The 71,712-nt window shown below is 46.1% G+C and overlaps 2 protein-coding genes and 1 long non-coding RNA gene across 8 annotated transcripts; 1 reads left to right on the top strand and 2 right to left on the bottom strand.

The window, feature by feature from the left end:
* Positions 1–37,372: 37,372 nt before the first annotated feature.
* On the bottom strand, positions 37,373–38,430 carry LOC125535645. Its single transcript, XR_007294759.1, has 3 exons — positions 38,119–38,430; positions 37,677–37,752; positions 37,373–37,600 (listed from the first exon to the last, which is right to left on the bottom strand). It is a non-coding gene; the product is annotated as an uncharacterized LOC125535645 (long non-coding RNA).
* Positions 38,431–39,022: 592 nt separating this feature from the next.
* Positions 39,023–44,334, bottom strand: LOC125519730 (DNA-binding protein EMBP-1-like). Of its 2 annotated transcripts, XM_048684477.1 has the most exons (10): positions 43,861–44,334; positions 43,605–43,728; positions 43,392–43,498; positions 43,236–43,293; positions 43,040–43,133; positions 42,622–42,857; positions 41,609–41,731; positions 41,391–41,472; positions 41,134–41,276; positions 39,023–39,473 (listed from the first exon to the last, which is right to left on the bottom strand). In XM_048684477.1, exons 1-9 carry the CDS (start codon positions 43,890–43,892, stop codon positions 41,188–41,190), a joined length of 945 nt encoding a protein of 314 aa, XP_048540434.1. In that variant the 5' UTR covers positions 43,893–44,334; the 3' UTR covers positions 39,023–39,473; positions 41,134–41,187. The 2 variants fall into 2 exon arrangements, with proteins under 2 accessions (XP_048540434.1, XP_048540442.1); XM_048684485.1 differs by lacking the exons at positions 41,134–41,276; positions 41,391–41,472; positions 41,609–41,731 and having other exon boundaries at positions 43,861–44,332.
* A 78-nt stretch (positions 44,335–44,412) lies between these two features.
* LOC125519744 lies at positions 44,413–48,517 on the top strand. 5 transcript variants are annotated; one of them, XM_048684517.1, is made up of 9 exons: positions 44,431–44,559; positions 44,633–44,704; positions 45,131–45,215; positions 45,854–45,969; positions 46,182–46,242; positions 46,856–46,980; positions 47,067–47,156; positions 47,286–47,594; positions 47,704–48,517. In XM_048684517.1, the coding sequence occupies exons 3-9, from the start codon at positions 45,137–45,139 to the stop codon at positions 48,391–48,393; spliced, it is 1,470 nt and encodes a 489-aa protein (XP_048540474.1). In that variant the 5' UTR covers positions 44,431–44,559; positions 44,633–44,704; positions 45,131–45,136; the 3' UTR covers positions 48,394–48,517. The 5 variants fall into 5 exon arrangements, with proteins under 5 accessions (XP_048540468.1, XP_048540451.1, XP_048540479.1 ...); XM_048684502.1 differs by having other exon boundaries at positions 45,851–45,969; XM_048684511.1 differs by lacking the exon at positions 44,633–44,704 and having other exon boundaries at positions 44,413–44,559.
* Positions 48,518–71,712: the final 23,195 nt, after the last annotated feature.

Below are 71,712 nucleotides of genomic sequence, written 5' to 3'. Positions count from 1 at the left end.
GAGCACGGTAGCTTAGGGGAAAACGAGGTTTCACATACCTCAGTCCATAATGGAATGCATGATAAGGGATGAGAAACTTATCTGAAGATGCAGCCCCCGGCAATCCTGGTTCGCCGTGGGTGAATCTTTGCTCTTGCAGCCCCCGGCAATGCTGGCTTGCCGGGGGATAGATGCTGGTCTGTTCATCTTCTTTTCCTCCCCAAGTGGTTCGGCACGGATATCCGTGTGTCCTGTGAACCAAAGAAGACAAAAGAAAGACAAAGGGACGCACACTCGACCTCTAAGCTAGGGGTTAGTCGCCGCTAAGCACTATCAACCCTAACCAAGGACGAGACTCGACCTAGCATGCATGCTATAACTTAGGGCGCCAGCGCTTCATTTACATGTCCTTAGGGTCTGCGCCTGGCTTTGTACAAAGGGTTAAATGCATCATCGGCAATGCTTGTACAAAAGGTGGCTTGTCGGGGGGCCCGGCAAGCCGCGCCTCACGGGTAAAACTTGCGAAGATGCACAATGTTCCAGGAGTTACTCACCGGAACGGCATCTTCGGTCTCCAGGCGGACTGCGCCGGGCCTGGTGACTCGTATTAACCGATAAGGGCCTTCCCACTTTGGCGTCAACTTGTTGGAATTCTTGACCGATTGAACGCGTCGAAGGACAAGGTCGCCTTCCTCAAGGCTTCGGGCATGAACCTTGCGGCTATGGTAGCGGCGCAAGGCTTGCTGGTAGCGTGCTGCTCTCACAGCCGCCCGAAGACGATCTTCCTCAAGGAGCATTGCGTCATCTTGCCGCAGTTTCTCTTGCTCAAGCTCATCATAAGCGAGCACTCGAGGTGACCCGTATATGAGTTCAGTGGGGAGAACTGCTTATGTCCCGTATACTAGGGCAAAGGGTGTCTGGCCGGTGGCTCGATTTGGCGTCGTCCTGATCGACCAAAGAACCATCGGCAACTCATCAATCCAGCGCCTTCCACTCTTGTGCAGCCTGTCAAAGGTCTTGGTCCTTAAGCCTCACAGTACTTCAATGTTTGCCCTCTCAGCTTGATCATTGCTTCGTGGGTGAGCAACGGAAGCGAAACAGACTTTCCTGCCGAGGTCTTGGATATATTGCATGAAGGTGCGGCTTGTGAACTGTGTGCCATTGTCGGTGATGACCCTGTTGGGTACACCAAAATGGCACACTAGTTCCTCGAATAACTTTACGGCTGACTGAGCTGTGACCTTCCTCACTGCCTCCACCTCCGGCCACTTCGTGAACTTGTTGATTGCAACGTACAAGTACTCAAAGCCCCCGACAGCGCGGGGGAAAGGGCCCAGTATGTTGAGCCCCCAGACCGAGAAGGGCCAGGAGAGAGGAATGGTTTGAAGGGCTTGAGCTGGCTGATGAAGCTTCTTTGAATGGAACTGACACGCTTCACACCTGGTGACTAGTGTCATCGCATCCTGGAGGGCGGTGGGCCAGAAGAAGCCTTGCCGAAATGCCTTGCCGGCAAGGGCCCTTTACCCGATGTGGGATCCACATATGCCTCCGTGTATCTCCGCCAACAGCTCCAGTCCTTCCTCCCGAGGGATACACTTCAATTTCACACCGTTCGGCCTCTTTCTGTACAGGACGTCATCGACGAACTGGTACATGGTAGAGTGATGGGCTACTTTTTCCGCTTCTTCCTGCTCTTCAGGAAGTTCCCCTGTTTGGAGGAATCGGACGGTATGTTGTGCCCACGCTGGAGCCTGGGGCTCGACGGCGAGGACTAAAGGCATTTCCTCCGCTATAGGAGCAGCTATCTCGACGGCAAGAGCTTGACGCTCCGCCGGAGCTAGCCGTCCCGTGGCGGGCTCAGTGTCCCCGGCAACATCCTTCCCGGTGGCTCCGGGGAGCTCGGTGGGAAAGTACTTGCCGGGTCCTGATTTCCTCCTCTTGTTCTGCTCTATTGATGGATCAACGGATGGCTGAGTTAGCTGGAGCACAAAGGTACCTGGTTCCACAGGTAGCTTGAGGGCAGCGCGTTTTGACAGGTAATCGGCGATATCCTTCTCCGCTCGGGGAACGTATTCAGCCTGTATACCGTCGAAACGCTCTTCCAGCTTTCTCACTTCATCAACGTAGGCCTTCATCAACGGGCTCTGGTAGTCCTTGTGGACTTGCTTGACGACGAGCTGCGAGTCACCCCTGACGATAAGCTTCTTGATTCCGAGGTCCGCCGCGATCCTAAGACCGGCAAGCAGCCCTTCGTACGCTGCCGTGTTGTTTGTTGACACCTCCCTGGGGAAGTGCATCTGGATCACGTACTTGAGGTGCTCTCTGGTGGGCGCGACAAGCAGTACGCCAGCCCCGGCGCCGTGTAAGGAGAAAGCTCCATCAAAGTACATGATCCAACTGCAACTTGCCTCCTTGCCGGGGAGAGCAGTCTCTTGGGCTTCTTCGTCAGGCGTTGCGGTCCATTCTGCAATGAACTCCGCCAGGACTCGGCTCTGAATCGTCGAAGTACTTTCAAACTTGAGGCCAAAGCTGGACAGCTCCAGTGCCCATTCCACAATTCTTCCCGTTGCATCTGGATTGTGCAATATCTGTTGCAGAGGGAGGCGAGTGACGACAGTGATCTCGTGTGCCTGGAAGTAGTGATGCAGCTTCCTCTAGGCCATAAGAAGGCCGAAGAGCAGTTTCTGCACGCCGGAGTACCTTGATCTAGCTCCCTGCAGGAGGGAACTAACAAAGTAGACCGGGTGCTGCATCATTTTCTTCTTCGACGGCACTTCAACTAGCTGTGTCGTCTCTACATTGGTGGTGTCGGGTTCTGTCGCTGCCATTACCTCGTCGTCAACCTCTCTCTGTGCCACTAGTGCAGCGCTGACCACCTGGTTCGTTGCCGCCAGGTATAGCAGCAACGGCTCCTGTGGCCTAGGCGCAACTAGTATTGGCGCGGAGGAGAGGTACTTCTTCAAATCTTGCAACGCTGCTTTGGCTTCTGGCGTCCACTCCATCGGGCCCGCCTTTTTCAGGATCTTGAAAAAGGGAAGGGCGCGCTCGGCAGACTTGGAAATGAATCTGCCCATGGCGGCGACGCAACCAGCAAGCCGACGCACATCCTTGATTCGCTTGGGTGCTTCAATCTGCTCTATAGCTTTGATCTTGTCCGGATTGGCCTTGATCCCACGCTGTGACACAAAGAACTCGAGAAGCTTGCCGGACGGGACGCCAAAGACGCACTTCTCAGGGTTCAGCTTGAGATTGATCTTGCGCAGGTTTGCAAATGTTTCTTGCAAATCCGGTATGAGGGTTGCCCTGTCCTTGGTTTTGACCACTATGTCATCCATATAAGCTTCCATATTTCTATGGAGCTGGGGTTCAAAACCAATCTGGACCACCCTTGCAAACATCGAACCAGCACTCTTCAGCCCGAAAGGCATCCGCATGAAACAATACATACCACATGGGGTGATGAATGTTGTTTTCTCTTCGTCTTCTCTTGTCATGAAGATCTGGTGGTAGCCGGAGTAGGCATTGAGGAATGACAACAGATCACACCCAGCTGTGGAGTCAACAATCTGGTCGATGCGCGGCAACAGGAAGGGGTCCTTAGGACAAGCCTTATTGATATCTGTGTAATCAATACACAGCCTCCACTTCCCATTAGCCTTGCGCACCACGACCGGATTGGCCAACCACGTTGGATGGAGCACTCCTCTTACCAAACCCGCTGCTTCCAGTTTCCAGATCTCCTCTGTGATGAACTCTTGTCATTCCAAAGCTTGCTTTCTGACCTTCTGCTTGACGGGCCGCGCATGAGGACAGACAGCAAGGTGGTGCTCAGTCACCTCCCTGGGAACGCCGGGGATGTCGGAAGCTTGCCATGCAAACACACCGACATTCGCCCGCAGGAAGGTGACGAGCGCGTCTTCCTATTTGTCGTCAAGGGTGGAGCTTATGGTGAAAGCCCCTCCCGTGTCGTCCTCATTGACAGAAACCTTCTTGGTTCCCGGTGGTATGGCCCTGGGCTTCTTGTTTCCGCCGATGGAGCTCTCTGGCACGTCCTCGACGGGAGCGCTACACTCCGGAGAGGTGTGCTTGCCGGAGTGGGTGTCCGAGGTCTCACCAGTCTTCTTCTTCTTCCCTCCCGGGGTCCCAGCGGCAGGAGCAAGTGCCCTAGTGGCGGCAGCTGCTGCAACTACTTGCTGGTATAGTTGGTCAGCGCAAATCAGCGCATCTTTCTTATCGGAGGGGATGGTGATGATCGTCACAGGTCTTGGCATCTTCAGGGTGTTGTAGGCGTAGTGTGACGCCGCCATGTACTTGGCCAGCGCTGGGCGGCCAAGGATCCCGTTGTAGGGCAAGGGGATCTTGGCAACATCAAACACGATCCTCTCCGTCCTGTAGTTCAGATCGCTTCCAAAAGTCACGGGCAGCGTGACCTTTACCTTAGGTTGGCTTCTTCCCAGGTTGACCCCCTGAAACATGCCCGTCTCCTCGAGGTCTCCATCAGGGATCTGCAGTTTCTTGATCACGACAGGCGAGATCAAGTTTAGACCGGCCCTGCCATCGACTAGCATCTTTGTCACCTCGAGGTTGCGTATTGTTGGTGAAACCAACAATGGCAAGCACCCGACCGCAGTAGTGCGATCAGGGTGATCCTCAGTGTCAAAAATGATAGGTGTGCTGGACCACTTCAGCAGCCTTTGGGCATCAAACGACGGCTCTGCCGCTGTAATCTCTCGCGCCCACTGTTTAAGCTGGCGGTGAGAAGTATGCAGCGAGGCGCCACCATCGATGCACATGGCCTCTGTAGCTTTCTGAAACTCTTGGTCGCCGGATTCGTCGTCCTCTTCGTGATCGTCGTCTTCTGGCTTTTTGTCACGGCCCCGGGCGGGCCTCTCCTGTTGTTTATCCTTGCCACGACGGCCCGCCTGCCCGTCACATTTCTTGCCGGACCCCTCAGCATCGTCTTGGCCCTTCTCCTTGTCCCGCCTCTCATATTCAGCCCTCTGCTTCTTAGCGAGGAGCTCAACCTGTCGGCAGTCTTGGAGAGCATGGCCTTTGGTGCGATGGATCTTGCAGTATCGCTTGTCGGAGTTTCCTGGCTTCTCGGCAACCGCCAAGGCCCGGCAGGCGACACATCCGGCAATTTCCTTGCCGGGGTCATCTGCCTTGGTTTTCTTGGTGGAGCCGGTGTCATCAGATCCCTCGACGGCAAGCACGGCTTTACCTTTGCGCTTCCTGTTGCGGCGCCGGCCCTTCTTCGCCGGGGCGGCAGTATCTTCATCTGAGGAGTCAATTTCCACTCTGGCGTCTTCGTCGGGGTACTTCCTTCCCTCTTCAGCCTGGGAACATCTGTCAACAAGAACATAGAGTTCTGCTACATCTTTCACCTTGTTCATTGCCAGCTCTTCGCGCATCTTGCGGTTACGCATGTTCTGATGGAACGCGCTGATGATGGCGGCAGGGTGAACATCAGGGATATTGTACTGTATCCGGCTGAACCTTTGTATATACTTGCGGAGACTCTCGCCTCCCTTCTGGGGAATGACGTGCAGGTCGCTCGCTTGGCCATGGGCTTGGTGGCCTCCAGTAAAGGTGCCCACAAACTCATGGCACAAATCCGACCAGGAGGAAATAGAGTCTACCGGCAAGTGCATCAACCATGACATGGCGTTGGGTTTAAGAGCCAACGGAAAGTAATTCGCAAGCACCTTATCGTCGCGGGCTCCGGCAGCTTGCATCGCAATGGTGTAGATGTTGAGGAACTCGGATGGGTGGGTCTTGCCGCTGTATTTTTCGCCCATGTCAGGTTTGAAGGTGCGGTGAGTGGGCCACTGGAACTGCCGCAGCTCACGGGTGAAAGCCGGACAGCCTACCTCGTAAGGTAGGCCTCCAGGGCTCTCCAGTGCCGGGTGGTTCACAGCAGGCCCTGCTCGCCTGTCTGACTGGTGGCGCGCTCCGCTCCGGCGCTCGATAGTGGTTCAAGCATCTTCATGTTCTCGTTCCCGAAGGACTTGGCGCTGGTCACAGTGGGTCCGCGGGTCGGACGACGCTATGGAGATTTCATCGCCCGCAACGTCGCGACAGGCTGGCGTCCGTGGTATCAGGCGAGGAGGAGGCGAGTGCACCGTGGTCGTGGCGCCACCGGCTTTCCTGCCACTGGTGCGTCGAACTCCGTCGGAGCGTCGACCCGGGGACTCCACCGGACTCGGTTCGTCTTTGTTGGCCACCGCAACAAGGCTTCGGATAGTGGCTCTCCATTCATCGAGTTTCCCCGTAGTGGGAGGAAAATTGAGGAGCAACTGCGCGTGTGCCAGGGCTTCTGCTGGCATTGGTGGCAGCGAAACCTGCACGGATCGCGACGCGCTTCGACTTCTGACCATGTCAGAAGGAGCTCTATCACGACCCCATGGTCGCATGCCATCTTCACCAACGCCTCGGCGAGCGGGCAGGTCTTCTACCTCCCGGGAGTGGCGCTCGGGGCTCTTCCCGCGGCGACGCCCGGGTCTTCGGTGTGATTGCGCCGTTCGTCGCGCGCCGCTTGAGAGGAGCACGCCGTCGGCGCCGGCGTGGGAGTCTTGGAGGCCCTCGCATCGCCTTCAGGCGGGGCGGTAGCGATCTTGGAAGGCCCCGCACCACCCGCGGAGGGCCTGGCTCCGTCTTTGGATTTGGTGGCGTGCGGCCCGTTACCAGGCGCATGAACATCGCCACCTCCCAAACTCCGGCTGCTGGGACGGTGTTGGTGTTCGCGAACGGCGCCCCGGGTCCTTTCTACAACCGGTCCGCTGCTCGCCCGCGTCGGGACGGGATGTCCGGCTTCCGACGGGCCAACCGCCACCGTCGTCTTCTTCTTGGGCGCCATGACGATGAAGAAGCGCCGAACTAACTGCTAAAGCCAATTCTCACAACTACGCCCCCTACCTAGCGCGCCAAATATGTCGGTGGGAAACGACACCTATGGGATCACAAGAATCCCTACTACGGTTGCGGGGCGCAGGGTCGTGAGAAGAGCGTATCAAACAGATAGCACACGGTTTGTTTATCCAGGTTCGGGCCGCGGGGATGCGTAAAACCCTACTCCTGCTTTGGTGGATTGTATATCTGTGTTCTTGAGCTAGCTATGGGGCGTGAGGAGCCCCAAAAAGCCGAATCCTTCCTCCTGGTCGCCTCGGGCCTCCTTTTATAGGAAAGGGGTTGCCACAGTGACACACAGGAGGTGGAAAGGGTACAGTGATGTGAGGTTATCCCTCGCATTACATGACAAGGCGCATTTAATGCGTCTTGCCCAGGTGTCCTTGCTTTATCGGGGACGGGGGAGAGCCCTGTCTCGTCCGTCGCCGCTCCCTCTCGTGTCGACACGCGCCCTGGCCAGCGGCGCCCGCGGTGCCATGTAGGCAGGCAGGCAGCTGAGGTGGCGCAGTGGTGGGTCTCCACGAAGATCCGCATGCCGCCACGCAGGTGCCTGCCCGGCTGGTTGGGTCGGCAGCTGCATGCGAACGGTGGTGGAGGTTTGACTTGCGTGGGCCTGATGGTGGCCCTATGGGTGTTCTTGGCAAGGGCCTTGTCGGGGCCCCGGCAAGGGTCTTGCCGTGGCGTCTGCTGTCATCCCCGGCAAGGCTCTTGCCGGGGGCCTTGTGGTCCTCCTTGGCTGGGATCCCGCCAAGGATCATCATCTTCTAAAGGGTGTATCTGATCTTGAATGCCTTCACAAAGATCTGCATGCCACCACGGGGATGTCTCCCGAATCCTTGCCCCATGGGGGCAGTGGACTCAAGGGTGACTCACTCCGTAGGTGTGGGGCGAGCTGCCATAGCAAGGGTCTTGCCGGGTTTGCTAAAACCGCCTCCCGGCAAGGATCTTGCCGGGGGGGTCCGCTTCATCCCCTTTGCTCTTTGTGGTCTTGGTCTTGGCGTCGTTCTGCTTCTCCTGAGTTTCGGCCTTACCTTGGCTCACCTCCCTTGCCTTGCTCAGTGTGGTGGTGCCCGTGGCTCAGACTGCCCGTGCACATTTATAGGGGTACAAAAAGTGTACCCCTCTTTTTGTACACCGACAATCACACAAGCGTGCATTATGTACCAAAGCATCTTTTGATCCCAAAATCTAGCCGGTCCTCTCACAATAGCAAATTGGGCTTGCAAAATCCCAAAAGCTCTCTCCACATCTTTTCTAGCCACCGCATGAGCATTGTGGAAATCAAGATTTTTCTTACCTTCTGGCTTTTTCAACGGCTTGACAAAGGTTTGCCACTTTGGATAGATGCCATCCGCTAGATAATAGCCATAGTTGTATGTATGGCCATTTGCTACAAACTGCACCGGTGGCAACTCCCCATTTGCAATCTTACTCATCGGTGGTGACCGGTTGACAACATTGATGTCATTCAAAGATCCAGGCATTCCAAAGAATGCATGCCAAATCCAAGTCTCTTGTTCGGCCACCGCTTCAAGGATTATAGTGGAACCCTTTTTTTGGCCGTGGAATTGCCCATGCCATGCCTTTGGACAATTCTTCCAACTCCAATGCATGCAATCTATTGAGCCAAGCATGGCAGGAAAGCCGCGAGCTTTGTTCATCGCCAAAAGCCTTGCGACGTCTTCAGCGGTGGGAGATCTCAAATACTCCTCGCCAAACACTTGCACAATTCCGACTGTGAAGCGCTTGACACACATGATAGCTTGGCTCTCACCCATAGCCAAGTGATCATCAACTAGATCAGCCGGTATACCGTATGCCAACATACGCAAAGCGGTGGTCACCTTCTGAAAGGTGCTATGCCCGAGCTCTCCGGCGGCATTCCTCCTTTGCTGAAAAAAGCGGTCATGGCTCGCTAGTTTCTCTGCAATGCGCCTGAACAACTCGGTGCTCATCCTAAACCGGCGACGAAAATACGACTCGGGGTATGTGGGATTCTCCGTAAAATAATGCATGATCAATCTGTTGTGGGCATCGATCCTATCCCTCCAAATTTTTTGCCGACCCATAACCGAACCACCGTGTTTCGGTTTTTTATTAATATGCATAGCTAGGATCATTGCAAGATCCTCCTCCTCTTCCATATCAAATTCTTCTTCGGAAGAATCATACGACGAACTCATCTACAATGTTGAATACTATGCTATAAATAAAAAACTACAATCAACATGCACGAAATTCATGACTTTTGAGCAATACATACCTTCTAGGCGTTTTGTCGAACACTTAGCGGGCGCCGAGCGGCAGCGAGCGCGCGGGCGCTGTTCGTCGGTGGAACAGCACGCGCGCGGGGCGGCGGGCCTAGAGGGGGGCCGGAGAAAGCGCGCGCGGGGCGGGGATAGGCCGGGGAAGCGCCGGAACAGTCGCCGGGTGGCGCGGTCGGCGGCGGCAGCGCGGCTGGAGGGGGGGTGGGAGGTGCGAGCGAGCGCGCGAGAGTCCAGCGCGCGGGAGCGGGCGCAGCAAATAAGCGGCGCGCGATTGCGTTTCGGCCCGCGCGCTGGACTACGTATGTCGCGCGCGCGGTTTTCGCGCGCCCGCTAGAGCAGCTCTTCCGGTTGCGTGCGCGCTAAAAAGGAAATTTTGCGGTGCGGCGCTAGTTTGACGCGCCTGTTGAAGATGCTCTTATGGACAAGAGATTCGCGTATCGACCGTCTCACACGAAACCGTACTGGACTGATATGAGAGAGAGAGAGAGAGTGGATGGTAGCCAGCCATGGAAGATTGGAAGGGAGGCAAGCATGTTTTGGACCGGCGGTCAAGACCCTAGAAAGAGCGAAACGCTGGGTAAAAAAGGTCACATCCATCGCCCCGCTCTGCTCTAAAAGAGCCCTCGTCTCCTCCAACAATCCCACCCAAACCAAGTTCCCTTCCTTTCTTCTTCCCAAGCTTCCGCTCTTCGCCTTCTGTCGACCATGGCCGCCCCTCCCGTCGTAGCTACTGTCGCCGCTGCTGTTGGTGCTCCACCTGCCGCCGCCGCCCTTGTTGCTGCTGCCGCCGCCCTTGCTGGTGCCGCCGCCTTTGCTGGTGGTGCCCATCCAGCTCTAGCTCCAGCTGCTGCCGCTGCCCTTGCTGGTGATGCTCCTCCGGCTCCACCTGCTGCCGCCATTGATGTTCCTGCTCCTCCTCGGGTTTTTCTTTTTTGGCTCATTTCATCCCAATCATATTTGTGTTCTTGGCTTTTTGGTTAACTTGCTGATCACCTTTGGTTTGTTCAACTTGTGCAACTCATCTTGCCACTGATACCACGCGACATCGGCGAAGCAAGCAACGTCCAGGTCCTCGTACGTGCATCGCTCGCTTCGTCCGCGGCGCTGTCCTTCGTCTTGGGTCTTGTCGCCATTCTCGTCACCATCGGGACTTCCTACCACTATGGGTTTGGATGCCCTACGATGTCCATCACCATGGCGTGTGCTTTGATTAGGTATGTGATCATTGCCATGGGGTCCATCGCTGCGCACTGGGCCGTCATGACTGCGGCCCTTTCTGGCCCTTAGATTGATAGATCTATGCGGCCGGCCGGTGTTGGTCTAGAGTACTGTAGCACTCGTCTCCTAGGCCGTTGTTTATGAACAAGCTATTTATCCTTTTAATTATGCGGCCGGTGTGTAGTTTCGATTTGCTTCAAGGGTATGAATGTCCATGGGCTGTGATTTATGATGTAGTACGTATGAACAAACCGATGTATATCCTCTTAATTAAGCTACTCCAGAGGTAGAACTAGAGAGCAGATTATGGACTTGAATTTGGTCAACAACCGAAATGTTGAGACCCCGCGAAACAGAACATCACGAATAGCTACTTGTTTATTATGTTTGTTCTTGCGAATCAACGAGAGAATACATACTTGTTCTATTCCCCTAGCTTAATCCAAACGCACGCACGCACGCATAAACTGGATACCAGGAAAAACTCATCCAGTTGGTAGCAGTAGCCTGCATAACATCAAAGTAAAATAGTTTTTCCATATGCAGAATACAAGCAGCTAGTACATGTCTATCTGTAACAATTCCACCGCACTATTCTCATCTACACAGACAACACACACCAAATTTCTTTGAGGCACTTACACATTGTTGAACTAGACATTGCAATTATACATGTTCAGCAGATGCAAATCTAGGCAAAGCTACAAGTAACCAACGACCGCAGATTAATTGATTGAGACTGCTGAAAGCATCAAGGTAGTAAACATCTCAACAAGTTTGTCTTATCATTCAGGCACGTCATTCTTGGGAGAGTTACGCTTTTGGCAGATCACACCTTTGTGGACATGTACTACTTTTGTGAGCTTAAAACCTGAAGATAAAACCATCCCAAACCTACAGAATCAGTTGACATCTCTCTGTCGGACAATCCCAAACCATCGAACATGGCAGCAACAGGCTCCAATGCAACTTGGACATCTCTTAAAAAAATTAGAAGGAAAGGGCTCTTGCCCCGGCTCCATTTGTATTACCAAATGAAACCCAGTACCACCAGCATCTTTGTTACAAGCACGCGGGGGATATACAGCACACACGCTGCCCCAGCAAATAAAATTGTCAAAGCCTCAAAGGCAGATCGCTGAAACCTTAACAGCTAACAGCTAAAAGAGATAAAAGCTAGTCTCAGAGGTACTATCAGCCAGCAAAGAAAGGGGATCGGGAGCCGCAACGAAGGAGTGGGTCAAGCATGAACCACCCCAGATCGTGGACAGCGTCACGGTTCGAGCAGCACCTCCGAGCACTGCATCAGGCCTAGCCAGGGTCTGGCCACATCAGGAGGGGAGGGGCTCGTGCTTCCTGTTCCAGTTTCCTCACCAAGCGCATTACTGTCCCCTAGTTTTACAATTTCCAGGTACAGTAGGTGCATAGTGTTGTGTTGCCGTGAAGAGTACTTGAGCGCACCTTGGTCCTTTTGGTAGCGCCAAAAATTCCACCGACAGTATATCATCCCTCGCATCGCTGGTCCAACATTTCAGCACATGTTTGGCTGGAACCTCCTGCAAGTTAAGCTGAATCATCCCTGCAAAAAAACAATGTTCACCACATATAGCCATGTTTGTCGCCTTTTTTCTGAAAAGGGGGTCATCCCGGCCTCTGCATCAAAACGATGCATACGGCCATCTTATTAAAACAAATAAATAAGGTTCCAACAAGGTCTCAAAGTCTCCAACTAAAAAAAGCTCACTCGGAGCCAAATAGGCTAGAAAGACAAACTAGCCAAATAAGGGACGCCACAACCGGCTGGCTAAAGAGAGATAGGTAAACTAATTGACTATCCTATTACATAACTGTCATCCAACCCAGTTGAAGATATCCCGAGCTACCATCTCCCAACAGATAGAGCCATGTTTGTCGCCTGCATCAACTAATTCAAAAGATGTGTAAGAAAAATAGGCATGGCATAATACCTTAAGTGCATGGCTGCACACGATCCCCTCCCGTGGTGTTCAAACGCCCCACAGTCACACTTGAATTCATCAGCAAATTCATTTACCTGTACCAAGAATTCAGATTTACACCACTTCTCCCCTCATTCAAAATGTCGAACCCTCCTTCATATAGCATCTCACCAAACTTTTCAAACATGGTTCTTGTGTAAATTTTAGATGCATATATCTCGATTGGCAAATTTAGCCTTAGAACTACTCTTCCCTACACAGAAACATCTCAAACTTTATCGGCTGAGACGATATAATTTACAAGCATGCTTTGCAAACGGATGTGTAAAAAGCGAATGTTCATCTCACCAATTTTGTCCTCTTCTCCTGATAACTCTACTCTGAATCCCTGTTGAACTGCATCTTCTCGTATTGTCTGACAAACAGGTGACTAGGTCCCGGGTGTATCTATCAACGTGTCGACAGGTCTCGGGTGTTTCCATCTATGTGTCGATAGATACTTTGCCTATGCTTACATATTGTTTTCCCTAGTTGTTTCACCAGGTCCCGGGTGTTTCTATCTATGTGTCGGTGCGACCTCCAATGTAACTTCTCCATACAGTTAACAGAGAATTCATGATTGTGTTTTGCTTATGCTCTGCCCTGTGTTTGCACACGTAGCATCCATTATTGTCTGATCTCAATAGCCGCATCATCATAGCAGTGTAGCCACAATGTATCGACTGAAGCGGTTTACCCTACAAATGATGTTCGAATCAGTCAGTATTATCACATTTTAAGTTTTAACACAGCCATTAAAAAATCATGTTTAGAGCAACTCCAACGGGGCTACCCATTCCGTCTGCCACCGTCTATTTGTGTCCGCGCAGACAAAAGTGATGACCCAATGCATCGACCCATTTTCGGCCCAAATTTGGGACTGAAATGTGTCGGTGCTAACGCGCCGCGCGCCTCCTCGGTGTCCACCTCGTCCACACGCGGCGCCCGTCAACCTGCTGCGGTCAACATTATTTATGACGAGCACCTACCGCAGGCCCACCCGTCAGCGAGGGCAGGCGTCCTTTTTTTAATCCGAGCATGCGGGTGGGGGCCGTCCTCATCCGCTTTCAGAAGCCCCCCATCCCCATCTCGCCACCCTCTTTGCTCCCTGTTGCCGTCAAAGATGGGCTTTTTCTCCAGCAAGGCAAAGGGCAAGGCCCCACCAACTCTCCTGATGTAGGGTGGAACCCTATTCGGCCGATCTTTCACGATTGAAGTGGATTCCTGCAAAGAACACGAGGGAAAACACGAGGAAACACATGGGAAACACTCAAGAACAAGTCCAATCACACATCCACTAGACCAACAAACACATGAGATTCACAAGGTACGAGAACAATCAAAGGTAAACAAGATACATGGTAAAGTTCATCCCAAATCCTATGAAGGAGATGGGGTCTTGATGATCTAGATAGATGCTTCCCACAAGGGGGCCTTGATATCCACTTGGGGGATCTTTTCCGAAGAGGTCTTGCATCCACACATGGATCTTATCCTAAGAGGAATCCCACAAGGGGAGATACATGAGCTAAGCTCTAATGTCTAGATCTATTCTTAGCTAAGTCTAAATGGATGAGGGGAAGGAGTATATATAGTCATAGGCAAAGAGATGGATAAGTGAGGGCGAAATGGTAATACAATGGCAAGGCCCACAGCAACACACAGGGTGCCCCATGCGCACGGGATAAGTGGAGCCCATGCACACGGGGTCTCCAACGACCTGGCGACTTAGCCCGTGCGCGCGGGGTCAAAGAGGCATGTGGGCACGGGGGTCCTGTGTGCACGGTATACGCTCGTGCGCACTGGGTCCTACAACGGTTATAGGAGAGGGGCCCGTGCGCACGAGGCCTTTTGGGGCCGTGTGCAAAGGGTATCCTGAAGCCTTGCAGTCAGCCTTCTCATGGACTCCCGTCGGTGCTTGAGGGACTTGGCCTTCTTCTTGGCGGTTCCTTCTCCGCTTCCAGGCTTCCCTCTTGGATGGTGTAGTTGTTCTCTTGAGCTTGGAATCCCCCTCGATGAATGTGTAGCTCCGCTCACACCTATATATGCACACGATAGAGGAGTCAAGTAGTATACCATCCTCGAAGGGGTACAAGTGGACAGGTGTAAAGGATATGATTCACCTTTGTATGTATGAAGTAGATGTCGCACGTGTCACTTGCCAAATGGACTCTTGACATGGTGATGTACATAGGATGCTCCGCATCATCCCCTCCCCCCTGGGAAAGATACGACCTAGGATCGAAATCCAAATCACCATGGGAAAGAGATGTCATCGCCGTGTATAAGTGGACGATCACCAAGCGTTCATCATCTTGAAGTTCGAAACGGGCACTCTCCAATGTCGCACTGTCTTGGGATTCTTTCAAAAGGAGAAAAGACAACAAGCACTTGGAAAAATAAATATGGTTAGCGTTAGTGCAAAACCAAGCACTCAAGAGGTGATTCACCCAACAAGTGTCGCCATCAAGCATAGCATAAGGTGTGACAAAAAAGTGTGGCATGGCAAGTAAGCATATAAGTTGAGCACAATCAAGTACAGCATGGAAATAAGCATGCAGGTGGGAGGTAGAGATGCAAATTTGTTTGACAAGTGAACAAGCATCTACCTCAAGGTCATAGCGAACATGCACAAAGAGCTCAACAAATGTTCTATGGTATGTATAGGAATCATTCACAACACCAAATAAAATGAAGTGTCTAAACACATGGGTCAAGTGCAAGACAATCCAAGCATAACATGCACAAGGTGTAGTGAATATAGTGTGGCACTCAAAACAATAGAAAGAGCAATTGGTCATCATGTGTGAGGCAATCAATTCAAGCATGTGACAAGCATAGGTGTCGGGGAACACAATATTTCAAAAAATTCCTACGATCACGCAAGATCTATCTAGGAGATGCATAGCAGCGAGAGGTGGAGAGCGTTTCTACGTACCCTCGTAGACCAAAAGCGGAAGTGTTTGACAACGCGGTTGATGTAGTCAAACTTCTTCTCGTTCCGACCGATCAAGCACCGAATGTACGGCACCTCCAAGTTCTGCACACGTTCAGCACGATGACGTCCCTCGAGCTCTTGATCCAGTTGAGGACGAGGGAGAGTTCCATCAGCACGACGGCGTGGCGATGATGATGATGAAGTTACCAGCGCAGGGCTTCGCTTAAGCACTACGACGAGATGACCGAGGTGGTAAATTGTGGACGGGGGCACCGCACACGGCTAAGAGATTGTCTGATGTGCTATTGGGGTGCCCCCTCCATGTATATAAAGGATGGAGGGAGAGAGGCCGGCCCCCTAGGGCCGCGCCAAGAGTATGGAGTCCTACTAGGACTTCCAAGTCCTAGTAGGAATCCCTTTCCTTTTCGGAGTAGGAGAGAAGGAAAGAGTGAAAGAGAGAGGGAGTAGGAAAAGGGAAGGGGGGCGCCGCCCCCTTCCCCTAGTCCAATTCGGACCCATGGAGGGGGGTGCGCCACCTCCCCTTGGCCTGCCTCCTCTTTTCCCGTATGGCCCAATAAGGCCCATTACTTCTCCCGGTGAATTCCTGTAACTCCCCAGTACTCCAAAAAATACCCGAATCACTCGGAACCTTTCCAATGTCCGAATATAGCCTTCCAATATATGAATATTTACCTCTCGACCATTTCGAGACTCCTCGTTATGTTCGTGATCTCATCCGGGACTTCGAACAAACTTTGGTCATCAAATCACATAACTCATAATACAAATCGTCATCGAACGTTAAGCGTGCGGACCCTACGGGTTCGAGAACTATGTAGACATGACCGAGACACATCTCCGGTCAATAACAATAGCGGAATCTGGATGCTCATATTGGCTCCTACATATTCTACGAAGATCTTTATCGGTCAAACTGCGTAACGTCATTCCCTTTGTCATCGGTATGTTACTTGCCCGAGATTCGATCGCCGGTATCATCATACCTAGTTCAATCTCGTTACCGGAAAGTCTCTTTACTCGTTCCGTAATGCATCATCCCGTAACTAACTCATTAGTCACATTGCTTACAAGGCTTATAGTGATGATCATTACCGAGAGGGCCTGGAGATACCTCTCCGATACATGGAGTGAAAAATCCTAATCTTGATCTATGCCAACTCAACAAACACCTTCGGAGACACCTGTAGAGCATCTTTATAATCACCCAGTTACGTTGTGACATTTGATAGCATACTAAGTGTTCCTCCGGTATTCGGGAGTTGCATAATCTCATAGTTAGAGGAATATGTATAAGTCATGAAGAAAGCAATAGCAATAAAACTAAACGATCATAATGTTAAGCTAACAGATGGGTATTGTCCATCACATCATTCTCTAATTATGTGATCCCGTTCATCAAATGACAACACATGTCTATGGTCAGGAAACTTAACCATCTTTAACGAGCTAGTCAAGTAGAGGCATATACTAGGGACACTCTGTTTGTCTATGTATTCACACATGTACTAATTTTCCGGTTAATACAATTCTAGCGTGAATAACAAACATTTATCATAACATAAGGAAATATAAACAACAACTTTATTATTGCCTCTAGGGCATATTTCCTTCAGTCTCCCACTTGCACTAGAGTCAATAATCTAGTTCACATCGCCATGTGATATAACACCAATAGTTCACATCACCTTGTGACCAACACCCAAAGGGTTTACTAGAGTCAATAATCTAGTTCACATCGTCATGTGATTAACACCCAAAGAGTACTAAGGTGTCACATGTTTTGCTTGTGAGAGAAGTTTAGTCAACGGGTCTGCCACATTCAGATTCGTACGTATTTTGCAAATTTCTATGTCTACAATGCACTGCATGGAGCTACTCCAGCTAATTGCTCCCACTTTCAATATGTATCCAGATTGAGACTCAGAGTCATCCAGATCGGTGTAAAAGCTTGCATCGACATAACTCTTTACGACGAACTCTTTATCACCTCCATAACCGAGAAATATCTCCTTAGTCTTCTAACGATAATTTTGACCATTGTCCAGTGATCCACTCCTGGATCAATATCGTACCCCCTTGCCAAACTCATGGCAAGGTACACAATAGGTTTGGTACACTTTCATTCTTTCTCTATTTTCTGTCGTGGTTGTGTTTTCAGTTTTACTCAACTTTACACCTTGCAATACAGGCAAGAACTCCTTCTTTGACTGTTCCATTTTGAACTACTTCAAAATCTTATCAAGGTATGTACTCATTGAAAAAATCCTATCAAGCGTCTTGATCTATCTCTATAGATCTTGATGCTCAATATGTAAGCAGCTTCATCGAGGTCTTTCTTTTAAAAAACTCCTTTATGTTTTCCAGAAAATTCTACATCATTTCCAATCAACAATATGTCATTCACATATACTTATCAGAAAGGTTGTAGTGCTCCCACTCACTTTATTGTAAATACAAACTTCACCGCAAGTCTGTATAAAACTATATGCTTTGATCAACTCATCAAAACGTATATTCCAACTCTGAGATGCCTGCACCAGTCCATAGATGGATCGTTGGAGCTTGCACACTTTGTTAGGACCTTTAGGATTGACAAAACCTTCTCATTGCATCATATACAACTCTTCTTTAAGAAATCTATTAAGGAATGCAGTTTTGACATCCATTTGCCAGATTTCATAAAATGTGGCAATTGCTAACATGATTTGGACAGACTTAAGCATCGCTACGAGTGAGAAAATCACATCGTAGTCAACACCTTGAACTTGTTGAAACCCTTTTGTGACAATTCGAGCTTTGTAGATAGTAACACTACTATCAGCGTCCGTCTTCCTCTTGAAGATCCATTTAATCTCAATGGCTCGCCAATCATCGGGCAACTCAATCAAAGTCCATACTTTGTTCTTATACATGGATCTCATCTCGGTTTCATGGCCTAAAGCCATTTCGCGGAATCTAGGTTCATCATCGCTTCCTCATAGTTCGTAGGTTCATCATGGTCTAGTAACATGACTTCCAGAAAGGATTATCGTACCACTCTGGTGCGGACCATACTCCGATTGACCTATGATACGTCCATTTTGCATCACGCTTTTATATCGATATTTATTGCATTATGGGCTGTTATTACACATTATGTCACAATGCTTATGCCTATTCTCTCTTATTTTACAAGGTTTACATAAAGAGGGAGAATGCCGGCAGCTGGGATTCTGGGCTGGAAAAGGAGCAAATATTAGAGACCTATTCTGCACAGCTCCAAAAGTCCTGAAACTTCACGGAAGACGTTTTCAGAATATATAAAAAATACTGAGCGCAAGAAGTTCACCAAGGGGGCCACACCTTGCCCACGAGGGTGGGGGCGCGCCCTACCCCCTGGACGCGCCCCCCTGCCTCATGGGCCCCCTGGTGTCCCTCCGATGGCCATCTTCTGCTATATGGAGTATTTTGATGAGAAAAAATTAGAAGCCATCTCCTTGGACGAAACTCTGCCGCCACGAGGCGGAACCTTGGCGGATCCAATCTAGGGCTCCGGCAGAACTGTTCTGCCGGGGAAACTTCCCTCCGGGAGGGGTAAATCATCGCCATCGTCATCACCAACGCTCCTCTCATCGGGAGAGGGCAATCTCCATCAACATCTTCACCAGCACCATCTCCTCTCAAAACCCTAGTTCATCTCTTGTATCCAATTCTTGTCTCCAAAGTCCGGGATTGGTACTAGTAGGTTGCTAGTAGTGTTAATTACTCCTTGTAGTTGATGCTAACTGGTTTATTTGGTGGAAGATCATATGTTCAGATCCTATATGCATATTAATACCCCTCTGATTATGAACATGATTATGCTTTGTGAGTAGTTAAGTTTGTTCCCGGGGACATGAGAGAAGTCTTGCTATTAGTAGTCATGTGAATTTGGTATTCGTTCGATATTTTGATGAGATGTATGTTGTCTCTCCTCTAGTGGTGTTATGTGAACGTCGACTACATAACACTTCATCATTATTGGGGCCTGGAGGAAGGCCTTGGGAAGTTATAAGTAGATGATGGGTTGCTAGAGTGACAAAAGCTTAAACCCTAGTTTATGTGTTGCTTTGTAAGGGGTTGATTTGGATCCATATGTTTCATGCTATGGTTAGGTTTACCTTAATACTTTTGTTGTAGTTGCGGATGCTTGCAATAGAGGTTAATCATAAGTGGGATGCTTATCCAAGTAAGGACAGTACCCAAGCACCGGTGCACCCACATACCAAATTATCAAAGTACCGAACATGAATCATATGAACGCGATGAAAACTAGCTTTACGATATTCCCATGTGTCCTCGGGGGCGCTTTTCTCTATATAAGAGTTTGTCCAGGCTTGTCCTTTGCTACAAAAAGGATTGGGCCACCTTGCTGAACTTTATTTCGAGATTAGGATTTGTCACTCCGATTGTCGGAGAGGTATCTCTGGGCCCACTCGGTAATACACATCACTTAAGCCTTGCAAGCATTGAAACTAATGAGTTGGTTGCGGGATGATGTGTTATGGAATGAGTAAAGAGACTTGCCGGTAACGAGATTGAACTAGGTATTGAGATATCGACGATCGAATCTCGGGCAAGTAACATACCGATGACAAAGGGAACAACGTATGTTGTTATGCGGTCCGACCGATAAATATCTTCGTAGAATATGTAGGAGCCAATATGGGCATCTAGGTTCCGCTATTGGTTATTGGCCAGAGAGGTGTCTCGGTCATGTTTACATAGTTCTCGAACCCGTAGGGTCCGCACGCTTAATGTTCGTTGATGATATAGTACTATATGAGTTATGTATGTTGGTGACCGAATGTTTTTCGGAGTCCGGGATGAGATCACGGACATGACAAGGAACTACGGAATGGTCCGGAGATAAAGTTTGATATATGGGATAATAGTGTTTGGTCACCGGAAGGGTTCTGGAATTCATCGGAAGGGGTTCCGAATGTTTCCCGAAATGTTTGGGTACGAGAACACTTTATTTGGGCCAAAGGGGAAAGCCCACAAGGTTTTTGGAAAGCGCAAAAGGAAGTTTTGCGAAGTCCAGGGGCCAGACGCCAGGGTCCCTGGCGTCTGGGGCCAGACGCCGGGAACCCTGGCGTCTGGCCCTGGAGTCCGAGAAGGACTCTTGCCTTTCGGGTGAAACCGACTTTGTGGAGGCTTTTACTCCAAGTTTCGACCCCAAGCCTCAACATATAAATAGAGTGGTAGGGCTAACACCCAAGACACATCAAGAAACACCAAGTCGTGTGTCGGCTACCCTGTCCCCTCTAGTTTATCTTCCGTCATAGTTTTCGTAGTGCTTAGGTGAAGCCCCGCGGAGATTGTTCTTCACCAACACCGTCACCACGCCGTCGTGCTGCCGGAACTCATCTACTACTTCGCCCCTCTTGCTGGATCGAGAAGGCGAGGACGTCATCGAGCTAAACGTGTGCTGAATGCGGAAGTGCCGTACGTTCGGTACTTGATCGGGACGGATCGTGAAGGTGTACGACTACATCAACCGCGTTGATAAACGCTTCCGCTTATGGTCTACGAGGGTACGTAGACAACACTCTCCCCTCTCGTTGCTATGCATCACCATGATCCTGTGTGTGCGTAGGAAAATTTTGAAATTACTACGTTCCCCAACACTTCCGCCTATATATACTCTTATACCCTAGATCGATCGCAGGGAGCCACGAAACCACTTTTCCACCGCCGCAACCTTCTGTACCCGTGAGACCCCATCTTGGGGCCTTTTCCGACGATCTACCGGAGCGGGAATCGATCACGGAGGGCTTCTACATCAACACCATTGCCTCTTCGATGAAGCGTGAGTGGTTTACCACAGACCTTCGGGTCCATAGTTATTAGCTAGATGGCTTCTTCTCTCTCTTTGATTCTCAATACAAAGTTCTCCTCGATGTTCTTGGAGATCTATTCAATGTAATACTCTTTTGCAGTGTGTTTGCCGAGATCCGATCAATTGTGGATTTATGAACAAGATTATCTATGAATATTATTTGGTTCTTCTCTGAATTCTTATATGCATGATTTGATATCTTTGCAAGTCTCTTAGAATTATCAGTTTAGTTTGGACTACTAGATTGATCTTTCTTGCAATGGGAGAAGTGCTTAGCTTTGGGTTCAATCTTGCGGTGTCCTTTTCCAGTGACAGTAGGGGCAGCAAGGCACATATTGTATTGTTTCCATCGAGGATAAAAAGATGGGGTTTATATCATATTGTTTGAGTTTATCCCTCTATATCATGTCATCTTGCTTAATGTGTTACTCTGTTTTTATGAACTTAATACTCTAGATGCATGCTAGATAGCGGTTGATGTGTGGAGTAATAGTAGTAGATGCAGAATCGTTTCGATCTACTTGACACGGACGTGATGCCTATATTCATGATCATTGCCTTAGATATCTTCATAACTATGCGCTTTTCTATCAATTGCTCGGCAGTAATTTATTCACCCACCGCAATACATGCTATCCTGAGAGAAGCCACTAGTGAAACCTATGGCCCCCGGGTCTCTTTCTTATTATGTTGCATCTCTTTTATTTACATCGCATCTCTTTTACTATTTTGTAATCTTTACTTTCAATCTATACAACAAAAATACCAAAAATATTTATTTACTATCTTTATTAGATCTCACTTTTGCGAGTGACCGTGAAGGGATTGACAACCCCTTTAACGTGTTGGTTGCAAGGTTCTTGATTGTTTGTGCAGGTACTAGGTGACTTGTGTGTTGTCTCCTACTGGATTGATACCTTGGTTTTCAAAACTGAGGGAAATACTTATGCTACTTTGCTGCATCTCCTTTTCCTCTTTAAGGAAAACCAACGCATGCTCAAGAGGTAGTAGAAGGCGGAGCAACAGGCCATCCTCGATTCCCTTCGGTTGGAGTCGGTTGCGGAGCCCTCCTACCTACCCGTCCAGCTGGCGCCCGACGCCGTTGTCATGGACATTTCCGACGACGAAGAGTAGCTAGGGTAATACGCCGATATAGTACGTAGGATTTCTTTTTCATGCTTTGTATGGATCTTTTTTTGTGGGAGAAAAGGAGATTCTCATTACTCACAGAGGCTTCTCAACCAATGCCAAGTTTACAACAAAATCTAATCCCGAATGCAACCATACTGCAGTACGGGGAGTGCTACGGCCATACGCGGCAAGTTCATGACTAACTTTACTCTGCGATCGATAACAGCGAGTAAAAGAAATCTCCCTATCTCAGTTGAGGCCAGATTCTGAATCTCCTTAACCAACATGCGATGTATCGATCGATCCTCGGAGTGTGTTGTGATCAGTGACACCGCCTCCGGGCTATCAAGCTCGACCAAAATGGGCAGCCCCTCCCGACACACCGCTAGCTCAGTGTCCAACGCGTTATCACATATACAAATTTCCCAACAAGCGCTATAGATGATATCACCATGTGCATCCCGTAGGATCATACCACCTCCTGCCATACCTATGGACGGAATGAAGCTTCCGTCCATATTTAGCTTCGTCCAACCTGACTCAGGAGGCGTCCAGCGCAGCTCTTCCTTAGGCTCGGCGTTGGCCTTATAGGGTGGCGGAAGGGCATTGAGCACCATTTTTTCCTTTGACAACATCACCACTGGGGTACTGGTGGAGGCATAAAAGCGAGCTAATATATCCATGTAGGAACCGACGAGAAGATTCAGTAGGCGGAGGCCTTTTCTCATGCGTTATCTCATTCTGCATGTACCAAATCCTCCACATGGTCATGTACGACCATACGCGCCGTCTCATCTAGTGGTTCGAGGAGCGTAAAGAGCCAGTCCGGGCCCGAGTTGTAGATTGCTTCGTCCCTCGGGATGTGCCAGTCAAACGCCATTGCATGCCATAGTTCCTTCGCTAGGGGGCACCTGCATAATGCATGGAACACATCCTCTCGTTCCACACCACAAACGGGACATATGTCAGATATCTCAAGGTGATGAGTAAATTTGTTAGCCCAAGTAGCTAGTGAGTTTGTCACAATCCTCCAAGCGAACACGCATACATTCGGGGGAGCAGGGCACCCCCATATGGTCTTCTAGATGGCGCGACGACCATCTGGTGCCCTGCTCGTGGCGGTGGCCAATGGACGCTCGCGCTCGTCCATGGCAATCCGGTAGGCGGAACAAACGGTGAAGATACCGTTCTTCTCCGGCGCCCAGGCGATGATGTCATCGGTGACACGAGGTGATGTGCGAATACTGGATATCGCGGCGACATCCGCCGGCAGGAAGTATCGACGGAGGAGGTCCATACGCCAGGAACCGCCCGCCTCCAAGAGTTCGGCCACTCTCCTCAGTCGACATGTGCCCTGCAGTGTGATAGGTTGGCGTGATGGTTCCCTTGGCACCCAACGATCGCGCCAGATACGGATATTTTGTCCATCCCCCACACGCCATATGATACCCTTCTTCAGGAGGTCGAGGCCATATTGTATAGCCTACCAAGTCGGGGACGCATTCCTCGAAAAGACCGTATCTTCCAGGCATCCATCTGGATAATACCGAGCTTTTAAAACCTGCACACATAAACTGTTAGGCTTAATTAGCAGGCGCCATGCCTGTCTAGCAAGCAGAGCTTGGTTGAAGATTCGGAAGTCTCTGAACCCCAATCCTTCCTTTGTTTTGTGTGAGTTTTCCTCTTGCCTTTCGCCGAACCCCACCAGAAGTTCCGTACCATTCTGTTCAGGTCATCACAAACAGATATAGGTAGCTTGAAGACACCCATGATATAAGTTGGAATGGCTTGAGCAATTGCTTTAATCATGGTTTCCTTCCCTGCGAGAGAGAGGTATCTCCCCCTGCAATGATTCGCTTAATTAACCGAGACTGCAAATTCTGGAATTTCCCACGTGACATACGGCCTTCAGGAGTTGGAAGCCCAAGGTATTTTTCCTTAAATGTTACTGTGCCAATACATAGGATGGCTCGTACCTTCTCCTGTTCTTCCACCAAGCATGAAGGCCCAAACAGTGCGCTGCACTTTGCCGGGTTGATGCATTGCCCAGTAGCTCTCTCGTATGTGTATATCACTCATGATTTTTTCAGCCTGTTCCCCCTGTTGGAAATATGCCCTAAAGGCAATAATAAATTAGTTATTATTATATTTCCTTGTTCATGATAATTGTCTTTATTCATGCTATAACTGTATTATCCGGAAATCGTAATACACGTGTGAATACATAGACCATAATATGTCCCTAGTAAGCCTCTAGTTGACTAGCTCGTTGATCAATAGATGGTTACGGTTTCCTAACCATGGACATTGGATGTCGTTGATAACGGGATCACATCATTAGGAGAATGATGTGATGGACAAGACCTAATCCTAAGCCTAGCACAAAGATCGTATAGTTCGTATGCTAAAGCTTTTCTAATGTCAAGTATCATTTCCTTAGACCATGAGATTGTGCAACTCCCGGATACCGTAGGAGTGCTTTGGGTGTATCAAACGTCACAACGTAACTGGGTGACTATAAAGGTGCATTACAGGTATCTGAAAAAGTGTCTGTTGGGTTGGCACGAATCGAGACTGGGATTTGTCACTCCGTGTAAACGGAGAGGTATCTCTGGGCCCACTCGGTAGGACATCATCATATGCGCAATGTGACCCAAGGAGTTGATCACGGGATGATGTGTTATGGAACGAGTAAAGAGACTTGCCGGTAACGAGATTGAACAAGGTATAAGGATACCGACGATCGAATCTCGGGCAAGTAACATACCGCTAGACAAAGGGAATTGTATACGGGATTGATTAAGTCCTTGACATCGTGGTTCATCCGATGAGATCATCGTGGAACATGTGGGAGCCATCATGGGTATCCAGATCCCGCTGTTGGTTATTGACCGGAGAACGTCTCGGTCATGTCTGCATGTCTCCCGAACCCGTAGGGTCTACACACTTAAGGTTCGGTGACGCTAGGGTTATAGAGATATTAGTATGCGGTAACCCGAAAGTTGTTCGGAGTCCCGGATGAGATCCCGGACATCACGAGGAGTTCCGGAATGGTCCGGAGGTAAAGAATTATATATAGGAAGTGCTATTTCGGCCATCGGGACAAGTTTCGGGGTCATCGGTATTGTACCGGGACCACCGGAAGGGTCCCGGGGGTCCACCGGGTGGGGCCACCTGCCCCGGAGGGCCACATGGGCTGTAGGGGGTGTGCCTTGGCCTATATGGGCCAAGGGCACCAGCCCCAAGAGGCCCATGCGCCAAGAGAGAAAAAAAAGGGAGAGTCCTAAAGGGGGAAGACACCTCCGAGGTGCCTTGGGGAGGATGGACTCCTCCCCACCCTTGGCCGCACCCTTCCTTGGAGGAAGGGGCAAGGGCTGCGCCTCCCCCTCTCCCTTGGCCCTATATATAGTGGGGAAAAGGAGGAGCAAACCAATCTAAGGCCTGGCGCCTCCCTCTCCCTCCCGTGACACATCTACCTCCTCCCGCAGCGCTTAGCGAAGCCCTGTTGGAATCCCGCTACTTCCACCACGCCGTCGTGCTGTTGGATCTCCATCAACCTCTCCCTCTCTCCTTGCTGGATCAAGGCGTGGGAGACGTCATCGGGCTGTACGTGTGTTGAACGCGGAGGTGCCGTGCGTTCGGCACTTGATCATCGGTGATTTGAATCACGACGAGTACGACTCCATCGACCCCGTTCACTTGAACGCTTCCGCTTAGCGATCTACAAGGGTATGTAGATGCACTCTCCTTCCCCTCGTTGCTGGTTTCTCCATAGATAGATCTTGGTGATACGTAGGAAAATTTTGAATTTCTGCTACGTTCCCCAACACCCCCTACGCCTTAAAGAACAACATAGTGTCATCTGCGAAAAGCAAATGGGACACCCCCGATGCTCTGCGACAAATTTTCAGCGGCGAGTAATCCCCTTTTCCCTCTCCATTTTCAACAATGCAGACAGTCCATCAGCCACAAAAAGGAATAAGAACGGGGATAGCGGATCACCTTATCGTAGTCCACACGACTGTGCAAATGACTCCAAGAGGGTTCCATTAAATTTTACAGTGTATCTCACCGAGGTGACACAAGCCATTATCCAATTCACCCACCGGCGAGCGAAGCCCATCTTTTGCATCATTCGCTCCAAGAAGATCCAGTCCACCCTGTCATAAGCCTTAGACAAATTCAGCTTATACGCACAAAAACTCTTATTAGGATCCTTTTCATGTTGTATATAATGAATGCACTCGAACGCAATAAAAGCATTATCTGCAATCATCCGTCCAGGAACAAAAGCACTATGTTCAGGGGAGATAATATCATCTAAAATAGGTCTCAGTCGATTTATCAGACACTTTGCCACCACCTTATAGATGACGTTACATAAACTAATTGGCCTGAAATCCGTGAGCATTTCCGGGCTGTCCACCTTTGGGATGAGAACAATGACGGTATTGTTCACTCCCTCTGGCATTATCCCCGTCCGGAAGAAATCCTTCACCCCTGCAATAACTTGCTCCCTCATTACCGCCCAGTTCCGCTGAAAAAAACGTGCAGGAAAACCGTCTGGTCCTGGTGCTTTTAGTGGCCCAGTCTGAAACAAAGCGTCAGCAATCTCTTTGTCTGTGAAATCTGCACGGAGGCCATCGTTCATGCGGTCAGTAACACGACAATTAATTAAGTCAATAACTGGATCCATGCTTTGTATGGATCTAGATGATGAAATCTGCGCAGAGGCAATCGTTCATGCTTTGGATGGATCTAGATGATGAAATATGAGAGAGGCGGATACAAAGTCACTAATTTGTGGTGTATCCGGTCAGTGCCCGCAGACGCGTTCAGTCGCGTCCGCGGATGTTTGAGGGGCCGGATTTGGCCAGTCCAGCTATAGATGCTCTTAGCATTCTCTATTGTAGAACCTTCACGCATTGTACAATTCTTTCTGCACAACAGAAACTGAATGTGCTGAGAGAATGCGAGCAGGTTGACAACATAAGAAGATCACCAGAACAACAATCGCTTAGTTGTATTGTGTCACTACAAGTTTCTGTACTAATTATGCTATTACAGCAACTTCAATGGAATGACCCATTTTGTCCGCCGCCATCCGTTTGGGTCAGCGCGGACACAATAGGCGGCCCAACGCGCCGACCCAAACGAACGCGCGTCCGCTATTCGTTCGCGGACGACTCATTCCCGGTTCATTTTTTAGCCAAATTTGCGTCGGAGCGGACACGAGATGGACGCGCGCGCTCTCTCCCCTTCCCGGGCCCGTTAGTCGGTGGCACATTGCTCTCTCCCCATCCAACAGCGCACCCTCACCCGCCTCTTTCGTCGGCCGCCGGCCAGTTCAACATAGATAGTACCAAGGATCAACTGTTAAAAGAAAAGATGAACTACTCGCCAGCCAGTTCAACATAGATAGTACCAAGGATCAACTGTTAAAAGAAAAGATGAACCACTCACCAGCCAGTTCAACATAGGTAGTACCAAGGATCAACTGTTCAGCATAGACTGTTAAAAGAAAAGATCAACTACTCGCTTGTCCTGGAAGTCCCAGGAGGACGCTTCTCCTAGCTTCATTTTTAATTGAGCGGCTGCTTCCACGCACGTTTGTCTTCCCGATAGGCGGCTCGCTCCGTCCTCCTCGCCTCCCTCTCAGTCCTCCTTTGCTTGTAGAACTGGCGCTCGTCGACGATGTCCTGCGGGAAGCGTTCGCACCACACCACCATGGCTTCCACGTCCATCTTGGCGATGGTGAGGCGACGCTGCCGCCTCCGGTGGTCACGACGATCCTTGTCGGTGAAAAGCCGCGGGAGAGGCGCGAGATCCTGCCACCGCTGGCTCGACATGTCGGGAAAATTCATCTCCCGACGAAGCCTCAGGAGGCGCCACGATGCCGCGTCGTGCGCGCGGGCCGCCTTCTCTGCAGTGTCAAAGGTGCCGCGAATGAGGCGTTTCTCGCCAAACCAGATCTCGGAGGAGAAGGCGTGGGAGCAGCGCTCGCGTACGCCGCAAAAATCCGAAGCCCCAGGCGGCGCATCGATATGGTGGCCCAGAGGCGGCGAGGCTAGTGAGAGGGGGCGAGACGAATGGGCGGCGGACAAAGTGTGGAGGAAGCGCCTTCTTAATAACGAGTGTCGGCCACGACGCGCCAAAACCAGCGCGCGAACCTTTACCGCGCGCTAGGCCGATTTTTTCCCGCGCGCTGTAGCACCAAAACCAGGTCGGCGACATGGCAGCTGGCATGATCTATGCGCGCGCGGTCATGAAATGGATCGGCGTTGGACACACTGCCAATCTAAATCTAAAAGAGGACGGACGTCGGGCGGGCGGCCGATCTAAATAAATAAAAAACAGACAAAAAGGTCGTTCATTTGGGTCGGCCCGTTGGAGTTGCTCTTAACTCGTGATTTTTTTTTTTGCCATGCCCCTGGTTCATTTAAGCTTGAGGAAGATTCGTGGAGCACAACCCAGGTTGCTACGACCGAACGGAAGCAAGAGAGGAAAGGCTTTCTTGTTTGAAAAAGAAAGGCCATCCGTTTGCATGCTACTCTACTCCGGCAGACGGCGGCAAAAACGACAAATTTGACCTGTGAACAAAAAAAATTCATAAAGTAAACTGTTAATGAAAAAATTTCATCCAGCTGACCCTTTTGTATAGTGCCCGACAGTCAAACGTCACACTACACTGTGCAACGCCTGACCGACAAACGCTACACACCTGACCAGCGTCGCGTTTCAAACTACCTAAAAATTGCTAAGTCAGTGTGCAACGCTTGAGAGTTAGGCGCTACACTACACAGTGTAGCGCCTAAGGCTTAGGCGTTGCACAATCAAGGGTTTGTCTCACTTAGATTCTGTACCATGGAAGAAGGAGCCTGTCAGGGATTAGCTAGCTACCCCATGTTCAAAATATCTGAGCACTGTCTAAATGCATATAAAACTGGGCTGCACTATGCATAGAGATTACTGTTGTGTCAACCGCAATAAATCTGAATTAGCAGGGTAGGTACAAGCACATTCGTGTCGTGTCTCTCCTAGGCTGCGCTACGGTGAAAGAAGCTCTCTTTGGTCTGTAGAACGCTAAAAAAAATTACATCTTAATCTTTCTTGTTTCACTTTTTTTAGAATTAATCATTTTTTGTATTCTCTTCCAGCTGATTGTATGGTTTAGAGACGTGCGTACACATGCACGCACTAATTCTTTCTTTGCAAAAGAACACAGGGCCGCCTTTAGATGCGCTGTGATTTAGCTAGCCAGTCAAAAAAGCAACCGATCCCATCCCACGTTGATTTTGAGATGGATTCATGGGTTCATATCATCATATGGTAAAAATCCTGAACTGAAAGCGCTAGCTCCTGAAAGTGTCAGGAACATGCAATGTCAGTGAGTCAGTCACCCAGGTGCAACATGCTGGGTTAAACATTTGCCAAATCTTCCGGAATCCAAAGCGATCGATCGGCACCGCCGTAGCAAGATCGCATCAAGCTGCAAGTGCAGTATGTCACGAGCTGTACAGTAAGCAGGTGAATATTTGGAAGTGTGGGAAAGGCGTCTGCTTGCGAGCTGACTTTAGTCCAAAAAGATGCAACTACTATGACCGACTAACACTGGCCCTAACGAGACACGAGATTCCATTCCAAAGCCCACTAGTGCAGCGCCTAGCTGTTAGGCGTTGCACACTAACTTAACAATTTTTAGGCAGGAAGATCACCGGTACAGCCTGCGTCGCGATCCTGCCCTGACCATCCCTTGTGTGTCTTTCCGAATACCGAGACAAGCTAGGAAGAAAGGGTGCATGCATGCATGACCATCCGGTGCGAACGGCGATCAGCAGGTACACGCCACCCGGTGCGAATGATTCGGCGCAGGGCAGGGGCATGGGTGCGGGATGAAGTGCGAGTCCGGGCCCGGTGGTTGCTGGTGCTGCTGGTTGCGGGATAAACAAGCAGAGAACCCAGCCCCAAGGCCCACAAATCAGCCGCGGTGAAACTCGAGATGCCTGAGCGCTCGCCTGATTAGCCACGCTTAAACTTTTTTTTTGAAAGGACGCAGGAGAGCTGCGCATTTCATTTAGAAGAACGCCACGCTTAAACTTAGAGAGTGGTTTTTTTTGCCATGCTCCTGGTTCGTTTAAGTTTGAGGAAGATTGGTCGAGCAGATCGCAGGTTGCTAGTGCTACGACCGGACGGAAGCAAAGGGAGGAAAGGAAAGGCTTTCTTGTTTGAGAAAAAAAACAGGGTGGTCCGTTTCCATGCTACTCTACTCCGGCTGTGCGCGTCATGGCCATGATGGCCTGACCTGGTCATGGCAGGCCGACAGGAGATCACCGGAAAGACCTGCATCGCGATATCCTGCCCTGCCCACTGCCCCTTCCGTGTCTTTCCGAATCCCAAGAGAAGCCACGAAGAAAGGATGCATGCATGACCATAGCGAATAGCGATCAGGAATGATTTCGCGCAGGGCAGGGGCACGGGTGCGGGGTGCGGGATGCACTGCGAGGGAGACCGGGCCCGGCGGTGGGGGTTGCTGGCTGCTGCGTTCCCGTCCTGTGCTTTACTTGACCGCCAAGACAACTCTCTCCTCTCTCTCTCTCTCTCATGCCCTTGTCCACTGTCGTCTCTGCGTGCCTCCTAGGGTTGCAACCAGTGTCCGTTGGATTCGTGCCGTCCATCTAGCTAGGTAGCTGCGGTGCGGTGCATGCACCCAAGGACGTGCAGCGGTGCAGATTGTACGCGCAGGCTGTTACGTAACCAATGCTCGTCAAATCATGCGCCCGTGTACGCCACCTATATCTCTCTCTCTCTCTATCTATCTCACTTCCAGAGATAACTAATTTACGATTAGTAAATTAAAGACCATCGTGGTTAGTGTTGTAATGAATTTTTGTTGTTGTCGCTAAATTGATGGTTATATCAAGAAGTTAGCTTGAAACCATTAGTGTGAACTTCAAATTGCTAAATATGACATCTGGAAGATAATCTCCGAAAGGGAGTAGATCTCGTAGCATTAGGGAGTATAATCTGATGAAATCAGTAGATACTCACTCATAATGTCTTATGTTATGACTTAGTAAAATGCATGAAAGAGCATAATGTTGTGCAATCATAATGTTAAATATGACAAAATATAGGCTTAAACAGTAGTGGTGATAATCTGCAAAGCAGTAGATCTACACACTACCTTGGGATCTCAATACATTAATTTGAAGAAATCACTAAGAATTTTGCATATGTATTTGCAAGAAATTGAAAATCTCAATTGCAAATAAACGTATTAATCTCAACACGTGGCGAACATAGAAAAAATATACATCTTAGAAAGATTCCGGAATGCATCGTACTCCGTAGAAAAACAGTACTATAAATGTATTGAATATACTTTGCAAGAGATTAAAAATCTCAATTGCAAATAGTGAAGGTAAATAATTTGAACATGTCGTGAACATGGAAATTATTTACATCACAATCTTCTTCTGGAGTACACATTACTCAACAGAGATTACAGTATTTGAAGGCACAAATACTGAAAAAGGTCTAAAACAAATCAATGCTAGTAAATAGCACTGTTAACAGAACCAATTAGCGAAATATTTGAAAGCTGGGCAAATATTGGCCTGGACCATTGGCCGTTGCCGCCGCAGGAGGGGGCGTGCCGTGGGCGATGTTGTGACATGCCGTGGACGGCCGCGGGTGACCTCAGGCAGCGCTGAGGTGCGCCGAGCGCTCGGGGTCATAGCACCGCCGCATCGCGAGGATGCAAACTATGGTTGCTAGGGCCGCCACCGGGACGTCGAGGACACGGCACCGCAAGCTGAGTACCGGAGGGCGTCGCAGCCTGTGCCGTACCTGTGACTGTTTCCACCGTCAGCCGTATACCGCCTATAGTGGCGCTGGGGGTGTCGGCGGTATCGCGCGCTAGGAGGCACTGCCGGTTGGAGCCGACTGCCGTCGCTCCCTCGCGCCGGTTTACCAGGGGGCGGCACCGCTCCATGCAGACCGTTGGTCGCCGCATGCGCCAGACACGTCACCGCCGGGAGCAGAGGCATTGACGCCAGGGGCCACCACGCGCACTGGCGCTAGCCGTGCCTCCAGTGGGTCGGTGCCGTCAAGGTCACCGTCGCGTCAAGGGCATCGTGCGCGCGTGTGCCGAAGGGCAACGCTGACGGGTCAGATGAGGGCCATTGCCTCGGGCCCCGCCGATCTGCGCGGATGCGAGCCGAGGGCCGCGTCGTTCGCTCGGGAGCGTCACCGGCCTCGGTCTTCCATGCCGCATCGTGGTTGGAGGCAGTCCTCACGGTCGCCGAGGCGACCATCTGCGGCATGCGCAGGGAACTGTGGGAGGGCCAAGCCGACGGCCATGCTCGCGCAACGCCGGTCGGGAGGACCGGTGTGCGTTGCGTTGAGGCCGCCGCTTCCACGACGTGCTTACGGTAGCGCTCCATCGCGATGGCTTGCCGTCCCGGTCGGCAAACAACCTAAGACGTACTCCCTCCGTTCGGAATTACTCGTTTAAGAAATGAATGTATCTAGATGTATTTTAGTTGTAGTTACATTCATTTTTGTGACAAGTAATTCCGAACGGAGGGAGTACTCCGCAATGGTTAGTTCATCCATTCAAAACTAGTACGTGGTCAAAACCAATCAATTCATGCATTCATTTAGTGAGTGGATATGCAAACCGGGTCCACTTGACGGATCTGATTCCGCATCTCTGTGAGGAGATCGGCCGTGCTTGCCGCCATCGCCGATTCCCAAATCTGGTGTGTAACTGCCGCCTCACCCTTTTTCCTCTTGATGTACGCCGATCGAGTCCGGAGCCGTGCCTGAGTCGCCGCCGCAGCGCACCGGCCGCGTCCGGGAGGGATCGCGCCCAGCGCGTCGCACGCCGATGTCGATGCATCCGTGCTGCTGCGTGCGATGCAATGGCGAGAGCCAAAAGTATACTAATTCCATTGCTAACCGCCGCTGGCCGCAAAGGGCCTGTGCATGAACGAGGCCCTGTTCACTTCGCGTCGAGGATCGCGCAGCGCCGGGCTTCTTGTCGAGGGCTGTGCCGTTTCCAGTTCTTTCATCTTCGCCGAGTCGCTCAGGGAAGAGCGTGCTGATAATGTGTTGAAAAAAAACTAAAGAGAAGGAGACACACAAGTAAAAGTGAATAGTTGTTCTCATTGATGATGACATTTACACACACATATATAGCCCCCGAAGAGGTACGACCAGAGGGATGGGAGGCAACTGCCTCGGTTAGGAAAAGCAGGGATTAATAGAATTAATTAAATCCTAACAGACTCATTGTCCTCTTTCCATTCACCATTGTCATCCAACAGTCTACGAATATAGTTCCTTTTCTTCTTCTTTTTTGAACTTTAGTTCCTTTTCTTCTTGATACAATAAGGAGGAATTTTACAACGCTTGGAAATATTGACAGCCGTTCATTGGTTCGGATCCAATGGTTAAATATTCAAAAATAACTGTTACACGGAACCTAAATAGTGGGCCAGGAACTGATTTTGAAAATTAGTCCGGGGATATTATGATGAAAAAAAATGTATGTAAAGGTTGAAGTGCTATCCAGCGAGGGAAAGCTGATCACAAACCTAAGGAAATCAGAGTTTAGACCAAATTAGCGAAAACGAAATCAGTGACTATGGATAGTCGCTAAATTAGCTCCCAAATCAAATCAAAATGCAGCGGTATGCTGTCCAACTATGAGCTTTAGGTGCACTTAGCCAACACCATTTCTAACAACGTTGCCTGATTGCTACTCACTCCGTTTTTATTTACTTCGCGTTTAGGGTTTTGTTAAAGTCAAAATCTGTCCTGTTTGACCAAAAATAGAGGAAAATATATAGCCATTAATTAAGGACTCTTGATTGCTGAGTAATGGTAGCATGCAGTTTCACAATTATTTTCTCTAAAATTAATTGCAATGGCTTATTAGAGTTACTAATCACAGTACATTGCCGAATATAAATATTCACTAATGAATACGAAAGACTCTTTTACTATTCTTGGTTTCCCACTCACCCAAGTTCAGTTCAAATAAAATGGCATGAATAGATCAAACACAAGGAAATAGATAATATGATCTGGCAAACATAGACAAAGTTCCAGATGTGGCGCATGCCTTCCTTCACTTATTTCGCTTCTAGCTCCTTTCTTAGACGAATTTTTCTAGGATCTAGAAGAATTTTTCTAGGACCCAGATGACCTTCACTTCAGCTTGATCACCGTCGAATTCTCTTTTTTGAGTCCTAATTCTACGGGGTAACTCTAGACGTTCTTCATTCCTAATTCTACGGCTGCAGTCTAGACAGAATTTCAAATTCTTGTCCTCTTCTTGGCTGTCACAGGTTGTGATTACTCTTAGGTCCACCTCTATGTGGAGTTTGTACTTGCTACGATCAGGCAATGCAATCATGTGTGGTCCCAGTGGAAGAATGCACGTGGAACCACAGGGCAGGGACAAGCTACTGCCTAAAACTGAAGAGATTGACGCTTTTGCTCCCATAGTCAATGGCAATTGCCTTGACGCTACCATACACAGAGCGGCTTCTCGAACCGAACCGAAGTCGTTGAGGTTTAACCTGACCTCAACATAGGTCTCAACTGCTTCCGGAATCACCAAGTATGTGATCTCCAACTTGCGGCCAAGGCCTCCATAGATGGTTTGTGTGAATTCTTCATCAGGCTCAGTAACATCCCAGCCTCGGCGGAAATGACTGCCACAAGACCCCTCATCATCAGTAGAAGACCCCTCATCGTCTTCTGTGAAAACCAGGTCTTCTGTGAAAACCTCCAAGCAAAAGGCACCGTAAGCCTGTAGTATCCCACATGGTCCAGTGAGTGCCAAATCCATTCCTTCCTACACATGAAAGCATGAATGTGAAGGATTTTATGATACCATCTTTGCTCCTTGCATGAATTCACATTCTTTTATGATACCATCTGTGCTTATTATTTAGTTTCACCATGGCAAAAAATAGAGTGAATATTGTCATGGCAAATCCAAAGTAAAATTTGCCATGTGCATGAAAGTATTTTTGCCATGGAAGAATATAGTAAACTTTGGCATGGCAAATTAAACTAAAACAAGCCATGTGAATAAAAGTATTTTTTTTGCCATGGAAGGCCATGACAATTTTTATAAATTTGACGTGGCAATTTTCTGAAATTTGTGTTAGCTAGAACATGCAGCCTGTTTGATTTTTGTGGTTTTTGTATTGTTTCAGCAATCACAATTCGGAAAACAACTTTGTTCTACAACATGGAAAGAATGTATGTCAGTAGCTTTCCAATCAACTCATCTTTTTTTTGAGACAAAGCTCATCTTTTTTCTTGTGCTTGTATGCATGACAGGAGCTTCTTCAACCAAATAAGTTGGTTGTGCTCAATATACTTGCATGAATTCGCATTCTTTTATGATACCATTTGTGCTTATTAAATAGTTTCACCATGGCAAAAAATAGAGTGAATATTGTCATGGCAAATCCAAAGTAAAATTTGCCATGTGCATAAAAGTATTTTTGCCATGGAAGAATATAGGAAACTTTGGCATGGCAAATTAAACTAAAACAAGCCATGTGAATAAAAGTTTTTTTTTTTGCCATGGAAGGCCATGGCAATTTTTATAAATTTGACATGGCAATTTTCTGAAATTTGTGTTAGCTAGAACATGCAGCCTATTTGATTTTTGTGTTTTTTGTATTGTTTCAGCAATCACAATTTGGAAAACAACTTTGTTCTACAACATGGAAAGAATGTATGTCAGTAGCTTTCCATTCAACTCATCTTTTTTTTTAGACAAAGCTCATCTTTTTTCTTGTGCTTGTATGCATGACAGGAGCTTCTTCAACCAAACAAGTTGGTTGTGCTCAATATACTTGCATGAATTCGCATTCTTTTATGATACCATCTATGCTTATTAAATAGTTTCACCATGGCAAAAAATAGAGTGAATATTGTCATGGCAAATCCAAAGTAAAATTTGCCATGTGCATAAAAGTATTTTTTGCCATGGAAGAATATAGTAAACTTTGGCATGGCAAATTAAACTAAAACAAGCCATGTGAATAAAAGTATTTTTTTTTTGCCATGGAAGAAATAGAGTAAATTTTGCCAGGGCAAATTAAACTAAAATTTGCCATGTGAACAAAAGTATTTTTTTGCCAGGGAAAAATAGAGTAAATTATGCCATGGCAAATTAAACTAAAATTTGCCATGTGAATAAAAGTATTTCTTTGCTATTTTTGCCATGTGAATAAAAGTATTATTTTTCCATGGAAAATGCAAAAATAGAGTAAAAGTTTCCATGTGAATAAAAGTATTTTTGCGATGGCAAAAATACAGTAATTGTTACCATGGCAAATTAAACTTAAAGTTGGCATGTGAATAAAAGTATTTTTTGCCATGGAAAATTAAACTAAAGTTTCCCATGTGAACAAAAGTATTTTTGGCATGGCAAAAATAAAATAGTTTTTGCCATGGCAAATTAAACTAAAAGTTGCCATGTGAATAAAAATATTATTTGCCATGGCAAACATAGAGTAAAGTTTGGCATGACAAATTAAACTAAAATTTGCCATGTGAATAAAAGTATTTTTGCCATGGCAATTTTTCTATTTTTGATTTGCCAGTCTGTGTGCAATTGCTAGCTTTTTAATCCCTGGTGTCTTTGTGGGTTTTGATGTGCGTACGCTGGGCCTTTTTTTGCCCATTTTCTTTAACCCGGATGTATCGACAAGGTTGCTCGTGAAGGGATTCTAAAAAAAAGCTTTCTCGTGAAGGAGGTGTTCGGGCTGGAGCGTTTCCGCACCCAACAAACTCTGTTCGGTAGATCGCCCTCCCAGATCGAACGTTTTGTTCGATCTGCCACCTGTCCAGACCGAACGTTCGGTCCTATTAAAACCGTGCCCACGGAACGCTAATCAAGGTCCTAAATTTATTACTAGTAGAGTGTCTGTGCGTTGCCACGGGCTCTTGAAATAGTTTGCAAGAGTTACATGTTAAATTTCACACGTACAAACAATATAACACAAACACAATTATTAAATAATTAAAGTCCTTTTTTGCAATATAAATTGATAAAAGAAAAAGATTAACGACATGTCCATGTAATAAATTGAGCGATGTTCGACCTTCACATCTATTACAAAACTATTAATATCTAGATGATGCGCCTAAGAAATTCTTTCACAATATTAGGAAAGTTGCATTTAGCTTCACTCGCACGATGTTTTAACAAGTATAATAAAAACTGCTTCCTCAACTCATACCCATCCTGCACAAACAATATATGTAGTTAGTATGAAAATTTCATGCTTAAGGTCTTAAAACATATAACGGACAATACTCACCGCGCAAACCGGCTTGACCAATTCTTTACCGTTCCATCAGAGCATAAAATGAAAAACAAAATAGCCAGACACATTCCTGCAATTTTTTAAATTAATAATATAAAGAATATAATGATAAAAATAAATAAATATTTTTATTATGAATTCATTACCCCTCTATACTCGTTGGAATACCAAATGGAAATAAACGTTGTCATTTAGATATATCGGAATTCCAACCAGGCAGCTTTATTTCGAGTGCTTCTTTGAAATCCCTTGCAGAACTTTTAAATTTTAGTGCATGACTCAAATTTTTGTCCTCTGACGATTGGGATGTTTGAATAGGGTCCATAATATATAAACGACATGCCTCTTTGTCGATGAATGCATAGGAAAGATAAATTTACAAGTGGAGCTATTAGAAATAACAATAAACCATGATAACATTAGACAAAATACTTACCATGTTGCACGATGAGATGTCTTTGTCTATCCCAGGCCAGCTATCAAATAATGTTGCCAACGTCTGGATAGTTTCCTTCTCGCAAAACTTCTGACCTCGTGTTGACTCTAGTATCATGGACTATGTAAAAAAGAAATAGTGTTTCAACATGTTGATACTAATGCCACATAGAATGAAGAGTTACGATAACTTACACAAAATCTTAGATCCATGTAATGTATAGGAGGGTCTGTGAACAATACTCCCTCGTCACATGGCAGTATACGCACAGCGGTGTTGAAGCAATCATTGTCCACTTCTCTCTCCACCCTCGCTCTTTCTCTCTTTCCCACCCTCTCTCTCACACCCCTCCCCTCTCCCTCTCTCTCACACCCCCTCCCCTCTCCCTCAATTGTGGACCAACTTAATTTGCTCAGTGTTACTATACTATAGTATCCTGGAAGCCTAAACATTAAAGAGAAAATTTAACCTTTATAGGGGCTAAGACAACTTTTTGAACTTCATCGTGGCTCATTTACTCCACCCCTCTAGAGCACAAAAAAATTGGTTATACTCTGTACAACAAACAAAAATGACTTCACATGGTAATTTTTTCAATCCAGTGCTAGACTTGACATGGGCGCCATGGCATTAGTTCTGATACTTATTCCTGCCTATACCGTAATTTGTTCAATAACAAGTCAAATTGACACTAAGATGAATACAAAAGGATGTATGTAAGATCTCACATCCATAAATATCCAATGGATTTTGTGCATCTACACTCTACCGGCATTACGAAAGATGAGCAACTCTAGTTGAGAGTTGAAAACCAAAGTGCTCGTATTCAAATGTAAGTCATATCAGTGCACAAGCACATTACCTCCAAACTGAAGTTTGAATTTGGACAACACCGAAAGAGATATTAGTGGCAACATTCACCATGTAGATGACAATATCACATTGTCCTATTCTCTACTATCACAGTAAAGCTACAAGAGACATTGCTGAAGATTAAGCTTCCAACTTGATCTGACAACAATGGTTACAACTAATAAGTAACTATTTTATAAAATCACTACATCATGAAAATGACATACACAGATGAACCATGAAAAAATAGTACTGAAAGACATGTATGCAAGAATTTCTTAAAAGCTTGATCATTGCATTGCAAGAGCTAACTTCTCCTAGTTCGGCAAGAGAGTCAAAGCAAGAAGCCCTAGTTGATTGGTTCGTGCCTAACACCTTCCCTGCTCTGACCGACACAAAACAATTGTAGGTTGATGCCGCCACCCATCGTCCAAGCTCGCTTTCTTCTGCTTTACTTTGTTCATGCCACCTCCCAATCATATCAACAGATGAGTCGATTACCCCTACAATTCAAAGTTTTAGTCTGAAAATACACCGCATGTTGTAAGACTGCTTTTCTAAAATTCATCCATAAAAAGGAATGATCAACCGGTTTTAATATTGCACCAACCTCCGATGCGCAACCATGTATGCATATGTCTAAAAAACATGGGAGGAAATATCGCTTTGGACTAAAAACAAAAACTTATATATAACATTCCATGGTAGATGATTGGTAAAAAGGAACAAACAAACCATTTAAGGAGAAGGAATAAACTAACAACCATTTCTAAATTGTAAAAGAAACTAAGACTCCCCTTCTACTTGGCTAGTTAAATATAAATTCCTGCGACCCGTGCTCCACCCTCTTATAGACCAACCGACACCCTTTAGCACCACAGTAAGTTTCTCTCTCTACCTCAACCCCTCTCTCTCTCTCATAATCAACATGGGGTGTCTCTCCCTCCGTCTTCAAATTCAATTCACTGTTTTTTTCAATAGTGAGTTTGATGAAATTATGAAAAAAATCCTTACTTTCTAGACATGCATACACCATGGGATGTGTAGGAGCAAATTAATTGAATAGGAGAAATATCATGATTTTATTTCAACTTGATCAAGTTGACCACTCCGCCGCCGCCGGATTGAGGCCACACCGTCCAAGTTGACCACTCCGCCACCACCGCAACACTTCGCCACCGTAACCGAGATGTCATGGTCCACCCAAGACCTGCACATGCAAAAGCACATAACCCATCTACCAGCATCCCCACGGCTTAGAGCATACCGAGCTCACTCCATGCCTGACCAAGGGGCGTCAGAACCGCACATCGCAGCCGTCAGGCCACTCCCAGCAGATGCCTGTGCCATGGCCATGCGACCCAGATCGGGACCATCCAGCCCACGCCTCCGCCTCCATCACCTGGCCGAGCTCCACCACGCCGCCATGGCCTAGCCGCTATGTTGCCGCCTTGTCCCGCACAGTCGCCTCCAGGAGGAGCCACCGCGCCAAGACGTTCTCCTTCCACGAGCCCCAGCCGCGCACCTCCTCTCCGCTGCGAATCCCTGCCGTGTGCCGTTACACCAACTCCAAATTCCGTCAAGAGCAGCTCCACGAGCCACACCACCGTGAGGGTCACTCCCAACCAACGCGAGTGTGCGCGAACCAGATCCCGCCGCCACCAGCCGCCAATGGGCTCTGCCCACCGATGGCGGCGATGGGGGAGGAGGGAGAGGGGGGCGGCGTGTGACGGCAGTTAGTGTTTCCGCCCAAGCCACCCCTAGAGAGCGACGCAGCGGAGAGAAAGGGCTTGCGGCCACACCATAAAACCCCCAACCTTATTTTTTATGTTATTTGGGGAAGGTAGACACCGCAATTTTGGAGCGTATACACCACTGATACAAGCTCCTTGTTGTTTAATTGTATTTCAATGTACAGAGAAATATATATCACTCAAGGATGCTTGAATAGCTAGATTCACAAATCTTAAGATTTTTTAAGCATGCACACATACCTTCTTTGTACCATGTTAACAACAGGAATCTAAAAGCAAATGCACCATTGCAGCATTTATGTAATTAATTTATCCACACTTATACATTTTCAAACGGGCACACAGTCAAAACTTATGACCTTTTCTAATCTATTGGATAATGAAGATGCCGAGATGCTGGAATTCTAACCTTCAAAAAACTCCCAATCGCCAATCTGTATGCACCAATACATGGGCATTCTAGCTACTTCTTCTTGGAGTAACCTGCGACCAAACAGCCATTCGTGCACATCTTCTCTGAAGTTTGAGGCAGCAGGTGCTCTACTACAGGGACTGTGACATTAGAAGGATTAAGATTCTCTATTGTTCTTGTCTAAAACCAGAGAGGAATAAGAATAATAATATTGGACCAAGGCTGTTACAAACTAATGGTAGGATAAAATTTACGTCTCGGGCTTCGATCTGGATGCGGCTCGGGTGCTTCGACCTGGATGCTCAGGGTAGTCACAACGCTAGGGCCCTCTGACTGCTGCATTTTATCATCGTGACTTAGTATTTTACCCCGCATTAATCAGAAAACCATTGGTTACAGTCAGCAGAAGAATTTGAGTTATGAAAATAACTTTTCCATCAAGGGCATGGCCAGAGAGGGGTGAGGCATTCACCATCAGCTGTTTATTTTCTGTTTCCATGGTTTTGCAGTCCTTAAGCTGGCCGAGTTCTGATCTAAGCGTGCCGTTCGCTGCGGTCAGCTCACTTACCTTCTGGGCTAGCTCTTCGCATTCTTGCTAGGTAGCATAAGAAGAAATCGAGATCAATTAGTATACTGTTTCAATGGTGAAATTTAATTTATACCATCAAATAATCTTAAGTTAATTCATTTGCTGGCCTAGAAAATCGATACAGTGTTGTCTTACTTGCCTAAACTGGATATGTTTCGTTGTTCAGCTGAGTTCAGAATGTCAAATATATTCTCCCCAGAAGATAATTTTAGCAACATGCAGGTAATAGCTCATAGGAACACTTGACTAAACATCCCTACTGTAATCAAGTCCAGTTAAAACAAATCAAGTATATTAGGCAGCATTGCTCAAGAACCAGTAGAAAGTATATTCTAATTAAAATTCTGGAAGCCTGAGATGATCCCAGATGGCCAAAACTTTTAGTGATTGCATACTTCCCTATGAAGCCATCGCTTTAAATTTCTGAAACAACAAAAATGGGGATTGTTTCAGACATTATGTCCAGCATAACCTATCTGGAGCACTCTCATGCGGAGAGATCGTTGTGCGGACCTAACTTAACAGTCAAACGTCCATAACGTTGAACCTAAATTTTATAACTATCATTTCTCTACTTCTAGTGCCAGTGTGCCACACACTCACCGGGAAATAAACAAGTGCAGGAAAGTATGGTTGTTATAATCATATAAGATGCAATCTGAAAAACATTTACATGCTATTTGTCACCACATTTTTATAAAAGAGGGCTAAAGTAAAACCAAGTTGCAAGTAAATGCACTATTTGTATTTTCCAAAATGAGAGGAAAACTACTATTCATTCATGACAATTACCAATTTTACCACGCTCTCAAAAATCATGACAGTGCAGAGGCTGGAGGTCTGGAAGAAACAGAGACCTTCCTTTGAAGAAAAGAATTCATAACGGAAAACTATACCATCTGAGACAGTGAAGCGTTACTCTGGGAAGAAGCTGCGGCATTCACCTCCCCCTGTACTATGGAGGATGGAGAAGCGCTCAAGGGATCCATCCCAATATTCAAGTTCGGTGCAGCACTGGTGAGTGCCGCCCTCCCAGGTGCCAAAACCAACAGTTTGGATGTAGACCTCTCCTTGTCTTCCAATGGCGGCTCGGTTACAGCATTCTGCACTGTGGCAGCCTGAGATGGCTCACCTGAAAATGCCAACTGTCATTCTCACATACTACCAACATAGACAAACTACTCCATTACAGCACTCTCATGGTGCCCGCACAAGGATGCGAACCGACACAATGACACAAATCCAAGCCCACTTCTTCCTTTTTACCAAGTGTAACGGGTACTGTCATTGTCTTTCCAAACTAACCCATCATACCTTGTATCCAGGAATTATGGTTTGTGATAACTGATAACCCATCTTCTGTATTTGCAGCGCCGGACTTCCTCCTCTTCGCGGATGATGATGAGCCCTGGACAGAATACATAAGCATACGTGAAATTGTGGATCAACCAAAACTAACAATCAAATATTGCTAGAAAAAGCATAATCCAGACAATGCCAAACGAGGCACCTTCTGATTGGCGCCCGTATCTCCCTTCTCCGATGACCCCTGGCTCCCGGCATCGCCGCTGTGCAAGCCATATCAGTTGATTTCAGTTCAGCCTACCCGGCCAACAGACAAACAAGAGCACACCGCACACATGCAAGCACAGAAACCACGCCATACCTCCCGGAGCTGAAATTGATCTCGCCAGAAGGGACACATCGTGTCTTCCCCACCCTCTTCCCTTTCCCTGCCGCCGAGACAGACTCGCCGGCCATGTAAGGCACCCCCTGCACAGAGCAGAATGCAGCAGACAATTTCACAACACGGACGCACAACGTACGGTCAGGTCCAATGCGCTAGAATATAAACGAGGGAGGGGAGCTCGGCATTTACCGCGACCATGGAGGCGTGCGCGTGCGCGTAGTACGCCGCCGCAGGGTGGTGGTACATGAGGAACGACACCGGCGCGCCATACGCGGCCCCCGGCCCGGCCGCCACCAGGCCGTGCTGCTGCGCCCTGCCGCGAAAGAGGAAAGAAAACTGATCAGAACTCAAAGCCCGCCATCAACAAGGCAACGCCACCACTAGCGCCGCGCCGCGGGTCTGCGGCTCCGGAGCGGCTCTAGGAGAGGAGGATCGCATCGCGTACCTGGGCCTGCGGCGGCAGCGGCCACGCGGCATAGGGGATCCCGGCGGCGGAGGCGGCGGCCGCGTAGTAGGCGTGCATCGAGGCGGCCCACTCCGTGTGGGTTGGGGGTGGCTGGCGGCGGGGCTCGCCGAGCCTGGAGACGAAGGGCGCACGCAGCAGCGGCCACAGCTGAGCCCATCGCGGCTCGGGCCCGAGCTGTGCGTGGCAGTGGATCCGCGGTGGCGTCGGCGTCCTGGGGATCCTGATCCGCAACGGGCGACGTATCCGAGGCACCGGTGGTGGCGGTGTCCTCGTGATCCACGACGGCCGCGTCTGCCTGGATCGGCATCGGCGGATCCAGCTGCGTATCCTCGGGAAACGAGGAGGAGCGGATCGGAGGGCGACGGCAGCGAGATCGCACGAGAGGACGGCGGCTCTGTGTCCTCGACGGATCGATAGGAGCGGTTTTTTGCGGGGTGTTTTTTCGCTGCGTGCGTGGGGTGGGGTGGGGTGGGGTGGGTACAAAAAACCCGAGTAAGGTGAGACGAAAATAAAACCCGAAACGTGACCAACTGAGACATTAGTTGTGGCGATATAAAAGTTAGACGATCTCCCGCTAGGGTTTGCTCTCCTCTAGTCCTCTCCGCGGCCGCTAGGGTTTGCTCTCCTCTCTGCCGCCCGCAGCTGTTTGCCTTCCGGCGTCGGGCTCGTCGCCGTCTGGTAAGTGCTTCTCCTCGTACTTTTTTTTGTCTCTGCTGTTTCGCCCTCCGGTCCTCATCGGTACCTCGAGCAGGGAAACTCGAAGTCGGCGTCCTGCCGTATCAACTCCGCCGATCCACATAGTCTTTCCGCCCGCCGCCGCCAGGTCGGGTTAGGCCCTTCCCCGTCTCAGATCCCCCTCTCCTCACCTTAGCTTTTCCTCCTTGTCTCCGCCCCCATAGTCTTAACGCCCGCCGCCGCCAGGTCGGGTTAGGCCCTTCGCCGTCTCAGATCTCCCTCTCCTCACATTCGCTTTTCCTCCTTGTCTCCGCCCCCATAGTCTTTCCGCCCGCCGCCGCCAGGTCGGGTTTAGGCCCTTCGCCGTCTCAGATCCCCCTCTCCTCACATTCGCTTTTCCTCGTCTCCGCCCCCGCGAGGTCGGATTAGGCACGCCCATCGACGTCTCCTTTGGCATATCTTATTAGTCACTAACAGAACGATTTATTTTGTCTTTTTATTAAGAAAACCACGCCACCTGAATTCATTCGTTTCTATTAAATGAAATTTATTTATTTTATCTACTATTATGCAGGAGACGATGATATCCAAAATGCATGATATGCTTTTGCCAGTGTTCTCTCTGTTCAAGTTTCGTTTGGATGCTCCACGTATCCACAGTATGTTCCTACTCATTTTGATGGGTCCAATTGTGCGGAGCTTGTTATTATGCATCTGTCTTTTTCAGAACTATTCTAGACCAGATTTTATCTTCAGGATACTATGGCTGGAGTAAAAACGTGGTGACTAAAAAATATTAGATTGACCTCTTGTACACTCCATAATGATCTTTTAGCAATTGATTTTTTTGGTAGGCTCCTCACCGCTGTCTTGTCCACCTCATTGTGGAATGTTGTAGTAATTCTCAAAAGTTTGCACGGCAAGTAGCATATGAAGTATCAATGCTAAAGCAGATTTCAATATTTTATCAACAGTTACATGGCATGGAAATAGTTTCTTGTTGACTTCTTTCCTTTGATTACTATTCATTGTGTACAGTTAAGTGGCATGGAACTGAAACCATACTTTGTTGTTGACTTGTTTCATTGTGGACAGATTTTCCTTGTTAAGTTGAGATATTACTTACTAGATCTTGATTACTATTCATGTTATGGTGTCTTTTGATTTATCTTAGCTCAGCAGGACAAAGTCATGAAGGGTTCATCCTTACACTAGTTTGATGCCAGCTGCCTACATTTACCAATATTTTTTAATATGGTTTAAGTTCATGCATATCTGATTTTATGAGTTTCAGTAGGCGTCATCAAGTCATGGGCTGTGGCTTCAATCCCTGGATTTTTTGTTTGCATGTGCTGTGCTGCTATGAAGCATTGTTTAGCAAACAATGTTTTGGGAATTTCTTCCCGTATCCAGGTTTGTTTTTATTAGTTATATTTTGTATTTCTAAGAATTATGAGCAGCACTTTCTGGGTGGTGTTCACATCAGTTATGGTCAGGGTAGCTAAATTTTTTATGCTCCAATAAATGTCATAGATCTTTTTAGTGAACTTTTGGTGATAATATTGTCAGTGGGTTCGTTTTTAGTTTAATAGTTCAACTAATCTGATCTGCATTGTTATGCACAGCACGTGTTCCCACCCGAAGATGCTTCCTCCATGCTTTTCATTGCCGACACTGCAATATCTGGTTAGTAATAGAATAGAAGTTCTTTTGTTTGTGCCAAATTACATTTGCGGTTTGTTCTTCTGAAACTTGCAATGATTATAGATATGTGGTTAGTAATAGAATAAAAGTAACATCAGCTTCACTATGACTTGTGCATGTCAACTTCATTTGGCATAATCACCTGTATTTATAGTGAGACCTCAGTAAATTTTTTGCATCATTGCAGCTCTTTCTCTTGTTGGTCTATGAGGACGAAATAGTATTTATCAGCATTTTCTTATTCTTGTTGATCTAAGAGAACATTCTATCTTTTGTTTATTCTTTAGTATTAGTACTAGGGAAAAGTGCAGATTTGAAACTAGAACGTTTCCAATTCTTGTTCAGATGCGCCCTGCTTGCTTGGCTGTTTTACTTGCTCGGTTGCTCTATATGGGATCCATGCCACTCTTTTGCTGTTGCCGGTATGATTAAAAAAAATTGTGGCCCAAGGGGCCGAGACAGTATGCACAAAGAAAAACAAATTATTTTGAAGTTTGAACTTCCTCTTGGATTAACTATTGTATTAAATTCTGCATATTGGAGCAGTTGCTGCATCACTCAGCACATAATATGGATTTCTGCTTTTTGGTTCCAGGTATATGTGTTGCACTTGCCCTCTGTATCGCTGTGCCAAGAGCTAGCAAGAACCGTTTCTTTAATTACGCATTTTTGCGATACACTGTAATTATCATCATACTGAACTGGTTTCAATCCACACAGGTGAGTTATGCTACTTGAGTTGCACCTGATATTATCTTGAAAATAAAATGCCCTGTTATATATGCTCATCTCATCTTTTTTTTCAGGGTGGGGGGCAGCCTGCTCTACAATACGTTGCTTGTGGCGTGATTAGTTTTGTTGCTGTTCACTGTTTGTGGAATGTAGAAGTAAAACAGGTAAGGTCGGTCCATATTGTTGTTTGTACTATAGATATGCCTATTGCCAGTCCCAATTGTGTGGTGGTTGATGACATTCTGTAGTGACATATCCTATTTGCTAATATCTCTTTTTTCCCCTCGCTTGAGGGTGACAACAATCAGCCGATGAGTGAAGTGTGGGATTGGAACATGTATGGAACCAAACTGAAGTTTCATGGATGGTTTATTAACACTGCCAATGAGGATGGTGACGGAGGTGAGGATGGTGACGGAGGTGAGGATGATGCTTCATTTGCCTCGGAGCATTCCGATGATGAAGATTTGACGGAGGTGTCAATTTTACGTGCGGTGCAAGTGTTGGCCATTCGTGCAAACTTTCGTATTAGCCGTATGGACGCCCATGACTGGTACCAAAGTTTTGTCATCTATGTGGCGCTCGAGGGGGAAGTACAAGAGGTATACACTAGCTACCGTATGTTATATCTACTACATGCTTTATGCCTCTTTACATGCATTATATATTGTAATAAATTAAAATCCTTCACATTCATGCTTTCATGTGTAGGAAGGAAAGGATTTGGTACTTGCTGGACCATGTGGGATACTACAGGCTTACGGTGCCTTTTGCTTGGAGGTTTTCACAGAAGACCTGGTTTTCACAGAAGACGATGAGGGGTCTTCTACTGATGATGAGGGGTCTTGGAGCGGTCATTTCCGCCGAGGCTGGGATGTTACTGAGCCTGATGAAGTTGAGGAATTCACACAAACCATCTATGGAGGCCTTGGCCGCAAGTTGGAGATCACATACTTGGTGATTCCGGAAGCAGTTGAGACCTATGTTGAGGTCAGGTTGAACCTCAAAGACTTCGGTTTGAGAAGCCGCTCTGTGTATGGTAGCGTCAAGGCAATTGCCATTGACTATGGGAGCAAAAGCGTCAATCTCTTCAGTTTTGAACGAGGCAGTAGCTTGTCCCTGCCCTGTGGTTCCACGTGCATTCTTCCACTGGGACCACACATGATTGCATTGCCTGATCGTAGCAAGTACAAACTCCACATAGAGGTGGACCTAAGAGTAATCACAACCTGTGACAGCCAAGAAGAGGACAAGAATTTGAAATTCTGTCTAGACTGCAGCCGTAGAATTAGGAGTGAAGAAAGTCTAGAGTTACCCCGTAGAATTAGGACTCAAAAAAGAGAATTTGATGGTGATCAAGTTGAAGTGAAGGTCATCTGGGTCCTAGAAAAATTCTTCTAGATCCTAGAAAAATTCGTCTAAGAAAGGAGCTAGAAGCGAAATAAGTGAAGGAAGGCATGTGCCACATGTGGAACTTTGTCTATGTTTGCCAGATCATATTATCTATTTCCTTGTGTTTGATCTATTCATGCCATTTTATTTGAACTGAACTTGGGTGAGTGGGAAACCAAGAATAGTACTCCCTCCATTCCTTTATACAAGGCCATTATGAAAAATACATTTTGCATCTATACAAGGTCACTAACAATAATCGAGGCAAAAGTTAATGATGTTTTCTTGTACTACTCTCTCCTTTTCGGTTTATAGGGATTATCTTGTTTTTCATCACATGTTCAGATTTCAAGGCGCAATAAATCATTGCATACAAGTATTAAGAGAAAAATGACCAATGCATGTACTTTATGATTTATGCATTGCAATTAATGCATTGGTAAACATAATTTTTAGAAAAACAAGCGCATTAATTGAGTGGTTTTGCAAACTACAAAAATTGTTCTACCATTCACCATCTACCTTGATTGGTGAGATTTTCAAATTAAGCCCTATAAACCGGAAAAGAGGTGGTACCAACTTGTTTAATATTGAGCTACTTCTTTCTCATTTCTTCCTTGCATGCACGTGGGTGTTATAAAACTAAAATAAACCAGACCAGCAGACAGGGATCCAAGGAACCCAATACCTCAATTTTAGCATCATTTTCCTGCTGTTATAAAACTAAAATAATTGTGAAACTGCATGCTACCATTACTCAACAATCAAGAGTCCTTAATTAATGGCTATATATTTTTCTCTATTTTTGGTCAAACTTGACAAATTTTGACTTTAACAAAACCCCAAACGCGAAGTAAATAAAAATGAGAAATGGTGTTGGCTAAGTGCACCTAAAGCTCATAGTTGGACAGCATACCGCTGCATTTTGATTTGATTTGGGAGCTAATTTAGCAATTATCCATATAGTCACTCTGATTTCGTTTTCGCTAATCTGGTCTAAACTCTGATTTTCTTAGCTTTGTGATCAGCTTTCCCTCGCTGGATAGCACTTCAACCTTTACATACATTTTTTTCATCATAATATCCCCGGACTAATTTTCAAAATCAGTTCCTGGCCCACTATTTAGGTTCTGTGTAACAGTTATCTTTCAATATTTAACCATTGGATCCGAATCAATGAACGTCTGTCAAATTTTCCAAGGGATGTAAAATTCCTTTTTTCTTTCCCTAATAATAATAATAAAGCACATATTGATTTTATCGGGCTCACCGTCGCGTTTTTTTTACACAAAGGTCCATGTGCTTTTTAGGAATTAAAACCGCCGTCCTACTTTAGTAAATCCAAAAACGTTTCGTTTTATTATCTCTTTTTAATCTTAATAATAATAAAGCACGGATTGACTTTGTCGGGTTCACTGTCACAATACGCTTCTTCCCGTGATTTTACGCTTTCAGTTTGAATTTGTATTTGAATTAAATTGAAAAAGGGGGAAGAAAGTGGTGGGCGCTGGGATTTGATCCCTGGTCTACCAGGTGTACTACAACATAGCAGACCAATCCACCTAGGCCCATGAGTGTACTAATATTGTCGTCTGCCCTTTTAAGAATATAAGATGAGGCGTAGACGGGCTGAGGCAATGAGCACGGGCGCGCTGGGCCAGTCGGACTGCTGCGGCCCAGTGGACGGACAAGGGGAGTAGGCTGGAGACTGTTTTTCATAAATAGTCCCACCTTGCTATTTTACATAAATTTTTACCAGTTTATATACGTTCTTAGGTTGTCAAGCATCAAGGAGCTGCTTCAGAAATTAAGCAAAGAATATGGCATGAATAAGATTTGTCCTTATCGGAACAAATGCTGGGCAAAGCAATAGGAGAGAGAGGAGGGAAATAGACATTGCATATGAGAAATAAAAAAAGCAAACAAATATAATAGACACTAATTGCATGAGAAATAAAGAAGGAAGGAGAAAGGAAAAAGAGGGGAAGTAAATATACGATAATTACAAATTTTTAAAGGGCGTGGGCCCTCATTCATATCTTATCTTACGAATAAAGATGAAGTGACATTCTTTTCCTACATGATCCTCACTAATTCAAGCCATTTTTTTCTTTCGTTGCAACAGACAACCTGTCATTTTTTCCTTGCACTTATAATCCTTACTAAGCTTGCACCAAGTTCATAACACATTGAACATTATGTTTGCCCATACAGTCCTCACTAAATTTATGTCAATTGTTTCTACCATTGTAACTCACGGACATATAGACATTGCATGAGAAATAAAGAAGGAAGGAGAAAAGAAAGAGAAAGGAAGGAATAGACGGTAATTATTGTGGACACCATATTAATTGCAGGAGTAATTAATAGGCCGACAAATGGGATTCGTCACATGGATGATATAAGGAAAGAAAAAGAAATAAAAGAGACACTAATTGCATGAGAAATAAAGAAGGAAGGAGAAAGAAAAGAGAGGGAAGTAAATATACGATAATTACAAATTTTTAATGGACGTGGGCTCTCATTCATATCTTATCTTACGAATAAAGATGAAGTGCCATTCTTTTCCTACATGATCCTCACTAATTCAAGCCATTTTTTTTCTTTCATTGCAACAAACAACCTGGCATTTTTTCCTTGCACTTATAATCCTTACTAAGCTTGCACCAAGTTTATAACACATTGAACATTATGTTTGCACATACAGTCCTCACTAAATTTATGTCAATTGTTTCTACCGTTGTAACTCACGGGCATATAGACATTTCATGAGAAATAAAGAAGGAAGGAGAAAGGAAAGAGAAAGGAGGCAATAGACGGTAATTATTGTGGACGCCATATTAATCGCAGGAGTAATTAATAGGCTGACAAATGGGATTCGTCACATGGATGATATAAGAAAAGAAAAAGAAATAAAACAGACACTAATTGCATGAGAAATAAAGAAGGAAAGAGAAAGGAAAGAGAGGGGAAGTAAACATACGGTAATTACAGATTTTTTGAAGGACATGGGCCCTCATTCATATCTTATCTTACGAATAAAGATAAAGTGCCATTCTTTTTCCTACATGATCCTCACTAATTCAAGCCATTTTTTCTTTCGGTGAAACAGACAACCTGACATTTTTTTCTTGCACTTGTAATCCTTACTAAGCTTGCACCAAATTTGTAACACATTGAACATTATGTTTGGGCATACAATCCTCACTAAATTTATGTTAATTGTTTATAGCATTATAACTCACGGGCATATATATACTATTTTTTACATAAATGGAGGTTAATATTATTGGTCCTCCCATTTCATATGTCCATGGCGTTTCTTCATACTGAGCTAGACTATTCCCAATCGTTTGTCCTAGACCACTTGGCCCCTACCCCGTTCACCAGCGCAACATTCCACCAATAAAAAATAGTGCCCTCCCAACGTGTCCGTGCGACCCAGCCCAACAAATCAAACCCACCACCCCGTTTAGGAGATGAGGCAAAAATAGTTTTTTTTGCTAATCAAACTCGCAACATCCACTGTTTTGGTGCTGATCGTGTTATCCGCAAAAAAGGTGTTGATCGTTTTCAACTAAAGTTGAATTTGGTGGTTGTTTGTGTCCTTCACGGACTGGTACTAAACTACCACGATGTAAAATCCGGATCACACAAACACAAGGCGCAAGCATTAGATTATGTGAATTTGACCGGGGTCTCAAACACGACCGTTTGCTTATCTGTCCATGCAGGCAATGCAATTCTTTATTGGTTCCAAGTTTAGGTGGAACGTTCGGCGTGTAGTGGACATCGTGAACCACAATGATGACAAAGAAAAGAAGAGGCAACATGGATGGGGGCGCTAGCGGTGATAATTTGTTTCTCCCGTTGCAACGCACGGTCACTTTTGCTAGTATAGGCTAAAAAAGGAAAACGCCATGCTTGATTTCCTTGCGTTCGGTCTGTGTCACCAACCAGCTCACATGATCTCTTCATTGGGCCTTCACCCGGCCCACTGGTGCGTTAAATTAGGCCTTGCTCCAGTCCAATACGACTCAAAGTCCTAACTCTTGTTTTCTTTTCCTTTTTAAGTCCTCCACGAGAGTCGGTCCAAAAGAGAGGGGAGGGGTGCTACGTCTCCAACGTATCTATAATTTTTGATTGCTCCATGCTATATTATCTACTGTTTTGGGCAATATTGGGCTTTATTATCCACTTTTATATTATTTTTGGGACTAACCTATTAACCGGAGGCCCAGCCCAGATTTGCTATTTTTTTGCCTATTTCAGTGTTTCGAAGAAAAGGAATATCAAACGGAGTCGAAACAGAACGAAATCAACTGGAGAAGTTATTTTTGGAAGGAAACCTACCGGATGGACTTGGACCCCACGTCAGGAGCAAAGGGAGGTGCTCACGAGGGTGGGGGGCGCGCCCCCTGCCTCGTGGCCCCCCCGAAGCTCCACCGACGTACTTCCTGCACCCATATATACCTACGTACCCTAAAACTTCCAGAACAGAGAATATATCGGGAGTTCCGCCGCCGCAAGCCTCTGTAGCCACCAAAAACTAATCGGGACCCTGTTCCGGCACCCTACCGGAGGGGGAACCCTCACTGGTGGCCATCTTCATCATCCCAGCGCTCTCCATGACGAGGAGGGAGTAGTTCACCCTCGGGGCTGAGGGTATGTACCAGTAGCTATGTGTTTGATCTCCCTCTCTCTCTCTCGTGTTCTTGATTTGGCACAATCTTGATGTATCGCGAGCTTTGCTATTATAGTTGGATCTTATGTTTCTTCTCCCCCTCTTCTCTCTTGTAGTGGATTGAGTTTTCCCTTTGAAGTAGTCTTATCGGATTGAGTCTTTAAAGATTTGAGAACACTTGATGTATGTCTTGTCGTGCGTATCTGTGGTGACAATGGGATATCACGTGATTCACTTGATGTATGTTTTGGTGATCAACTTGCGGGTTGCACCCATGAACCTATGCATAGGGGTTGGCACACGTTTTCGTCGTGATTCTCCGGTAGAAACTTTGGGCGCTCTTTGAGGTTCTATGTGTTGGTTTGAGTAGATGAATTGAGATTGTGTGATGCATATCGTATAATCATACCCACGGATACTTGAGGTGACATTGGAGTATCTAGGTGACATTAGGGTTTTGGTTGATTTGTGTCTCAAGGTGTTATTCTAGTACGAACTCTAGGGCTGTTTGTGACACTTATAGGAATAGTCCAACGGATTGATTGGAAAGAATAACTTTGAGGTGGTTTCGTACCCACCATAATCTCTTCGTTTGTTCTCCGCTATTAGTGACTTTGGAGTGACTCTTTGTTGCATGTTGAGGGATAGTTATATGATCCAATTATGTTATTATTGTTGAGAGAACTTGCACTAGTGAAAGTATGAACCCTAGGCCTTGTTTCCTAGCATTGCAATACCGTTTACGTTCACTTTACCGCTTGTTACCTTGCTGTTTTTATATTTTCAGATTACAAAAACCTATATCTACCATCCATATTAATTGCACTTGTATCACCATCTCTTCGCCGAACTAGTGCACCTATACAATTTACCATTGTATTGGGTGTGTTGGGGACACAAGAGACTCTCTGTTATTTGGTTGCAGGGTTGTTTGAGAGAGACCATCTTAAACCTACGCCTCCCACGGATTGATAAACCTTAGGTCATCCACTTGAGGGAAATTTGCTACTATCCTACAAACCTCTGCACTTGGAGGCCCAACAACGTCTACAAGAAGAAGGTTGCGTAGTAGACATCAAGCAGTTTCTGGCGCCGTTGCCGGGGAGGCTAGGTAAGTGAAGGTATATCTTTAGATCTTGCAATCGAATCTTTTTGTTTCTTGTTTTAGCACTAGTCTAGTTTATAAAAGAAAACTACAAAAAAATGGAATTGAGTTTGTCTCATACGCTTCATCTTTTTAATATCTTTCGTGAGTATGATGGAAAGGAAAATTGTGCCAAAGTGTTAGAAGAAGAATGCATTAAAATGTTTGGCACTAAAACTTTGAATGATGAGCATGATTGCAATGTTGTTAGTATGAACTCCTTAAATATCCATAGTACTAATGATGATTGCACTAGTTATGATGAAAATGCCTCCTATAAACATGTCAATTTTTGTGGAGTGCATTGGGTTTGTAAGTACACACAAAATAGGAAAGATAGATATTGCAAGAGGCATAAGTACTTAGAAACCAAATTGTTGCAAGAAGAGCTAGATGAATGTGCTGAAAATTTATCTTTTCTTAGCCCTACTTGTCACTAGTAGAAAAAGGGTCAAACGTGAAGCACATTAGTGCCGGTTTGTATTTGAGCCGGCATTAATGTATACATTAGTGCCGGTTCCAACGGCTAGCCGGGCCGCTTTCATTAGTACCGGTTCGTGGTGAACCTTTAGCACCGGTTCGTGCCACGAACTGGTACTAATGAGAGTGGTGGCAGGATGTTGTCAGACTGGGGCCCCTCCAGCCCCTTTAGTACCGGTTCTTGGCACGAACCGGTACTAAAGGTCATCCTACATAAACCCTTCGTCCACCCGAGCTCGCTCTGTTCTTCCCCTTTCCCCTCTCCTCTCTCTGTTCTTCCCCTCTTCCTCTCGAGCTCATCACACATTTTGCCCAAAAATTGTCAAGATTTGAAGGCCCCCATCCATTCAAATGATCACAAAGGTTAGCAACTTTGTCCTTTCATCTCTCATTGCTAGATTAACTCTTGCAATGCTTTATATAGTGATTAATTTGTGAGTTTAGTAATTTGGGAGGATATATATATATATATGTGCTAGTATTTGATTTATATGCAATTTGAGGTCAAAAATAACACTTAGTTTGCATATGTAGGTGTGGTTTACTTAGTGCCTTCTAAATCTTCGTCGTAACCACCGTCGATCGCCCGCACCGTCCCGTCGCCGGCACCACCTTGTGGTGAGCCTCTTGTTCATGAAATTTTATATAAAAATTGATGTTTGTGTGATTTGGATATATAGTTACTCGTATAATTATCTTACCCGTACGTTGTTTGTTGTACATATAGTGCCATGGTTTTGATATCCGTCCCCGTCGGCCCTCGTCCTTGTTATGATTCGGATGTGGTATATATATTCTCTTTTAAAACTAGTTGCATTTCGTGTTTATGACAAATTATGCCCATCAAGTTGACATAGAAATTTTTTCTAGGAGGTATGTGAACCGGAAATTCCAACCGACCCTATTGTCGAGAGGTTAAATTTAGTTGAAAGAGAAAAAGAGTACTTGAAAGAAAAATTGAAAAGAATTGAGGGGGAGAAGATGGAATTGGAGTTGCATGTTGCCGATGTCGTCGATGATCACAAGATCAAGATGGAGAAAATGCGCTTGAAGATTTAGAAAGATTAGAAAATATGCCATCGATAGTGAGGCTTGGTATCATTATGCTGTTGGATCCATTGTTACCTTAGTTGCGATCTTGATCGCATTTGTTGTTGCATTTAAATGCTTTAGCTAGAGAGTTATTTGTTTGTTGCATTTAGCTGTTGTATGAACTTGTATTAATTTGGTCTATTCGGTGTTGTGTAATGAAGATGAGCCAGCAATGGATGTACGATGACCGATGCTCTCCCCAGTTCGTTGAGGGCGTGCATACTTTTCTGCTTGCGGCTGAGGCAAACAAGCGGGCGGATGGTTTTATGCCTTGTCCATGTGCTGGCTGTAAGAATGGTCACAATTACTCTACGTCAAGAACCATTCACGTCCACCTGTTTAAGTCCGGTTTCATGCCCCACTATAATGTTTGGACCAAGCACGGAGAAAGAGGGGTTATGATGGAAGACAATGAAGAAGAAGAGGACGACGACAGCTATCCTGGCCATGGGTTCCCTGAATACGATGATACAACAATGGGGGAAGAAGCTGAGCCGGTAATGCGGGAAGAAGCTGAGCCGGCAATGCGGGAAGAAGCTGAAGAAGAGGCATCAGATGAGCCCGTTGATGATCTAGGTCAGGCCATTGCCGATGCAAAGAGAAACTATGCAAGTGATTTGGAGAAGAAGAAGTTGCAGCTCATGTTAGAGGATCACAAAAAATTGTTGTACCCGAATTGCGTAGGTGACAAGAAAAAGCTGGGCACCACACTGGAATTGCTGCAATGGAAGGCAGAGAATGGTGTATCTGACAAGGGATTTGGAAAGTTGCTGGTAATGATAAAGGATATGCTTCCAAAGGACAACGAATTGCCCGAGAGTACATACGAAGCAAAGAAGGCTGTCTGCCCTCTAGGGTTAGAGGTGCAGAAGATACATGCATGCCCTAATGATTGCATCCTCTACCGCGGTGAGTACGAGGATTTGAACGCTTGCCCGGTATGTGGTGCATTGCGCTATAACATCAGCCGCGATGACCCTGGTGATGTCGAGGGCGAGCGCCCCAGGAAGAAGATTCCTGCCAAGGTGATGTGGTATGCTCCTATAATACCACGGTTGAAACGTTTGTTCCAAAACAAAGAGCATGCCAAGGCGATGCAATGGCACAGAGAAGACCGTAAGAAAGACGGAAAGTTGAGAGTACCCGCTGACGGGTCGCAGTGGAGAAAAATCGAAAGAAAGTACGGGAAGGAGTTTGCAGATGACGCAAGGAGCATATGGTTTGGTCTAAGCGCAGATGGCATTAATCCTTTTGGGGAGCAGAGCAGCAACCATAGCACCTGGCCTGTGACTCTATGTTTGTATAACTTTCCTCCTTGGTTGTGCATGAAGCGGAAGTTCATTATGATACCAGTGCTCATCCAAGGCCCTAAGCAACCCGGCAACGACATTGATGTGTACCTAAGGCCATTAGTTGAAGAACTCTTACAACTGTGGAATGGAACAGGTGTACGTGCGTGGGATGAGCACATGGGGGAAGAATTTGACCTAAAGGCGTTGCTGTTCATGACTATCAATGATTGGCCTGCTCTTAGTAACCTTTTAGGACAGACAAACAAGGGATACCGCGCAAGCATGCACTGTTTGGACGATACTGACAGTATATATTTGGCTAATTGTAAGAAGAATGTGTACCTGGGACATCGTCGATTTCTTCCAAGCAGGCATCCCGTAAGAAAGAAAGGCAAGCATTTCAAAGGTGAGGCGGATCATCGGACGAAGCCTCGCCACCGTACTGGTGCTGATGTACATGATATGGTCAAGGATTTGAAGGTGGTCTTTGGAAAGGGTCTTGGTGGACAACCTGTTCTGAATGACGCCGACGGACGCGCACCCATGTGGAAGAAGAAATATATATTTTGGGACCTGCCCTATTGGAAAGACCTAGAGGTCCGCTCTGCAATCGACGTGATGCACGTGACGAAGAATCTTTGTGTGACCCTGCTTGGCTTCTTGGGTGTGTATGGGAAGACAAAAGATACACCTGAGGCACGAGAGGACCAGCAATGTATGCACGGAAAAGACGTCATACATCAGGGTCATGCAAGCTACGCTCTTACCAAAGAAGAGAAGGAAATCTTCTTTGAATGCCTGCTCAGTATTAAGGTACCGTCTGGCTTCTCGTTGAATATAAAGGGAATAATAAACATGGCAGAGAAAAGTTCCAGAACCTAAAGTCTCATGACTGCCACGTGATTATGACGCAACTGCTTCCGGTTGCATTGAGGGGGCTTCTACCGGAAAACGTTCGATTAGCCATTGTGAAGCTATGTGCATTTCTCAATGCAATCTCTCAGAAGGTAATCGATCCCGAAATCATACCAAGGTTAGAGAATGATTTGGTGCAATGTCTTGTCAGTTTCGAGTTGGTGTTCCCACCATCCTTCTTCAACATCATGACACACGTCCTAGTTCACCTATGCGAAGAGATTAACGTTTTGGGTCCTGTATTTCTACACAATATTTTCCCCTTTGAGAGGTTCATGGGAGTCTTAAAGAAATATGTTCATAACCATGCTAGGCCAGAAGGAAGCATCTCCAAGGTCCGTCAAAATGAGGAGGTCATTGAGTTTTGGATGGACTTTATTCCTGACCTTAAGCCGATTGGTGTTCCTGAATCGCGGCATAAGGGCAGACTGGATGGAAAAGGCACGCTAGGAGGGGAACAAATAATATGTATGGACGGACATTCTCTCACTGAAGCACACTACACAGTTCTACAGAATTCCGCCTTGGTGGCTCCGTATATGGATGAACACAAGAATTTTCTACGCTCCAAGCACCCGGAGCGGTCTGATGACTGGATTACACATGAACAAACCAGGAGTTTCGCCAGCTGGTTGCAGACACGTACCATGCATGACAGCTCTATTGAAGATGACCTGTACTTGCTGTCCCAGTTACCATCTTCGAATATAATGACTTTCAAAGGGTATGAGATAAATGGTAATACATTTTACACGATCGCCCAAGATAAGAAGAGCACCAACCAAAACAGTGGTGTCCGCTTTGATGCAGAAACCAAGACGGGAAAGGAAACATATTATGGTTATATACAGGACATATGGGAACTTGACTATCGACGTGGTTTGAAGGTCCCTTTGTTTCGGTGCAAATGGGTCAATATGACACGAGGCGGGGTAACGGAAGACCCGCAGTACGGAATGACAACAGTGGATCTCAACAATCTTGCGTATGCAGACGAACCATTCGTCCTAGCCAATGATGTGGCACAGGTTTTCTATGTGAAGGACATGTCTACCAAGCCAAGAAAAAGAAAAGATAAGGAAGCGAATGCATCGTACGATGAGCCAAAGCGGCACATAGTTCTTTCTGGGAAGAGAAACATCGTGGGAGTGGATGACAAGACAGACAAGTCAGAAGATTATGAAAAGTTTGATGAAATTGCTCCATTCACAGTGAATATTGACCCGAGCATCCCGTTAAATGATGAAGATTTTCCATGGTTACGGCACAAAGGGACACACGCGAAGAAAAAGTTTCACACCCAAAGATCTGGGATGTGATCGGCTTCACTATCATCACTTTCTTCTGTGTTTCACACCGAGAAGGGAATCTCTGTAATAGTTAGGGTAGTTAATTATGTGTTTTGGCATTTGAAACGCGAAGAAATTTTATGTGCAAACAAATTCTTTCATGCCTTTACTGATTTTTAAAGTTAAGTTATTCACAAACTAGTGATTCACACTAATTTCAAATAATTCAAAATTTAAACTATTCAAATTTGAAAACTATGGGCACTAACAGAAAGTTTGTAATTTTTTGTACCTAAAGCAAAAATATTCACAAAGAAACTCTAAATACACAAAAAAAAACAACTCAAAAATAAATAAAGCAAAAAAATAAAAAAGCCCGCCTACTAGGCCAGAGCGGCCTGCATACGACTAGAAACCCAACCTGTTGTTGGGCCAGGATGCAGGCCCGCAAAGGCCCAGTAGGCCAACAGGGCAGCACAAAACATGTAGGCCCAGTAGGCCTGCTTTGGAGAGGAGCTCGAGAGAGCTACCGCACGGGGGTTTATAAACCAGTGCGGTCGCCCCTCGGCTAGCGAGGTGGGACTAAACTTGCGCACCGCACCTGCGCCAGCGCACCCCCTTTAGTACCGGTTCGTGGCACCAACCGGTACTAAAGGGGGGCCTTTAGTACCGGTTGGAGCCACCAACCGATACTAAAGGGGGTGCGGTTCCCGCCGCTTGGCCTGGCCAAAATAGGCCTTTAGTACCGGTTGGTGGCTCCAACCGGTACTAAAGGTGCCTTCTATATATACAACACTTACGAAAATTTCATTCTCCCTCTGTTTCTTCCTCTGTTTCCCCATTGAAGCACCGCACGCGCGCCCCGATCGATCGACGCCGTCGCCGTCGCCGCCCCCGTCCCCGTCGCCGCCCCCGTCTCCGTCGCCGCCCCGGGCCCATCCCCGTCGCGCCGTCCGCGTCGCCGCCCCCGTCACGCCCCGGCCCGTCGCCGCCCCCGGCCGTCGCCTCGCCGTCGCCATCGCCCCGCTGTGAGCTCTCCCCCTCTAACCCCTCTCCCTCGCCCCCGGCGGCCACCATGGGCGCCGCCCCTCCCCGAGCCCATACACACACACACATGATGAACACACCACACACACACACGTACATATGTATGAATTAATGCATGTATATATTAGTATATACGTATTTTGTATGTTTAATTAGTTTAGATTTTTTAGATTATTATTTTTTCACTAGTATATATGTATGAATGCATGTTAGATGGATATAATTAGTGTTTAATTAGTATGGAAATTTTTTATATAATGTTGTTTTTCAGTTTTTTAATGGATGTATAAAAGTTGTGTTTTCTGTTTTTAGTGTTAGATGCTTAATTAGTATGAAATAACATATAGAATTTTGACATATGCAATGATAGCATAATTAGTGTTATATAGAAATGTTAGAAATTTTAGTTATCAAAATCCAATCATTAAAAAAATGTTACTTTTTGCGGGCATATAGCTAGTATTTGTTCTCGATGATGCCCGGCCCGCATCCTCGCCGTCGACCCGTCCGCGACGACGTCCGACTGACCCATGTCCGGGACTGGGCTCCGCCGGGCTGGCACTGGGAGGTGCTGCCTGGAGGGGCGCGCCGCTTGATGAGGAACCCGGCCCCGGGTCCCGTCGTCGACCCTGATCTCGTTTGGTGGCGTTCGCGTGGGCCAGTTTCGGTGCGGAGGGAGCCGGCCCCGCCGGAGGTGGTACGTCGCCGTGTCAGGGAGGAGGACAAGCACGACCATCGCTACATGGTTGCGTTAGAGGGCGACAGGTTCTCCAATACCTGGCAGTTTCTTCAGGGATCTCACTTCAGCTATGATCCTGTGAGAGTTCCTTATCTTTGGGTGTCCACCGCTCGCGCCACAGGAACCGCGAGTGTCCTAGATTCTTCTGTAGTATTCGATCTTTAATTAGCTACCTAGCCAGTGATGTACTATTCAATATTATATATTATTCGAGACGATGTATTCGAGATTATATCTATTATTCGAGACGATGTATTCGAGATTATATCTATTATTCGAGACGATGTATTCGAGATTATATCTATTATTCGAGACGATGTAATTTGAATACTAAATTGTTTTATATTTCTTTTGGCATAGTTAAATAAAAGCTATGGCGGACAATACCAACAGAGAGGGAGAATAGACCATGTTCGATATCATACGCGGGCTAGATGGTGATCAGAATGAAGAAGATTATGACGGCTCCGAATTTCTAAACAACACCGGAGAGGGTGATATGATATTCGATCGCGACGACCGAATTGATGAAGTCATGACCGGCGAGGTATATATATTTATATAAGCAGGCATCTGGTGATCATCACATGTTTTAAATGAGTTGAAGATATATTAACGAATCGATCTTTCTTCTTTTAGCCATCCGGATTGAGCAAATCTTCAGGCAACAGGACGAAACGAGGTCCGAACAAAAAGTTGAAGGAGGGCGTAAAGTATAATATCGAGGCAATCAAACCTAATGGTGAACCATTAGCGCCTAAGAAGATTGCGGACAAGTTCGTTCGTCAGTGCGGAGTTCTTGTGAAGGACCAACTCCCGATCTCTCTTCAAGAATGGAGAGAGCCAGCAAAGCAGCCACGTCCAGATCTTACTTTTGTCGATGACAGACAAAAAAGTCTGCTTTGGGATACTCCCATGGAACATTTCACCCTACCAGATCATTTCACAGAAGCAGATGTGCAGAAAGTCAAGGACGCTGCTCTTAGGAAGATGGCGGTTGCATTCAAGAACCACAAGAATCATGAACGGGACAAGTACGTCAAGGGAGGAAGGAAGACTCCAGTATTCGAGGGAACACTAGAGAATCAAAGTGCTCATTGGGACGATTTCATGAAATTCAAGGATTCAGAATTAGCTAAGGAACGGTCGAGAATAAACAAGAAGAATGCCGAAAAAAGGGTAAGTTCCATAAGCTGGGGCCAGGTGGCTACACGGTGGCAATGCCTAAGTGGGATAAGTCTGAGAAAGAGATGGAGGATGCAGGTTTCACTCTGGTTACTAAGAGCTGGCCCCCCAGGTGCAGGACTTGGTTCTATGCGCATGGGGGGGAGTTGGACCCGAAGACAGGCAAGGTTTCGACGAAGGCATGTCTGAACGGAGCCGACGATAATATACTTGTTGCAATAGAAGAGGCTCGAACGGGGGTGTTCCATCCCAACAGAGAGAACGACGAGCTTACGCGTGCCCTAGGAAATCCTGAACACCCGGGAAGAACACGAGGCAAGGGCGCTATTCCGTGGTATGAGGGGTTTTTGGACTGGAACGCCGACTACAGAACCCGTGCGAGAAGGAAGATTGCGGAGGAGAAGCAGAGGAAGATGGAGAAGGAGAAGAGGAAGCTGGACTATGAACGCCTTCAAGGCCTAGAATCAGCGCACGCGGACTTGGTAGTCAAATTCCAGCGGCAGCAGGAGCAGATCGACTCACTTAGCCAGCAAAGGGGGTCTCAGCAGCTGCAGCAGCTAGCGGATGATCCAGCATTGGATACCACCGCCCCATCCATGCCAAGAAGCAGCGTGGGTTCCGCCCCGTTTGACGCAATGCTGGATAGATACCCCGTGGATGACATCGCGGAGAACACTAACTGCGAGCTACACTTCAAAATTAAGAACATATCCTTGAAGGTGGCGGACGGCGTTGCTTATACAAATTCCCCCGATGCAACCTTCCATTGCAACCCGATTCCAGCAGGCTATGCTCGTGTCGTGGTTGATGAGGTGGTGGACCAATATTCGGGGCTAGAGCTTGACATTCCTAGAGGTGACGAGGAGAACACACTCGGAGATGCCAAACATCGTATCATCCTATGGAGAAAGGATTGCATCATCTTTTGAAGGCCACCGACACCGCGTCACCCGACTCCTCATCGAAGTCCGCCACCGAGTCAGCAGACTCCCGCTCCTCCAAGTCCACCAACGCGTGAGGCCACTCCTCCTCCTCCAAGTCCGGCAAAGTGTCAGGCCACTCCTCCTCCAAGTCCGACACAGCGCCAGACGTCCACTCCTCCTCCAAGTCCGGCACAACCTCAGGCCACTCCTCCTCCAAGTCCGGCACAGCTTCAGGCCACTCCTCCTCGTCCAACTCAGCCCCATCAGCCGTCTCCGCCGCCTCAGCAATCGCAGAAGAGACACCCCGCAGCTATGGTGCATAGTGGTACGAGTCGAGGTCATAGTACAGGAAGTACAGGCGGAGGCAAGCGATATAAATATGGTCCAAACCTCACTACTCCTCTTCCTGAGAGGGCTTACGACAGGACCGAGGAGCAAACCAATGCCATAATGCGGGCAGAAGTCGACGCCCATTTTGGACTGAAACCGCCACCGCCGCCAAGGGAGAAAGTGCCTGTGGAAGTAGTTGACCACTTCATTCGTATGGCTCAACCACCAGCTCCTAAGCCTGTTGACACAGACTATGAGCGCCACATCAGGAAGTTACATCGACAACGTCTATAGAAGGAGGCGAGCTCGAGCTCGAGCAAACAACAAGCAGCTATCAAAAAATGCGGGAAAACCATTGCCTAGCTGGGAGAACAGGCGGCGCAATCGATCCCCCCGTTTATTGTGCCGCCAACAACACGTGACAGTACGCACGCCCAATATTATTGTGGGCAAACAGTTTACGTTCCCGAGGTGGGCGATGTGGTAATAACCCAGGAGCATATAATGCAGGCTAAAACTCTCAACATCACTGTTGGACAACTCCTCAAGATCGAGGACATGCCTGTGCTTACAGAGGAGGAAATAAAACGGAAATATGCCCGGGGCCAACCTTTGGTCAAGCCAGAAGAGGTCAAGAAGCTCCCAACGAGAATGTATGAATTGCATCAATGGTACATGGACATTACCAAGAGATCCGATCGAGAGTCCCTCATGGTGCAAGTCAAGAAGGATCATTACTACCATCAGAAACCTGTGACCATTGAGTATTCTGAACTGTTTCAGTTATACAATCAAGACGCACTCAACAAATCTATCGTCAGTTGCTATTGTCTGTAAGTGATTTCTTTCTGTAATTTAAGTCTCAAGCTAGCTGTAGTGATCCTTTTAATCAATCATTACCTGTAATTATCCTCACTATATTCTTTTCTGTGGTATTATGCAGGATGAAGATGTATGAAATGAGAAAAGGTGGACGCTATGGCATTGGGTTCATTGACCCAAACACCGTTAATGAATACACATGGAAAATAAACAAGCATCATGAAAAGCAGGTAGAGGACAGCATGCTAGAGTTCTTGAAGCACCTCAAATACAATGAAGATATACTACTTCCTTACAACTTCCAGTGAGTCACACTTTCTTGTACTACAAATTCTCTGTTTTTGCCTACTAGCTAGCTACATGTTTTTGCTTACATATGCCCGCTTAATTAAGACATGCAAACGTGTGTGCATGCAGATTTTACTGGATCTTGTGTATCATTAAAGTTGACGCCGGAACAGTTGAAATACTGGACTCACTACTCAAAGCAAATAGTGACTATAACATCTTGTTTGGGATAGTCAACAGGTAATTTCAATCATTATTAACTATATATCTTGGCCTATTTAGTTCGTCATTTTATGATATGAACTATTTAATAACCCCTTTATTCATTTTCTTTGTCGGCGGGCAGGGCTTGGGCAAGGTTCATCAGCGTCACGGAAGGCGAATGGAAACGACAGCTGAAATGGTTTCGACCCAAGGTAAGTAATTAAGTAGTACTAGCTAGCTAGCTAGCTGCCATCTCTTTAATTATCATGCTTGATTAATTATTATCTGATCAAATTAAATTCCATTCTCGTAATAAAGGCCCTGAAGCAGGCGCAGGGGACTGATCCGTGTGCATTCTGCGTTTGCGAGAACATTCGCATGATGGCGTCCGAAAGGAGCAGATCTCAAAGACAGGAATGGGTACGGTTGTCAGAACACTATTCACATTTTTTACACCATTATCGATATCTAGTCACACAACTAATACACATGCATATTGATCTCCTTCTTAACAGTTCACAGAGGTGCGGGACAAGCTCCTAGAAACGAAGCGCGTAGAAGCACTTCAAGAGGAAATAGCGGGATTTTTGCTCGACCAGGTCATAAATCCGAAGGGAGAATACTATTACCCGCTACCGCCCCCATCGACCAGGTCATGAACCACTTCCAATTGTCATCGTGCTCCGAAGGCACCAATTAGGCTAATGCCACTGGCTCCGAAGGCAACATGCATATGTAGGAGAAATTGTATATAGTTATACATGTGTGTATGTGTGAATTAATATGGTGGTTTGTGAGACATTGATGATATATATATGATTGATTCTACTAGAAATTCTATATATATATATGCATAACGTGTACAATGTGTAGTATCGTAAAATACCAGCAAACGAAAAAGAATTAAAATGGAAAACACAAAATTAAATGAAAAAGAAATCATAAAACCAAAAAAACCCCAAACATTTTAGTACCGGTTGGTGTTACCAACCGGTACTAAAGGGCTCCCGGCCCCTGGAGCTGGCTTGTGCCACGTGGTTGCCCTTTAGCACCGGTTCATGCTGAACCGGTACTAAAGGGGGGGGCCTTTAGTGACCACACTTTAGTGCCGGTTATGGAACCGACACTAAAGGGCCTTACGAACCGGTGCCATTGCCCAGTTCTGCACTAGTGTGTGAACTTTGCAATGGACGTGATCATTTTAGTACCCAATGCAAATTGTTTCATGATCGTATCGTGTCCAAAAATTGTGATGACTTGATTTCCCTTGCAAATCATAATGAACTTAGTTTGCTCTTGGGTTATGAAGAAATTAAACGTAGAACTAAGGATATTCCAAAATTTGCCCTTGATAAAGTTCTTCATTTTGATCTAGAGAAAATTTATATGTATTGTGCGGTGAATTGCATTGATAATCCATATATTGCCAATTACATAAAGAAAAGAAAACAAATAGAGGATGAAGAGAATACTAATGAAAGGGAAGAGACTTCCCAATATCCTCCTATTATTTCTTATGATGAATCAGGTAACGAGGAGGAGCCTTCTATTCAACCAATCTCATTAATAAGGAGCTCCAAAAAGAGGATTGAACCCACACATGATGTGGTGAAGAAGAAGAAAAGAAAAAGGAAGAGAGGTAAAAAGGTATCTCTCCCAAATAAAGTTGCTCCTATTATTGTCGTGCCTCATGAAAATGAAGATGATACACTTGATGACGATCTCATTATGCCTATTGCTTGTTGTGATGATTATGATTGGGAAGATAATGATACTTCTTATGATCTTGAAAATATTTTTGGCACTTGCTTGGAAGAATATAATAATTGCTATACTATTGGTGCTATCCATACTATTAATGATGAGAGTGATTATGCTTATGATATGAAAAGACCCAAGCTTGGGGAAGCTATGTTTGATGAGGATGAAATATTTGAGAATATATTTGCTGCAATTAATGTTTGTCCCAAGCTTGGGGATGCTATGTTTAATAATGAAGATATTTTTAGCCTCTCAAGTTTTGATATGCAAAGTTGTTATGATGATAGCATGCCTTCTACCTATGATGATTATATTTATGAAAGTGGGTTTGGAAGAGTGTCAACTTTAGGAAGTAATGATCCCACTATTTTGGAGTATGTTTAATCTTATAATATTTATGAAAGTGGATTTGGAGAGGTCATGACTTTATTTAGTGATGTATCCACTATTTCGGAAGAGGTTTCAATCGATTATGATGAGAACAAAGTTGCTACTTATGATGATTATTGTGATAAAACTTATGCTATAAAGAGTAGTGATGATTATATTTATAAAACTTGTCATGATTATGAGTACCCTTTCTCTGAACATTACTCCTTTAACGTGGAAACAATTTATAGTATTCAAGTCTCTTATGATACTCCCACTATTCCGAATGAGAAGAATTTTGCTTATGTGGAGAGTAATAAAATTTCTATGCTAGTAGATCATGAAAAGGATGCTTTAGGTGCTGGTTATATTGTTGAATTCATTCATGATGCTACTGAAAATTATTATGAGGGAGGAATATATGCTTGTAGGAATTGCAATAGTATTAAGTTTCCTCTCTATGTGCTTAAAGTTTTAAAATTATGCTTGTTTTGCCTTCCTATGCTAGTTGATTATTGTTCCCATAAGTTGTTTTCGCACAAAATCCCTATGCATAGGAAGTGGGTTAGACTTAAATGTGCTAGCCATATTTTTCATGATGCTCTCTTTATGTTTCAATTCTTATCTTTTATGCGAGCATCATTGAAATCATCGTGCCTAGCTAGGGGCGTTAAATGTTAGCGCTTGTTGGGAGGCAACCCAATTTTATTTTAGTTTCTTGCTTTTTGGTTCTGTTTAGGAATAAATAACCCATCTAGCTTATGTTTAGATGTGGTTTTGTGTTTTAATTAGTGTTTGTGCCAAGTAGAACCTTTGGGAAGACTTGGGTGAAGTCTTTATGATCATGCTGTAAAAAACAGAAACTTTAGCTCTCACGAGATTAGCTTCACCTTTTTACCGGAGAGTGCTATTTAGTTGATTCTTTTTGCAGATGGTTACTAAACAAATTCCTCAGGTCCACCAATTTATTTTAGAATTTTTGGAGTTCCAGAAGTTTGCGTTAGTTACAGATTACTACAAACTGTTCTGTTTTTGACAGATTCTGTTTTTCGTGTGTTGTCTGCTTATTTTGATGACTCTATGGCTACTAAAATAGTTTATAAACCATAGAGAAGTTGTAATACAGTAGGCTTAACACCAATATAAATAGAGAATGAGTTCATTACAGTACCTTGAAGTGGTGTTTTGTTTTCTTTCGCTAACGGAGCTCACGAGATTTTCTGTTAAGTTTTGTGCTGTGAAGTTTTCAAGTTTTGGGTAAAAATTCGATGGACTATGGAATAAGGAGTGGCAAGAGCCTAAGCTTGGGGATGCCTAGGGCACCCCAAGGTAATATTCAAGGATAACCAAGCATCTAAGCTTGGGGATGCCCCGGGAGGCATCCCCTTTTTCGTCTTCGTTCATCGGTAACTTTACTTGGAGCTATATTTTTATTCACCACATGATATGTGTTTTGTTTGGAGCGTCATTTTATTTTCTTTAGCTTTGCTTGCTGTTTGAATAAAGTTTCAATATCTTAAATTCTTAAATGTTAGAGAGTCTTCACATAGTTACATAATTATCCGACTACTCATTGATCTTCACTTGTATCTTTCGTAGTTTGTCGTTTGCTCTAGTGCTTCACTTATATCTTTTAGAGCATGGTGGTAGTTTTATTTTGAAGAAATATATGAACTCTCATGCTTCACTTATATTATTTTGAGAGTCTTAAATAGCATGGTAATTTGCTTAAAATCCTAATATGCTAAGCATAAAAGATTTGTAAGAATTCTTATGAGTGTGTTGAATACTAAGAGAAGTTTGATGATTGATGATTGTTTTGAGATATGGAGGTAGTGATATCAAAGTCGTGCTAGTTGAGTAGTTGTGAATTTGATAAATGCTTGTGTTGAAGTTTGCAAGTCCCGTAGCATGCACGTACGGTAAACGTTATGTAACAAATTTGAAACATGAGGTGTTATTGGATTGTCCTCCTTATGATGGCGGTCGGGGATGAGCGATGGTCTTTTCCTACCAATCTATCCCCCTGGAAGCATGCGCGTAGTGCTTTGGTTTTTGATGGCTTTTAGATTTTTGCAATAAGTATATGAGTTCTTTATGACTAATGTTGAGTCCATGGATTATACGCACTCTCATCCTTCCATCATTGCTAGCCTCTTTGGTACTGTGCATTGCCCTTTCTCACATTGAGAGTTGGTGCAAACTTCGCCGGTGCATCCAAACCCTGTGATATGATACGCTCTTTCACACATAAACCTCCTTATATCTTCCTCAAAACAGCCACCATACCTACCTATTATGGCATTTCCATAGCCATTCCGAGATATAATTCCTTGCAACTTTCCACCATACCGTTCATCATGACACATCATCATTGTCATATTGCTTAGCATGATCACGTAGTTGACATAGTATTCGTGGCAAAGCCACCGTTCATAATTCTTTCATACATGTCACTCTTGATTCATTGCATATCCCGGTACACCGCCGGAGGCATTCATATAGAGTCATACTTTGTTCTAGTATTGAGTTGTAAATAAATAGAAGTGTGATGATCATCATTCAATAGAGCATTGTCCCAAAAAAAGAGAAAGGCCAAAGAAAAAAAGAAGGCCCAAAAAAAAGAAAAATAAGAAAAAAAGGGGCAATGCTACTATCCTTTTACCACACTTGTGCTTCAAAGTAGCACCATAATCCTCATGATAGAGAGTCTCTTGTTTTGTCACTTTCATATACTAGTGGGAACTTTTCATTATAGAAATTGGCTTGTATATTCCAACGATGGGCCTCCTCAAGTGCCCTAGGTCTTCGTGAGCAAGCAAGTTGGATGCACACCCACTTAGTTTGTTGTGATGAGCTTTCATACATTTATAGCTCTAGTGCATCCGTTGCATGGCAATCCCTACTCCTTGCATCAACATCAATCGATGGGCATCTCCATAGCTCATTGATTAGCCTCGTTGGTGTGAGACTTTCTCCTTTTTGTATTCTCCACATAACCCCCATCATCATATTCTATTCCACCCATAGTGCTATATCCATGGCTCACGCTCATGTATTGCGTGAAGGTTTATAAGTTTGAGATTACTAATGTATGAAACAATTGCTTGGCTTGTCATCGAGGTTGTGCATGACGAGAGCATTCTTGTGTGACGAAAATGGAGCATGACTAAACTATATGATTTTGTAGGGATGAACTTTCTTTGGCCATGTTATTTTGAGAAGACATAATTGCTTAGTTAGTATGCTTGAAGTATTATTATTTTTATGTCAATATGAACTTTTATCTCGAATCTTATGGATCTGAATATTCATATCACAAGTAAGAAGAATTACATTGAAATTATGCCAACTAGCATTCCACATCAAAAATTATCTTTTTTATCATTTACCTACTCGAGGACGAGCAGGAATTAAGCTTGGGGATGCTTGATATGTCTCCAACGTATCTATAATTTTTGATTGCTCCATGCTATATTATCTACTATTTTGGGCAATATTGGGCTTTATTATCCACTTTTATATTAGGAAAAAGTGCAAAATAAACCTTGAACTCGTAGGCACTAGCTAAATCGAACCCCCAACTCACAATCCCCGAAATTGGCACTCCGAACTCATTAATCCTGGTCTAAATCGAACCCTGAGAGCGTTTTAGTGGGAAAAACGCTGATGTGGCATTAGTCAACCAGGATTGACCTGACTTGTGGGCCAGCCAGTGGTTTACCCTTGACTTAAGTGGTGAGCTCGATTGGGGAATTTGGGGAGGGAGAAGCTAGGGTTAGCGGCGGCAGGGGCGACGGGGCGCAGAGCACGACGGTGGCAGGGGCGCAGAGCAGTGGCGCCGCGATGTCGTGGACTTCCGGGGCTTCTTCCGCCCCCAGCTTCCGTTGCGCCAGTGGAAGGAGGGACACGGATTCGAGGTCTCCGGTCGCTTACAGGGAGAATCCAATGGCGTACGAGCCGCCGAAGTTGTGCCACTGCAGACAGCCGCGGAAGGCGCCGAGATGGATCTCATGGAGCCGTCAAAATCCTAGCAGGAGGTACTATGTGTGCATAGATGCAATGGTGAGCCAAGATTTGAGTGCTCATATCCTTTTTTCTGCTCATTTGTTGGTTTGTCTGAAATTGATTGATTTCTTGTTCTTGCCTCATTTTTGTTGAATAGCAAGGTGGATGTGGCTATGTGGAATGGCATGATGATCCTGTGCCCCGGTATTTTAGTGACTTGATTGGAGATTTGAGAGATGAGGTGTGGAGGTTGAAGGGTCAAAGATGTGTGGTTCAGACTGAAGATGAGTGCCCAAATGTGCCTATGCCTGGACATGAAGCATCAAGGGTTATGGCTCTTGAGCTTGAGTTAAAGGAGAGGAATGCAGAACTGGAAGCAATGAAGGGGAGATATATGAATGTGGTGATGGTTTTCATTGTCTTTGTGGTAGGTGTAGTTGTTGGGAAAATGCTAGTGTACTGAATGTCAGTTTGGCAAGTGAAGTTAGTATGTACTATAGTCATTTTGAAGTTAGTATGCAATGGATTGTAATGGAATTTGTGATCTGGGTTGTTATGTATGAACATGTGTTCTGGCAGTCAATGAAAATCAAGCCATATAATTCTGTCAATTTGACTGGTATATTTTCTGCCATTTGGAATGTATGCAATTTCTGTCAATTGGAACTGAAATTTTGCTGGCATTGTAAATAGATAACTAAATGAAATAGATAGCATCATAGGTACATAGCAGCTGACATCAAGAATTAAAGCAAA

The sequence above is a fragment of the Triticum urartu genome, chromosome 1, assembly GCF_003073215.2.
Source record: "Triticum urartu cultivar G1812 chromosome 1, Tu2.1, whole genome shotgun sequence".
Taxonomy (NCBI): domain Eukaryota; kingdom Viridiplantae; phylum Streptophyta; class Magnoliopsida; order Poales; family Poaceae; genus Triticum; species Triticum urartu.
The sequence above is the reverse complement of the archived record's forward strand: the minus strand, read 5'-3'. Positions and strand labels throughout refer to the sequence as shown.

Excerpts from the sequence above, each read along its gene's own strand:
- LOC125519730 (XM_048684477.1), bottom strand. The coding sequence starts at position 43,892 with ATGCCGCGTGGCCGCTGCCGCCGCAGGCCCAG. Across the intron at positions 43,294-43,391 it reads ATCAATTTCAGCTCCGGGAG|CGGCGATGCCGGGAGCCAGG; the intron begins GTATGGCGTGGT and ends TGGCTTGCACAG. Across the intron at positions 41,732-42,621 it reads ACGCTTCACTGTCTCAGATG|CAAGAATGCGAAGAGCTAGC; the intron begins GTATAGTTTTCC and ends TATGCTACCTAG.
- LOC125519744 (XM_048684494.1), top strand. The coding sequence starts at position 45,137 with ATGATATCCAAAATGCATGATATGCTTTTGCCAGTGTTCTCTCTGTTC. Across the intron at positions 45,216-45,850 it reads GGATGCTCCACGTATCCACA|TAGGCGTCATCAAGTCATGG; the intron begins GTATGTTCCTAC and ends TATGAGTTTCAG. Across the intron at positions 47,157-47,285 it reads GGAATGTAGAAGTAAAACAG|GGTGACAACAATCAGCCGAT; the intron begins GTAAGGTCGGTC and ends CCCTCGCTTGAG.